Source organism: Juglans microcarpa x Juglans regia, chromosome 8S (assembly GCF_004785595.1).
Source record: "Juglans microcarpa x Juglans regia isolate MS1-56 chromosome 8S, Jm3101_v1.0, whole genome shotgun sequence".
NCBI classification, from domain to species: Eukaryota; Viridiplantae; Streptophyta; class Magnoliopsida; order Fagales; family Juglandaceae; genus Juglans; species Juglans microcarpa x Juglans regia.
This window is the reverse complement of record NC_054609.1, coordinates 9,154,493-9,226,581: the sequence shown is the minus strand read 5'-3', so window position 1 is coordinate 9,226,581 and position 72,089 is coordinate 9,154,493. Positions and strand designations below refer to the sequence as shown.

The 72,089-nt window shown below is 33.1% G+C and overlaps 5 protein-coding genes, 1 long non-coding RNA gene and 1 pseudogene across 13 annotated transcripts; 5 read left to right on the top strand and 2 right to left on the bottom strand.

The window, feature by feature from the left end:
• Nucleotides 1–5,456: 5,456 nt before the first annotated feature.
• Nucleotides 5,457–6,023, top strand: LOC121244206. Its single transcript, XM_041142229.1, has one exon. It carries the CDS (start codon nucleotides 5,457–5,459, stop codon nucleotides 6,021–6,023), a length of 567 nt encoding a protein of 188 aa, XP_040998163.1.
• A 5,567-nt stretch (nucleotides 6,024–11,590) lies between these two features.
• On the bottom strand, nucleotides 11,591–17,163 carry LOC121244641 (dihydrolipoyllysine-residue acetyltransferase component 4 of pyruvate dehydrogenase complex, chloroplastic-like). The gene is made up of 6 exons (XM_041142802.1): nucleotides 16,079–17,163; nucleotides 15,801–15,992; nucleotides 15,607–15,694; nucleotides 15,437–15,507; nucleotides 15,232–15,315; nucleotides 11,591–12,077 (listed from the first exon to the last, which is right to left on the bottom strand). Exons 1-6 carry the CDS (start codon nucleotides 16,991–16,993, stop codon nucleotides 11,973–11,975), a joined length of 1,455 nt encoding a protein of 484 aa, XP_040998736.1. The 5' UTR covers nucleotides 16,994–17,163; the 3' UTR covers nucleotides 11,591–11,972.
• On the bottom strand, nucleotides 13,436–14,308 carry LOC121244642. Its single transcript, XR_005936466.1, has 2 exons — nucleotides 13,836–14,308; nucleotides 13,436–13,751 (listed from the first exon to the last, which is right to left on the bottom strand). It is a non-coding gene; the product is annotated as an uncharacterized LOC121244642 (long non-coding RNA).
• A 13,968-nt stretch (nucleotides 17,164–31,131) lies between the features above and the next one.
• Nucleotides 31,132–32,992, top strand: LOC121243958. The gene is made up of 3 exons (XM_041142015.1): nucleotides 31,132–31,524; nucleotides 31,610–31,691; nucleotides 32,706–32,992. The coding sequence occupies exons 1-3, from the start codon at nucleotides 31,390–31,392 to the stop codon at nucleotides 32,870–32,872; spliced, it is 384 nt and encodes a 127-aa protein (XP_040997949.1). The 5' UTR covers nucleotides 31,132–31,389; the 3' UTR covers nucleotides 32,873–32,992.
• A 10,304-nt stretch (nucleotides 32,993–43,296) lies between these two features.
• On the top strand, nucleotides 43,297–54,167 carry LOC121244618 (protein-tyrosine-phosphatase PTP1). Of its 8 annotated transcripts, none has more exons than XR_005936460.1 (10): nucleotides 43,298–43,705; nucleotides 43,898–43,994; nucleotides 44,131–44,213; nucleotides 44,376–44,516; nucleotides 47,782–47,916; nucleotides 50,506–50,654; nucleotides 50,754–50,895; nucleotides 53,187–53,269; nucleotides 53,445–53,776; nucleotides 53,917–54,167. XR_005936460.1 is itself a non-coding variant. In XM_041142773.1 (10 exons), exons 1-9 carry the CDS (start codon nucleotides 43,529–43,531, stop codon nucleotides 53,446–53,448), a joined length of 1,011 nt encoding a protein of 336 aa, XP_040998707.1. In that variant the 5' UTR covers nucleotides 43,298–43,528; the 3' UTR covers nucleotides 53,449–53,491; nucleotides 53,585–53,887. The 8 variants fall into 8 exon arrangements, 6 of the variants coding, with proteins under 6 accessions (XP_040998707.1, XP_040998705.1, XP_040998709.1 ...); XM_041142773.1 differs by lacking the exon at nucleotides 53,917–54,167 and having other exon boundaries at nucleotides 53,445–53,491; nucleotides 53,585–53,887; XM_041142771.1 differs by lacking the exon at nucleotides 53,917–54,167 and having other exon boundaries at nucleotides 53,445–53,491; nucleotides 53,582–53,887.
• A 3,703-nt stretch (nucleotides 54,168–57,870) lies between these two features.
• LOC121244430 lies at nucleotides 57,871–60,975 on the top strand (annotated as a pseudogene).
• A 25-nt stretch (nucleotides 60,976–61,000) lies between these two features.
• LOC121244429 lies at nucleotides 61,001–64,036 on the top strand. Its single transcript, XM_041142494.1, has one exon. The coding sequence runs from the start codon at nucleotides 61,012–61,014 to the stop codon at nucleotides 63,931–63,933; it is 2,922 nt and encodes a 973-aa protein (XP_040998428.1). The 5' UTR covers nucleotides 61,001–61,011; the 3' UTR covers nucleotides 63,934–64,036.
• The last annotated feature ends 8,053 nt before the right edge of the window (nucleotides 64,037–72,089 follow it).

Genomic DNA, 72,089 nt, shown 5'->3' with positions numbered 1-72,089 from the left:
CTTACAAAATCTATATATATTTTGTGATTTTTATTATAAGAAGAGTGTTTACTTAAGAAAGATTTTGCAAAAATGTTGTGTTATATCCTATCATAAAACTTTCTATTTCTGTTTTTAAGAAATAAATCTAACTCAATTACAAAGTGTTATTTTCTTATATTTAAGAGTAATTATATGTATAAGTATTAATTGCATAAATTTTGCGCAAATCTTTTATAAAATTAGGATTCCATTAAGAAAAAGTAGAATTTTTACATAATTTTATGATTAATCCAATTTTTTATTAAGGACGTGAACGAGGTGCACTTTTGAAACTTATATATATCATTATTTGTACTTAATGAAAAAAATTATATATTTATTAACTTTTTATAATTATCTTTTCAACATTTATTCATATAATATTAAATGATAATATTACAAATAAAATATAATAAATAATTTTTAATAATTTAATATCTTATTATAAAATGATGAGGAGGCGATAACAAAAGAGACGGTGAGAATCGTTACTCATATTTATTAATCTTGAAATAACAAAAATGTGCACAAAACTCGTGTGAGGGAAAACGATGTTCTCCTAGATTAGGTTAAGATCTGAGGACGCGAAAACCGAATCAGAGCGGAAGGTGGTGCCTGCCTGCCCACGTTAGACTCTGAGGTTTCAACATGTTTTAGTTCGATTTGTCTTTTGGCATATTGCCTTGGTCGTTGTTGCCATCTGGGAACTGAGTCGGCTTCGCGCGCCATTCTTTTTGTTTTATGGAGCAGGTGGGTTCTTTAATAAAAAAGATGGCGAGAGAGAAATACGAGAAATTTTATATAATATAAAAATATGAAAAGTGTTACCTCTAAATAAGAGTTGAGAGATTTTATATTTTACATACTATTTAAAAATATATTTTTTTATTTTTTTATTTTATATCTAAAATATTTCTATAAGTAAAAAGATCTTGTTATATATTCATCATTATTTATCTTTACATTTTATATTTGACAGTCTTTTTATAGGACGTGGACTATTTTTTATATAATATAGAGTGTGAGATAATGAATAGTAACTGATGAGAATAATTATTTTAAATAAAATTATAAATTAACATGACTACATACTATATTAAATTTAATTTATAATAAAAATAATTTTATAATTTAATATATTAATTTATAAATTTATTTTTATAAAATTTATTTAAAATTAAAATATTTCTCTATAAATATTTTTCAAACGTTGGAGATTCCGTATCGAATCGTATCGCTAGGACTAGGAGCAGAAGTTTCCGACTAGGTGGAAAGAGTGTGTTTTGTTACAGTTGGGGACAACTACTACTACCAAGTGGGTGGTTGAGGACAGAACAGTGTATCTGTGTGTGAGCGCGTGGCAAAGTGATATGGTATCTTTCACGTTTGCCACTATACCACTTGCATAGTTACACGTGCTATTATTGTTATTAGAAAAAATTTAAACAACTTCTTACTATTCATACAATTTCTATATATCACATATTTTTTAATTTTTTTAATTTTTATTATTTTATCAAATATTTAATATATAAATAATAAATAAAAAAATTAAATTAGTTTAAAAAAAATAAACTCAAAAAAAATTTAAAAAAATTTAAAAATTTTAAAAAAATGTAATATGTAGAGGTTAGGGAGGTTGTGTAGCATTACTCTTGTTACTAATAGGTGGTTTGAACGGTGAGTTGGAACGAGAGAAATTGTGATAAAAATTAAAAATTAAATAAAATATTATTTTTAAAAAAATTAAAAGAATTGAATTGTTTATTATATTTTGTGTGAGAATTTAAGAAAGCTATAATGATGAAATGAAATGAAATATTTCTTGTATCCAAATGGAGCCTAAATTCCTTGTTAGATTGTACAACAAGCAAATAAGTAATTTTATTTTTTTAAAATATCTGTACAATTTTAAAACCTGAATTCTATTCATTATTTCCACACATCACACTTTTTTTTATTCTTTTCTTTTACCAAATGTGTGATGTATGCATGATAAGTAGAATAATTTAATTAGGTTAAGAAAAATAAAACAAAAACAAAAATTAATAAATAAAAAAAAAAGTGTTGTGTGTGGATAGCAAAACTCATTATCCATACACCACATATCAACATATAATTTTGTCATTCTATTTAAACACATATATTTATACATAAATATATTGTATTTAAATATAAGGATAAAAATAATAAATTACATACTGATGTGCGGTGTAGGGATGATAACTAGAGTTTTTCTTTTAAAATATATAAATTTGGTACATTCTCATTAAAGAAAAGTAAAAAAAACGAGACTTATGCGAAAAAATCTATTTTTTAATAATAAGCCTTATTATTTTTTAGAATGAGTATTTGAATCTTGTACACGCTTAATGCAAAACAAAAATTACTATAATAAAATAAATATTCAATTAATTTTTAGCTCTACTTAACCTCTTACACATAAATTAATACAAAAAATATTAAAAAATAATTCAAATGTTCTTATCCACTTTTTTTAATTCAAAAAAAAACTAAATAATTATAGAAAAAAATAACATGGACTCCACCAAATCTCACGAACAAAAATTTATATTATTCACATCTATATAGCAATTTTTGACTCAATAAATAACATGGGACCATGACACCAAATGAGTGGATTATGTACAAGAATGTTTAAAATGTGTGTACTATATTACTAGTGCATGTGAAACAGATTGTACTCACCATAACATATCTTCTTGGAGACCCGGTAGTGTCAAAATAGAAAACATCTTCTTCAAAATAAAGGAACTTGAGTTGAAAAAAAGATGAACATGTGAAGTAGGTTTAATAAATGAATAATTTTATTTGAAAATTTTTACACTACACATCATCTACGTGATATAATTCGATTTGATATTGCAGTCTACCTCACGTGTTTATTTTTCTTGTTTTAGACAAATCCCAATTGAAATTAAAGAGAATCTTAATCAATGCAACACGATTCATGCGCAATCAATTACTTGTAAAGTAATGATATAAATATAACTCATATAACTCTTTTATAACTCTTTTAGGATACGTTTAGATGTTGAGATTATCTCAGATAACTCATAACATAGTTACCGTTCAAACTGGACTTGGGGTCCCACATCAATACATAAAGGGGCATGTGTTACATCCAACGAGTTTAGTCGCATTCAAGGGTTTCAATGGGAGGAGTGGTTTTTGCGGAGGTATAACAATGGGATACCTCCGCAAAAAACACACCTTATATTTTTATATATACCTAAAGCATAAACTCTCCTAGATGATGCATTATTCAAAAATCTTAACATTTCTAATTTAGGCATCATAGACATCTTCTGTTGGAATATTTTGTATCTTCAACTGGGATGTGGTGGAGCTTGTGGTGGTGTTAGGGTGGTGTCGGGTTTGTAGAAAGTTGTCTCAACATTAACAATTATGTTTTATAAAAATGCTCGTAATTTAAAATAGAGTTGTAAAATGGTTGTATAAAAATATTATGTTTTATAATTTTCCATCCCGTAACTATTGTCAAACTAATTTGATCTTTTTCCTAGTGACAAAAAAAGATGTGAATTTCTTATAATTTTGAATATTATTCTTTTTAATCATAATTTTTATTATCCTTAATTTCGCCTGATAATATCGTATAATCAAGACACTTATACTTTGAAAATGTATACAAAATATAAAAAATTTATTATGAGTTTTACTATATATAAGTTAGTGTGATAACACAATTTATAGTGAGATCCATTTTAAATTAAAAAAAATTAAAATAGTAATTATATTTTGACATAATGACGTGAAAACTTTCACATCAACTGTATGTTGGATGTATTAAATAGATTTTCTCTTTTATTATATATATAATATCAGCATTAGCAGTGCTACTCTGCCGTCTGACTAGTATTGTTCGGTATTATTACTAGTTATAAAAAGTAACTTTTTTTTATTTTTTATTTTTTTATTCATATTTTTGAATGTATTTAAATATTTTTAAAAAATAAAAAAATACATCAATACATTTAAAATTATTTTCTCATCGTCTGGTTAAAAAAACAAATCACCGAGTGGCCAAACTGAGCGATTTGTTTTGGGCGGCATAATAGACTTTTTCATAAAAGCATTTATCCTGTTGACCGGCATTCATTAATGTTAAAGGACTACAAAGACTGCACCTATTTTTTTTTTTTTTCAATCTCTAAGGCCATATTAGTATTTTAAGCTAAGTTTAGATAAGTGAAATTCTTTATAAATAATAATAAATTGAGATGATAAAATAAGTTTTATAGGATCTACTTAAAATGTATTTAAATATTAAGATAAATTTATTTATATTTATAAGAAGTTAAAAAAAATTATGAGTCCCATGTGTAAAGGGATGTTGAGTTGAAAAAAGTTTTAGGTCCTACATGTAAAAAGGTTTTCAGTTAAAATGAGTTTAATGATTTGAAAGTTATATATTTAGATATTAGATTCAGCTTATGCTGCATTTAGATGTTGAGATAAGATAAGATGAGTTGAGCTCTTTATGAATAGTAGTAAATTTTGTGGGATCCATCTAATATGAGTTTAAATTTGCTTGGATGTTAAGATGAGTTTAGATGTATTTAGAAAAAGTTGAAAAAGATTATGAGTATGACGTATAAAAAAGTGTTAAATTGAAAAAAAAAGTTATGAGTTTCACTTGTAAAAAGTTTTTGAATTGAAATAAATTTAATAATTTAATAATTAAGTATTTAATTGTTAGATTCAACTTAAAATAAGATTAAACTGATTTGATTTTAGCTATCTCTATCAACCAAACGAGACCTTAAAAGTAGAATCAGTTCAAGTTCCCAAGGGGCATAAATTATTGAAAATATATTTAAATAAAAATGATGGAGAGATGTGGCAAAACAAAGTTTTGTAGCTTTGTTATTTAAATAAAAATGATTGAAAATATATTTAAATAACAAAGTTACAAAACACACCGTCAACCTTGCGAGGGATTTTCAATTTTTCCTACCAAAGAAACAAATCTCAAGTCAGCCGAGCCGAGCCGAGCCGAGCCAAAAGACAACGGGAAAAAAGGGGAAAGAGGCCGAGATTGACTAGGCAGGCCAGAGCATGTGGACCCCACGAAAGAACCGGATCTCAACGTAAGATTCAAATTAGTTTAATAGAAACCCTCTCCGACACGATACTGGGAAAATAAAGTTTAAAACACAAACAAAACAGGCAAGCCGTCCGTGATGACCTAAGTATTCTCCCCCTCACGCGCCTGCGTCACCATCATTATCCCACGTTTTCTCTCCTCTGTCTCTTCCTCTCTCTAACTTTGTCCCCCTTTATATACTCCTCCTCGCTTTACCGGACCTCCCCACCACTGCCTCTACATAGCTTCCGTGGATTTTGTTCATCGGAAACTTCTCTCTCTCTCTCTCTGTGTTTTTGTTTCTATGTCTGGCTTTGCGGAGGACCGGAATAACAAGAAGCGGGTCCGGGATGACTTGGAGGAGTCTTCAGAGCTGGACTCGCCGGAGGTGAAGCGTCTCAGGGAGAACCTTCTCGGTTTCTTCGACGACTCTGATCCCGATCCGACGTTTCAGGATCTTGCCTCAGTCATGAAGAGCTTCGAGGAGGAGATATCTCGGTCTCAGGTGCCGGTGGTTGACTTGACGTCTGATTCTGGCGAGTCTCAACCGGAACTAGGGTACCTTCTGGAGGCATCCGACGACGAGCTTGGCTTGCCACCCTCTGGTAGTTCCTCGGGCGAGGAGGGGGCGCTGGATCTGGAGTCCGACTTAGTCCGGGTCACGTCGGAGTCGCCTTGTATCGGCGGGCTGTGGGGTTTCGAGGATCAGATCCCAAGTTACGACTCGTTCGAGTTGGTTGCTGGAGAAAGGTATAACGATACGACCGAGTACGTGGCGTTCGATGGGCTATTCGAGTACTCCGATATGTATTTCGACTCGTCCGACTTTTCGGACCTCTCGTGGCGGCACGGAACTTTGCCGGCACAATAGCAAAAAAAAAAATTAAAAAAAAAAAAAACCCGAAACGTTTCGGTCTGACGGATCTTATACACGACGGAAAGTTGTAAATTTTGTTTTTATTTTATTAAAAGAAAAGGGAATATATGTAGGTTTAGGGTGATATGTAAGAACAAAAAGAGACGGACAAAGTCATTTTATATTTTGGATCTCAAGGCTTTCAATTAATCCCCAAGTGAAAAATGATTTGTAAACGAGTAGTGCAATAGATGAGTAGATTTTACTCATAATATTATATGTTTCACTTTAAAGTTTAATTTTATCAATATTGTTTTAATTTGAATTTTAAATTTTAACCATTTTAAATATAATTATGTACGTAAAATTATTAATATAAATAATAGTTTTTGGCTCAGTTTCTTTATAAAAATTTGAATCCTGCCATTAAAAAATAAAAAGCATTAAAAAAACTTGGGCTGTGTTGGGATGTTGAATTGAGTTGAGATGATAAAATATTATTAAAATATTATTTTTTAATATTATTATTATTTTAAAATTTAAAAAAATTAAATTATTTATTATATTTTGTGTTGAGGTTTGAAAAAATTATAATAATAAATTAAGATGAATTGAGATGAACTTGTTTTCCAAACGAAGTTTAGTCTTTTCATAACCATTTTTATTTAATATAATTGTTATAATTTTTTTAAATTTTTATATAAAATAAAATAAATAATTTAATTTTTTGAATAAAAAAATATTAAAAATATATAAAAAATAATATAAAAAAATAATTTAATATTTTCAAATACTAAAAAAAATAATATTAAGAAAAACATTATAATAATATTTTAGCATTATATTATTTTTATTCAATTTTTTTCTCTTTACTTATCCAAAATTTCATTAAAAAAATTAACTTAATAATTTTACTATTATTTACATCTCATCTCACTGTTTAAACTGGCCATACTCTCGTTGTTAGAAAAGAATAGCAAATAGAGGTTGAAAGTAGCAAACAGTGAGGTGATTGTTAATCTCTTTTTGAAAAATATTGTCTCTCACTCACGAAATTAAGTTTTACAAAAGAGAATCTGGTAATCTTGTTCTCAGGATACAACACTTTTTATATGGTGCAAATTGTGAATTTTGAATACTAATCTCAGAATGAATAGATATAATAGCAGCAGTTGTATTGTTTTATTTAAATTTAAATAAAAAGGTTTCTATCATAAAGGTATAAAATAACTCTCATTGACAGTTAATAATAATGGTCAAGAAATAAAAAAACATATCATTTCGTTTGAATTAAAATAATTCAATCACGTCTATGCATCTGTAATAGCATCAGTTGAATTTTTTTTTATTTAAATTTAAATAAAACGATTTCTATCATAATCGTGTGAAATAACTATCAATAATAACGGTTAATAAATGAAAAAACACATCATTTCATTTGAATTAAAATAATTATGTCACTTGCGATGATGCATAAGTGCTAAGTGCATCTATGCGTCGCGTGGGGGGATTAGTGATATGCACTAGGTGACCATTGTGTGTCTAGCTTTATATTTTAATTTATGTATTTAGAAACTCATTCAATTTTAAACCATTAATAGTTGTTTGTCTTTCCGATATGGGACAAAAATTAGTTGGTGTGAATATAAGTGCCGCTATTGTCTGTTTTATCATTAATTAATTAGTTTAAAGATTATTGTTAGGTTTCTTACCTATTTTCTTTCTTTACTTATTGGCACCTCCAAAAATTTACTTTAGGGCGAATTAGTATTGAATTAATCAAATTTTTATTTTATTTAATTTATAAATATTTTATTGTATTATATATAATATAATGGTATTATAAAAATGATTCAAGCTTGATACAAAAAATAATTGATATATTTATAAATTATTGATATAGGATATATGATGCACAGTTATATAATAACACATAATAAATAAGGGTTTCCATTTTTAACAAAATAGTTATATGCTCAAGGTAAATTAGAAAGAACGATGTTAATATAAATTTAAGAAAAAAAGTAAAGAAAAAATAGGCATATTAATGATAAAATTTGGGATTAGATAGATAGATATGGATTGAAGCATGGCTATGCTGGGCTGTAAAACCTACCGACATATATTTTTTTTCCAAGCAACGGAACCGATCATACAGCTTCCAAAAATTGGCAGTGTTTTGGTCAAACCAAGGTTGGTTTAGTCAGTTCACCGATCGGCCCCCGCCTTGGCGGGCGGGGGGCCCTTACGTCGAATTCAGGAAGTTGGGTATCCGCCCGCATCTTTGAATCCAGAGGGGGTGAGGGGCGGGTTCGGCCCAAGCCTGCCTATCTTTTTCCCTGTCTGTCTGCATATTATATATAATATATATTGTATATATTACAAAATATATATTTATATTCAAACAAAACCCCAAATTATTTTGGAGTTTCAAAACTTTTTTTTTTGTATATTTATATATTGTTTGTAAGTCTAATTTTTTTTTTTAATTTTATAATCTCACTTACCTACCACACACAAATTCCAGTCTCAAAGTCAACGTCTAATGATATCATCTTATTACAATTTGTTATTTTTTTGAAACATTGTTTTTTATTTAAATTATTTGATAATTTGTAATTTTTTAGATTAATTTGTAATAACTTAGAATTATTAGTTACAATTTAGAAGTTACTAACTGACTAGTTAGACCTTGGAATTTTATGTTTTATGCTCTAACAAGTTTTGTCTATTTTTTTGTAATATGTATAATAGGATTTTGCTACGGACAACCGGCTTGCGCAAACGGGATGCAACCGGTTGTACATGACAAAACTTATGTGGAATAAAAAAAAAACGGTTAAAAAGCTGCAAAAACGTAAAAAGGAAAAAGCAGATGGACATGAAGAAGACCAACGGACGCCCAAATGAAATTAGCAGAGAGGTCGTCTTCGTGGGTCTCAGCTTTGTGCTTGTTCGTGGTTAGGAGAAAAATCAGAGCTTTGGGTCGTCTTTTGATTCTACTTTTGAGATTCTACTCTGTTGCTAAGATTCTCACTCGGTTCATGAGATTCTACTGTCAGATTTGGTGCTTCAAGAAGGGTGGAGGTGGAGGTTCATGGATCTCGTCGGTGCTGAGGATTTTTCCCGTTTTATTTTTTTTTCTCTGCCATATACATACAAGAAAAGAAAAATAAAAATCAATTTGCTTCCAAAAGCTTAGCCTTCTTCACTGTCGTTGCTCATAGTTTTTTTCAAAGTGGAGTCTTTTGTGGAGTTCATTTTCCATTTTCCATTGGGAATTAGCTCAAATTTGAGCTCAAACTTTCATTGAATTGAACTTCAAGGAGATGTGAATACAGGGGTCGAATTGCGGTATTTTTTGTGTTCTTGGTGGAGGCAACGTGTGGAGGAGTCAGTGCATGGACAATCTGGAGAAAAGCCTCAAACGTCGTCGGTGGAGAAGACGATAGCAACTGGAGAGCAGCTGTCTTTGGCAAACGTGGGAGTGTTGCATTTGTCGATAGAGAAGACTTGGGAATTTCAGAAAGAGCAAAGACGAAGACTCGTGGGATGGAGGCCTCTGCCCTTTCGAACAAAACCGAAATAACATCGTTTTTTATTAATGCCACGTCGGATGCGATGTCGCGGGAGTTCTCCAAGCCGGTTGCATCCTTCATTTTTGGTATAATATTGTTTTTATTTAAGCAATTTGGAATGGCATCTGCTTGTCTCAACTATAAGAGTCAGGCTTCGTAGGGCCCTTCAAGGAGGATTTTTTTGGCCATTCAATTTTGATATATTTTTAATTCTAAAGCCCATTTGTAATAAGAGAAATTTCGGTTCATACAAAAATTTAACAAAATTGTTCTAATGTGATGCATTAAATTGTAATATAATTTTTATCGTAAAATAGTTCTAACTATTTTTATTGTAAACTATTTTTATTGCATTAAATTGATGGTCTCATATCATTCAACTACTCAAACATAGCCTAAAAATAGTGGCACTACAGCCATTGAGAATTCCTCCCGAGGAACTCTCCCAACAAGTGCATTTGTTTTTTTTTTTTTTTTCATGTATTTTTAAAGTCATTTTAAACATTTTAAAAAAAAAAAAAAATCTCACTACAATGACAAGATCATTAAAAAAACACTTCATTAATTACTAAGTAAAAAAAAAAAAGTGTCGTGACGCATCATCGAGACCTATTATCGGGATACTTAGTATTTCTCTTATAAAAAAATGAACTCCACTATAAAAAAGTGTGAAAAACTTATTTTTTTTTAGTGGGACTTACTTTTTATAAAAGACTCTGCATTTGAAGTTAATCCATAACAAAAAGCTCTTAATATTCTATGGACTCTTGAAATATCAAAAGGAGTCGACCTGCATTTTAACCAATTTTTAGCACAAACAAAGGTTGTAAACGTCTTCGGAACTAATAATTTGGTCTTGGATCGGACTATTTGGTCTTGGATAGGACTGACTTTTGATATAGATCTGTGATTTTGATTTTGGCTTCCTCTTTTGTTTGGGATTTTGGTTTTCAAATGGGATTTTAGTTAAAAGTCTGATTGTTTGACTGTGGGATGGGTGCGGCAGGTTTGCTCGGAGGTTAAGGCTTGAAAAAACGATTCGATTTAGGTCGATTCAACTGATTTAAATTGAATCAATAAGAAACCGAATCGATTTTAGTGAACATTTTAAATCGTTAAATGAACTATTTTAATTGACCGATTTGACCCGATTCTAACCGATTCAAAACTATACCTATTCTTAAATTGTCTAACAACTGTGTTTTTTCTTTTAATTTCTTGTACAAAAATATGATATAACTAAATATATATTAACTTCATTATTGTATTCAATAAAAATTCGCAAAAAACTGAAAGATTAAACATGTAGTTCTTTATTTTTTTTAGTTGAACAAAAAATTAAGGAGATAAATGAATATTTTATACTAAATTTATGGTTGTGCATAAAATACTACATTTAGCCTTTGTTTACAACTTAATGGTCTTCCTTTTTCGTATATAAGACAAAAAAATGGCGACAATGGAGGTTAAATACATAAATCACATATTTATTGAAATTATTTAGATTCATATCATATTTTTATTAAAACTAGTCAATAAATTTCTATTTTATACTCTTTTATACATGATATAACATGCTTTAATTGCAACAAATATGATTTTTAATACTTTTTATTAAGAGTTTTTCTATTCATAAGCCCCACACACTACACCACAATTTCTTTTATTTTTTTAAGTTTTTTTTTTAAAATTTTTTGTTTTTGTTTTATTCTTCTTAAAATAATTGAATTCTTTTACTCATCATTCATATGCTACACATTTGGTAAGAGAAAATAATTAACAAAATAACAAAAAAAATGTGGTGTGTGAGACTAATGAATAGAGTTTTTCTTTTATTAATATTGAAATATCCGATTCAAAATTGTTATGAATCGTCCGATTCAATTTGTTGAATCACCCCCATCCATATAGGGTGGATATCGGTCCTTGTCGGGACAACATTTGCTACTGAATCTTCCAACAAGCAACCAAACTTTTGACTAATAAAAGATGAACCAATTTAAGAAAAAAAGATCATTTAGTAGTGATACTTAAGGTTCTAATCATAAGGAGCTGTTAAGGGTTCCTGTTTTTCCAGACTGCAATACAAAGTGGCCAAATTCTTCTCACTTTGAAGAAGCATGATGGCAAATGACAATAAAATCATTCTCAATGTCTAGGCATGCATATCGACACCTGCTTAACGGCTAAAGATTGTATAAGATCACTCAACTTTCTAACAAAACAGGCCCTGAGACACATAAAAAATTGAAAGTTATTCCCCTGTCAAAATCTTCCCAACAATATCTGAAAAAGAGCTGGAACCCTTTAGAAACCCAAAATGAAAAACAACAGAAGCACGACATTGCTGGGGCAAGCTTTCAGATTTAGTAACCTGATACACCATCTACAATGTCAGGCTTTCTGGGTTCTCGACAATCTTTGTGAACGTCTGAAGAAAGGCAGCCAAGTCAGCACCGTAAATAATCCGGTGATCCGCTGTTACATTCACCTGTAAAAAGATTCACGCAGCAACCCAGTTAGAATCTTCATAGAATTTTTTGAAGTACTAGAAAAGTTTCACTGTATTGTCTTTTCAGCCGAGAAGTTGTTTTATGTTTCATTGGCAAAATTAAGTGCAGAAGGTGTATTTTGTATTCACAGATAGCAGAGGGGCCTAACTGAGACATTCCAATTGGTGATAAAAAAGAGGCATCTCCAAATACCGAAGTCAAAGGACATAATAAGCTGACAATTCAACTTCAATTTAATTCAGTAGTTTCAAAGAAGGGTATATTAGGATGTGATTCAGTTACAACATTTTGTTTCAGTCCTTTCAGACATATTCGAGCCCAAGTGATTGAACTACATAGTTGGAGACTTAAGTAGAAAAAGATTTTGATACTGGCAGAATATAGCTCCCTTCAGTAACAATAACATACCAAGTAATACAAAGTAGAATCATAGAAGCATATATTCATGAACAAGAGAGGCAGAGTTCACAGATATCTCTGAACATTATGCCTGACTTTGTTACTAAACCCAAAAAACGAGGGAAAAAAAGCAACTGCAAAGAGTGGTGGAGTAATTTTCCCTTCACGCCACAACGGGTATGACTCTGCACTCAATCTTGCCTTGTGCATAACATTTCAGAATCTTAAACTTCCATTTAATATCTATCATCAAATCTCCGTAATTCTAAAAGTGACTCTGCTGATGAGTTATTGTAACCTTTTATACTTCTAGAAGAAATCTAATTACTCCCATGATAGATTATTGTCCACGTTAAGAGTTCAAACATGTCCTAGTCCCACAACAAATAATTGGGACAAAACAGGTAAAAAAAAAAAAGGAAAAGAAAAGACTGGGAACAGAACAAAAGATAGAAAAGGATCTGCACCTCTTCACACTCATCTTTTTAAATGCCAAAGTTAGACACAAAAAAGTCTTGGCCCATGACCACAATACTCCACCTAATTATGAGATGCCGTTTGAACCAAAGCTCAGTGGCACCTTTCGATACTCCATTGAATGTTTTTTTCCAATTAGTATGATTTTATTCAAAAACATAAAGAGCATAGCTTAAATCACTGGAAATAAAACAAAAGATATGAAACCAAAAAGAAAAATGAAAAGCTAAGAAAATGAAATAATATAATTTTTGATGGTTTAGAATTATGTGGAAGTGAAGTGATTGCACTGAAAGAATGATCATATCCAAGGAAAGGGCATAATAGGGCTGTCGCACCATGAACCTACGTACCATGTTTCCATGCTATTTAAGTAAACAAGAAAAACCTTTCCATATTAATTGTGTTCTTTTTTCCTTGGTAGTTAGCTACCATCTTCTTCTTTTTTTTTTTTTTTTCCCTCTTGAAAAGCATTTGCATCATTACTCATATCAAGGTTCTGAAAGCACAGACTTTATGGTATATTTTCACTGCCAAGAGAAATGCACACCCAAAAAAAAAAAAGTCTTCAAGTAGTGTTATTTGAAGGCTTTTACACCACATACCATTCACATGACATAATTTGATTTGTGAGATTCAAATTTTAAAATTTATATTATAAATCAAATTATGCCAGGTGGATGTTATGGTGTAAAGACCTTCAAATAGAATTATTCAAAATCTTTATATAGAAGAGTTTTAAGCTATGTTTGGTTAGTGAGGTGATCTGAAATCACCTCAGACTACCTCACTACTATTCACTACTTTTTTACTACTATTCACTACTTTTTCACTACTATTCATAAATCATCTGAAATCACCTCAATATCTAAACGTAGCGTTAATGTCTACGAAGATCAAATCAAATTTTTTTAAGGCTATCGAGAATTAATGTTTGTAGTTTTCTGTGCAGTTCAACACCCTTTCAAAGTTGTTTCCTTTCCCTCTTAAGTCCTGATAGAAGATGACGGACTCTTGATCCAATGGGCAATTTTTTTCCCTCTTTACTCATCTCCATTTCCTGCTTTACTCTTAACCCTTCTAGTCTGAAGTTGATTTGGCATTAAGAAATTCTTTCTACTGGGGAAGCTCTATTTTGGTCAACAGCTAATATAGATCACCAAACTAATAACGTGCTCCATAAAGAATAAGTTAAGAAGTCATTTTCCCTTATATACGTGCAAGGGTCCAAAGTGAGATGGTTATCACCCATGAGTGTGCTGTTCTCTTTTAACAGACAGAAGGGTCTTTAAAGTCAGAAAATGTATGGAAGAGACCTTCTCCATACAAGCTGGTGAGGAGAGTACACCCTCCAAACCGTTGACATACCATAATTTGATTTGTAAGCAATGTTTAAGATTAAATTCTCTTGCAAATCAAATTCTACCATGTCAGGCTGTTAGCGTGTGGAGGGTGTGTCTTCCAGACCGGCTTGCAATTTTTTCTTTTTGTAATATAGGAAATTCAAAAGGACATATTTAGGTTAGAACTAAAATTTCTGAAAAAAAAAAACAATTGTCCAAAACAAACTGCCAAAGGCATAACTATGTTACACCAATTGCTCTCATAATTGAAAACTGGATGTTGTTCATAACCCGAACCATGGTACAACTTACCACTACAAGGCTTTCATAACCGGGACAGGTTTTTGTCACTAAATATCTTATCATAATGTAAATTTCAGAACTAGTCCCAAAGAAGCTCTTATCACAGGTTTCTGACATGCTTCAATTTTAGAATTAGGGTGGCAAACATTTGCTTCTTAAGTGGATGATTGTTCGTGTTGGGTAAGGATTTGGACCAAAACCCAGATGGCCCATCCTTTACCACCTGAGCCAAGGCCTAACAGCTACTTCTTAAACTGGACCTCGCAAAGAGCGGGTGCCAATGATGTAAATGTTTTTGCTTCAAGAGGCATTTTATCTTAATCAAGCTCCCCAATTTCATTGGATTCAAGACTGAAATTGTGAAGGATGCACAAGATCACTGGTGGAATTCTGAGCTACAGAACTCTAAATAAATTAGTAAAAGATCGTGTGCCATTGTTTATCTTCTTATATATGTCATTACTTATTGATAGTGCAACTGCAGAGGCTTAAGTGGCAGATTGATGCCTTTCTCAGAAATCTGACTTGGCGTCTCATATGGTCTTCCAATTAATAAGGAATGTGAAATGCATTATTTTGTAACTTGCAAAGAAATGGGAACTATACTTACCAGCATTTTACTTTTTACACTGAAAAACCCATCTGCATCAGCCACAACGGTCGGCTTCGATGCTCCAACAGCCATGATAGCCCCCTGAATATCATTCCCGATCTTCAGCAAATGGCAAAATAATTCGAATACGTAGAATAATATCATCAATTAATGGAGGCAAAAAAAAAAAAAAAAGCCTAGCTCTTATTTTTAATCACCCTACCTGGCCTGGAGGAAGAATAGCATCAAATCTGTCCACTCCAAACATGCCCAGATTGGATAAAGTGAAAGTCCCTGCGAATTGCATTTGAGTTTAGTGGTACTTACGCCGGAAAGTTTATCAACCACAACCTAACGTCAAGATTATGGAATAAAAAAACTGAAAACAAAAACCTGAATTATACTCATTAGGCTGAAGTTGCTTCCCCCGAGCCTTCTTCAGTAGCTCTTTCCATTTTTCCGATAACAGATACAAATCCAACTGCCCATGATACAAATGTAAGTAACGAAACACTAACCTAAACTCGGCAAAGCCCAACAACTAGATTTATTACATTTATTAAACACCGAATAGCCCAATCACTGACCTTATCTGCGTCTTGAAGAACAGGGGTTATCAACCCACCATCGATAGCCACAGCAACAGCAATGTTTATGCTACTATTGTGCGCAAAGCTCTTTCCATCTTTACAGGTCGCATTGACAACTGGGTGCTGAACCAGCGCCATCGCTGCAGCCTTGGCTAACAGCGCAGTCATGGTCACACCTTTTGGTTTCACCTGAAATTTGAATCCCATGTCCTCATTTCCAAGAGCCAATTACCCAATTCAATAAAAAGAATGATTGGGACCCAATGGCAACGTACCTTCACATACAGCGCATCGAGAGCATCGGTTGTCACTGGATAACCGACGCGGAAAGTGGGCACGGCGAGGCTGTCCACCATGTTCTTCGACACTGCCGCTTGCATTGTCGTGAAGGGCACGACCGTGGAGCCAGGAACCGGAGGTGGAGGAGCCACAGAGGGGGCGGGTTTTGGTGGCGTCGGCTGGGAGACGATGTTCGAACCGGCATTGGTTCCTATAGCCTTCGAAGGCGTGATTCCCGCCGCGGTCTCCACATCGGCTGGTGTGACTCGACCGAATGGCCCAGTCCCCACTACCGATTCGATATTGACCTTGTGCTGCTTAGCTAACTTCTTCGCAAACGGGGTTGCTACGATTTTCCTAGGGCCGTCAGAGGCTGGCTTAGCCGACGGAGGCGGAGGCTGAGAAATTGCAGGAGCTGGAGTGGAAGTAGGAGGTGGAGGAGTGGGAGTAACGGCTTTGGGAGTAGAAGGAGCGGATTTGGAGGCGGCTTTGGCTCTGGCCTCATCGATTTCTTCCTCGGTCTCGGCTAAGAGGCCGATGGGAGCGCCGACAGGGGCAGACTCACCCTCGGGTACGACGATGGCGGCGAGGATACCATCGTAGAAGGTCTCAACATCCATGTCGGCCTTGTCGGACTCGACAACGACGACGCTTTCGCCCTTGGAGAGGCGGTCGCCCTCAGACTTAATCCAGGAGACGATCTTGCCCTCGGTCATGGTGGAGCTGAGGGCCGGCATGAAGATCTCCCTGATCTTGGATCGGACGGAGAGAATCCTCCGCCGGGAATGATTCTTGGACGAGGGGGAGCGTAGAAAATGCGCGGGGAGGGAGGTGGAGGTGGAGGTGGAGGAAGAGAAGGAAATGGAGGTGTTGGAGAGAGGAGGCCTGGAGAGGAAAGGGGTGGAAGCCATTGCCAGAAGAGAAAGGAGAAGAAAGAAACAGAGAGTGTTTGTGTCTGTGAGAGTGTGTCCGGGAGAGTAATGTAAGGAAGGAGGCGGAGAAGACGAGGTTGAGGAGAGTTGGTTGGGAGAGTTGGAGCAACCTTGAACTGTGTTAACATCGCCCAATGCTAATGCATTTTCTCTTGTGGGGTGTTGGTCAAAGTTCGTTACAATGAATTTCTAAGCCAAAATAACTGTAAACTCCCTTCCACCTTTTAAAAAGATAAATATTTTTGGAAGAAATTTTATAAAAATAAATATATAAACTATAATAAATTTCTAAAATTTATTTATTTTTACAAATTTATTTTTATAATTGTAAAATTTATTTTTTAAAAAAATATTTTTTATTTATTCACAAACTGTCTATTCCAGACATTTTATCATGTTGGAATATTAATATGCGTATAATTATTTTGACAACCATATTTTTTTTTTATAATCAAACAATTGTTGTAAAATTAAAGAAAAGTAATAAGAGAATTGAAGGATTACAATATATGAAACTAATTTTTTATGAATTCAATATTATTTCTCTCAACATTCTTATTATCTGTCTATAATAAATCCTCCTCAATACTCCCTTTTTATAGACATGGGAGGATACATTACATTAAATAAATACATGAACTTAGAGAATAATAATACATGAATCAAGAGGATACATGAACATTGAAAATAGGAATACATGAATAGGTCAGAATTCTAATGATCATCCATCAAATACATGGAATATATTTTACTACATTCATATATATACAACACTCCTCCTTGGATGACCATACACAAAGAGCATGTCTCGTTAAAACCTTGTTAAGAAAAAACATGATGGAAAAAAACCAATGGCGAAGGAAAAATAGTAAAATATTCTTATATACATTGGAATGTTTTAGTATTATCTTGTTAAAATCTTGCAAAGGAAAACCCAATAGAAAAAACCTTAGCGAAGGAAAAAGAGTACAATCTATATTATCATATTCTCCCCCTCAAAAGTATGTAGAGTTTCATTGTTTACAATGAAAGATTTTAAGTTGATGCATTCCAATGCCATATGCCATCTTTTTAAATGTTGCAGTTGGTAATGTTTTAGTGAATAGATCTGTCAAATTTTCACATGATTGTATTTGCTTGACATCAATATCACCGTTCTTTTGGAGCTCTTGTGTAAAATAACTTTGGTGAAATATGCTTGGCTCTATCACCTTTAATATAGACTCTTTTGATTTTTGGATAATTCATACTTATCTTGAATGTGTTAAATTACTGATCTCAACCAAATACATTTTTTGCTTGCTTCATGCATTGCAATGGTTGGAAGAAGTAGCAACTCATGATTGCTTGATAGATCTCCATGAAATAGATGTACCTCCTCAAGTGAACAGGTATCCTATTTGTGATCTTCCTTTATGCGGATTGGAAATGTAATTCGAGTCTGCATAACCAACTAATTGAAGATTTGATAATTTTAGATTAAACAATCTAATGTTAACCATTCCACGAAAGTAGTGTAGAATATATTTAACCATATTACATTTGCCTTTGAGTTGGTGCAAAACTATATTTTGCTAGTAAGTTAACTGAGAATGCAATATTTGGTCATGTGCAAATTGTAAGATATATCAAAACACCATTTGTACTTAGATATGGTGCTTCAGGACCAAGAATTTCTTCATCATCTTCTCATGGGCGAAATTGATATTTTTTTACATCAAGTGATTGGACAACCATTGAAGCACTCAGACGATGAGATTTGTCCATGTAAAAGTGTTTCGTGACTTCTTTTGGATATGTTGACTGATGTTCAATAACTCCATTTGAAAAGTACTCAATTTGCAGACTAAGACAAATTTTGTTTTAACAATGTCTTTCATTTCAAACTCTTTTTAAAATAATTTGCGGCTTTTATTAGCTTTTCTAGAGTTCTAACCAGATTTAAATCATATACATATATCGCAATAATAACAAATATGAAATTTACTTTTTATGAAAACACATGGATAAATTGGATTATTCTCAAATCCTTCTTTTATTAAACATTCACTTAAACAATTATACCACATGCGTCTGGATTGTTGTAATCCATATAAAGATTTTTGTAACTTGATATAATAAATATTTCAGAATTTTGAATTACATGCTTCATGCATTTTATATCCTTCAAGGATTTTCACAGAAATATCATTATCTAGTGATCCATATAAATATGTTGTAACAACATCCATTAAATGCATATCCAAACTTTATGTGACAACCAAGCTAATAAAAAATCTTAATATAATTACATCCACTGCAGATGAATATGTTTCTTCATAATCAATACGGGTTTCTGAAAGAAATCTTATGCAACAAGTTGTGTTTTGTATCTCACAATTTTATTTTTCTCATTACATTTACATACAAATACCCACTTATATCTAACAAGCATCACACTCTTAGGTGTTTGCACTACAGGTCCAAATACTTCATGTTTTGCTAGCAACATCAATTATGCATGAATTGATTCTTTACTTTTTGGCCAATCATTTCTATGTCGACATTCATCGACGGTTTTATATTCATTTTCATTATAACTTCTACTGATATCAAGAACAAATTTAAATGAAAATATGTTGTCGACAACAATTTTATTTTTATCAAAGAATTCTCTCGTACTTATATAATATATTGATATCTCGTTATTTTAAGGTACATTTTCTCTTTAGGAGATAATTTTTCAGGAGATTCATTTTCAGGGGATTCCATTTCAAGGGATTATGTTCTAGGAGAATTTTGTACGGAAAGACAGAAAGTTTGGATGGATCTAGCTATTGTTGCCTGTTTTGTGGGTACGACCTCTTCAGGAGCACTGATTTCTTTTCTTTGTGCTTTTATCTTCTAGAGAGTGTTATATTTTGCGCCAATAGGTCTTCTACGCTTTAGGCTTATTTTAGACTAATTAACTGTTGCATTATTTGATTGTCCTACCGGGATATCGATTTTTGCTGGAGTATTAGCAATTGAAATGTGAGACATTTTCTTGTTGTCAGTAAAGACATTCGATAATTAATTTACAAAAGTTTACAAATGAATGATCTTTTGAATTTCTAGTTTATGTTAATTTGTACGTGGATCATGATGAGATAACGTCAAAGTGTTCCATGTTATTTGCTTTTATGCTTCTGACAACATTTTCCCCCTTAATGGTAGGAACACAATTTCATCGAAAACACAATATTCAAAACGAGTATTCAAATCTCCAGTTAAGGGCTCAAGGTATCTAATTATAGAGGGAAAAACAAAATCAATATAAATTTGAAGTCTACATTAAGAACTCATTTTAGTGCGTTGGGATGTGCAATTGAAACATAAACAGTACAACAAAAAATACGAGGGTGAAAAATGTTTGATGGTTGGTTAAATGCAAGTTGCAACGTAGAATATTTATTATAGGTAGTTGGTCTTATTCGAAATAATGATGCGGCATGCAGAATTACATGTCCCTAAGTAGATACAAATAGTTTTATTTTCAGAAGTAATGGTCTAGCAATTAATTACAGACGTTTAATAAATGATTTAGCTAAACCATTATGAGCATGTATATGAGCAACAAAATATTCAATATTAATCCTAACTGACATGCAATAATCATCAAAATTTTAAATTTAATTCTCCTACATTATCCAATCAAATAAACTGAATTGAATAATCAGAAAATTGAGCCCGTAATCTAATAATTTGTGCAAGAAATTTTGCTATGCAACATTTTGAGTAGAAAATAGGCAAACATATAACCATCTAGTTTATGCATATATTAAAACTATAAAATATCTAAATGACCCACATGATGGATGTATATGTCCACATATATCTCCATGAATTTTTTGTAAAAACGATGAAGTTCAATAATTACATTGGAAGAAGATATTCTGATAATTAGCTTTCCTTTGGAACATGTTACACATGAATAATTACTTGATAAAAGAATCTCCAAGTTTTTTAAAGGATGTTCATATAAATTCTTAATTATTCGACGCATCATGATTGATCCCGAATGATCAAGACTATCATGTCAAAGCATAAAGATTTTTAGATTAGAGCACTTTTGGAGCATTACAACATGTGATTCAATGATTTTCAATGTTATATAATATAACCTAAAAGAGAAAGATAACAATTTTTCAAATATGAGTTTCTGGTCCAAATTTATTATTTTAATTTAAAAATATTCATCACTGCCTTTATTCATGGTTTCAACATAATAACCATTATAAAAAATATCTTTAAAATTCAGTAAATTTTTTTTAGACTTTGACGAATACAACCATCATCAATACAAAATTTTGTTTCTTTTGGCAACAGGATGTTGGCTCTTCTAGAGCCTTCAATTAGGTTTGATGACCTAGATATTGTATTGACGTTGACTTTATATAATGTCAAATATTAGAAATATTTCTTATCCTTAAAGATTGTATGTATTGTACAACTGTTTACCGGACACATATATTTACAAGTCATTTTAGAATTCATCAATGCATCAATAAAATTTCTCTTTATAAACAAAAATATGTATACAACTTTATTAATGCAAAAGAAAGTATAACAAGATGTATTAAGAGATAGCGACTCAAACATAAAGTAATAAAGAAATAAAATTAATTGTCATAGTCATATGTATTACTAATTAAAATATTATTTTCTCTTCAAGAGATTTGGAAGATAGCAATGTAAACTTAACTCTTTAGGAGTTCAATGTTTGGACGTACGACAAGTACGTAACCAATGCCATTTCATACCAAACTAGTGATATTTAGCTTCATATTTCTTTATAGACTTATTTTGCAAGTATTTATTTTCATCTTGCTTTGTTATGGTGTGGTTCGACTTCTGGTGGTATGAATCACTTTTCTTTGAAAAATCTTGAGTATATGCTTCATGATCTAGATAATTTTTTTTTTTTTTTTAGCAAGTCTATGTCGGCAACCATGGATTCTTTTGATGAAAAGGGATTTCATTCGCTTCAGGGAATGAAATAGAACCGATTGGATGAGACTGGTGATTTTTTTATTAATAACTCATTTTTCTCAGCCACTAGAAAACAAGATATTAGTTCAAATACATAGTGAACATTTGCACTGGATATTGCTACTACAGGAACATATTCGAAACGTGAATTTGTTATATGTTTCATTTCAAACATATCATCATTGGTGGCTTTTGTTTCTCTACAGAATTTCAAATGTACAACTTTAGGTGTATTTAATCATAACGAGCTTTTGGGTGAATCACATTCTTCTAGTACACGTATTACTCCCTTAAACTACCCTATAGAATCAATGGATAATTTATTGTGAGATACTCAATTTTCAATAAAATTATTGATTTAGAGTGATCACTCAGGAATGCTTTATTGCTTCACTTAATTGTATTGAATAAGAAAGAAATATTTAAAATCGAACTAACATATAGAAGACAAAATTATTCGTCGCATTGATATGATAATATTATACTCTATATAATATCACATAGATCATATCAAAATTTTATAGAATGATTTTTATCGCAATAAACATATATCAATATTTATAGAATAAAAACTTACAGTGGTCCAGAAATGGTTCACAAATATCTTACCAAAGATCAAAAGAACACAACGGTTAGTTAGAGTCTCGTGCTGATAACGTGTTGTAAAACTAAAGAAAAGTAACAAGAGAACTGAATGATTGTAATATATGAAACTAGTTCTTCAAGAACTCAATATTATTTCTCTCAACATTCTTACTGTCTATCTACAACAAATCCTCCTCAAGACTCCCTTTTATAGACATGGGAAGATACATTACATTAAATATATACGTGAACTTAGGGAATGAAAATACATGAATGAAGAGGATACATCAACATTGAAAATAGGAAGACATGAATGTGTCAGAATTATAATGATCATCTATCAAATACATAGAATGTATTTTACTACATTTATATATTTACAACAATAACCATATTTTAAATTAAAGATATTTTATAAAACGATGTTAATTTTATAAATGATTTTACAAAAATATTCTTTATTTAAAATAAAATTGTGTAAAAAATTATAAAAAAAAAAGTTCTGCGTGTATATTTGTTCTCATTGCTGTCATGTTGGTCATCCATTTGTTGTATGGTAAGCATAACATTTTAAAGGCAGTCAAAGTTAAGGTGATATATACATTTTATACGTACATTGTTTGGATAGTAAGATAAGATAGTTTTAGATGAATTAAATAAAATATTATTAAAATATTATTTTTTAATATTATTATTATTTTAAAGCTTGAAAAAATTAAATTTTTTATTATATTTTGTATGGTAATTCAAGAAAGTTATAATAATAAGATGAGATGTGATCGTTTCTCTATCCAAACAAACCCTTAACACTTATCTAAACTAAAATTTTAAAGATCTATTCAAATGAAATATTGGAGCTTTCCAATCAATTTAATTAATGACCCGTTAATAAGTAAATAGGCCATTTACATGTGTATTAATAGTGATGACTGTAACCACTGATATTCAAACATTGTAATCAACCATATATTATAGAGATGGGCCTCGTTTGTTTTCAGGAAACATCTCATCTCATCTCATCTCATCTCACTTCATCATTACAACTTTTCTAAATCTCTACACAAAATAAAATAAACAATTCAACTTTTTCAAATCCCAAAACAAAAATAATATTAAAAAATATATTCTAACAATATTTTATTCAACTTTTTAACTTTAATCTCATCTCATCTCTGAAAACAAACGAGCCCTAAGACTCTCGTAAGTTTTTATCCAAACTTGAGAGTCTCGAATAAAAGAAAGATAGACACATCAAGTAGATTATATAATATTTATAGTTGCTATTATTTGAGGTTCTCAAATTCAAAAACTTTTTTTCACATTTACAGATATTCACCTATGATGGCAATTTAAGATTAAAAAATATTATTTAAAAGTTAGTGTACAAAATATACTTCTATTTTATTAACATTACAAGACTTGATTTGTTAAAAAAAGTTTAAAACTAAAATCTCAATCATTATACTTTTATAGATTTGGGACCCAAAAATAAGGGGCTTATGAGTAGTGTATATGAAGCCCACAAACCCACAAGTTGCTTCAGGCTACCGTTAGATACTGATGTTCAGTGGATTTAAACGAAATCCAGATCTGAAAAGTTCAGCCCAATAGTTTTGTAGTAGTGAAACCAAAGTCCAATTGGTTTAAAAATGCATCTATATTCATTTAAATATATATATATATATATATACACATTAGCATTAGGGTAACGTCCAAAGGACGTTTGTCTAATTTAGTTAATTAAGAATATTATCATATTTAAATTATGTTAAAATTTTAATTATTTATATAGTTTTACTTTTTTTTTAAAATTATTTAACAAAATTTTATCATTTATCTAATAATAAAAGATTAATACTTTATAAATTAAATTTGATAATTTATTTATGACATGATATTTATATGTTAATTATCTATTTTAAATTAATTTAAATCAGTATTTAAATTTTTATTATTGAATCAAATTTAGAGACCTATGATGAAGGGTTGGATTTAAATCTCAAAAACTTTAATTATTTATATATTAAATTTGATAATTTATTTATGATATGATATTTATATGTTAATTATCTATTTTAAATTAATTTAAATTAGTATTTAAATTTTTATTATTAAATCAAATTTAGAGATTTATGATGAAGGGTTGGATTTAAATATCAAAAATTTTAATATTTTATAAATTAAATTTGATAATTTATTTATGATATGATATTTATATATTAATTAATTATTTTAAATTAATTTAATCGGTATTTAAATTTTCGCCATTGGATCAAATTTAGAGATTATGATGAAGGGTTGGATTTAAATCCGAAAACCTTCATTTTTCCCTCACTCTCTCACTCTCTCTCTCTCTCTCTCTCTCTATCTCCATATCTCTCCTTCCGCTCAATCGCGTCCTCCCTCTCTCTCACGCGATCTCCTCCCTCAAGCAGCCGTGCGCCACCGTGCGGTGTCATCGACCACATCACCGGCTTCCCCTCACGCCGGCGACCAAACCCCACCGTCGAAGTCCCTTGGCAGCTCCTCTCTTCCGCGCGCATCTTCTCTCTCTCTCTCACCCGATCTCCTCCTTCAAGCAGCCCAACGCTGCGTTGTGCCATCTTGCGGTGTAATCGACCACCTCATCGGCTTCCCCTCACGCCGGTGAGCAAACCCCACCCTCGAAGCCCCTTGGCAGGTCCTCTCTCAGCCACACGCAACCAACCCGAAATGGGTTTCGACGCACGAGTTTCTCCCTGTAGCGTCGCTGTTGGCCACCCCTACGCCACCGCACCACGACCACCAGCCTCATCCTTCGCCGACGACCCCTCCTCTTCCTCCTTTCCTCCAGCCGAAGCCCTAGCTCCTGCCTTCTCTCTTCACGGATCTGTTAATTTGTGATTTGTGTGGTAATTTTGTGATTTGTGTGGAAATTTGTTTCGTAATTCTGTGATTTGTGTGGAAATTTATTTGGTAATTTTGTGATTTGTGTGATGATTTTGCAGAGAGGGACGTAAGGGGAAGTGGTGATTTTCTTGTGAGGTAGAGAGGGACGTGTGTGTGGTGATTTTGTGGTGAATTTGCAGAGAGGGACGTAAGGGGAAGTGGAGATTTTGCTGTAAGGTAGAGAGGGACGTGAAGGGAGGAAGAAAACGTAAAATAAGTTACTGTTCATCTCACTGTTCCTGGAACGATAGACACTTTTAAGTATAAGGAGATATATAATAAATTTGCTATTTACAAGTCGATGACCAAGCACATTATTTATTGAGATATTTTATAATGACTAGTGTTATTTAGAGGATTTTACACCTTACACCATTCGAATAGTATAATTTGATTTCTAATATTTAAATTTTAAAATTTATTTTCTAAATTAAATTATATCACGAGGACGATGTGTGATGTAAATACCTTCAAGTATAATTATTATTTTATAATTATTAAAATAATCAATATTTTTTATGTTAGCTGATATGAGCGGAATGTGTATGGATATATCAAATATATTTTTTTTACCCTTCAACTGTAGGACGTTTTACACAAGTTATCACGCTTCTTCTTATTATTAAAATTTTTATCTAAATGATTAGATTTACTGAAAATATCATTTAAAACTAAAAAAAGTAAAAAAAAAAAATCAATACTTTTTTATGCTAATTTATGGTTAAAGCTCCCACATGGTAATGCTTGTATGTGTGAATGAGCATACTAGCAAATATATAATTTCTTTTATTTTTTATTCTAACTAAAAGATAATTTATTAAGGTTAATAGTTTTTTTTTTTCTCGGCAAATAAGCATTTATAGATAAACTAACGGATACATGATACAAGTTCAATGGGGTAGGAATCCTCTACAATCTTCTTAAAACCAACACACATTACAATAATATCATGTGATAAATATAATATCACAATAATATCACTATAATATCATGTGATAAATATTATAATGATTTTATTTTTTATTTATATTTAATAGTGATAAATATTATAGTAATTTTATTGTTTATTTATATATAATAGTCATAAATATTATAGTAACTTTATTTTTTATTTCTATTTAATAGTGATAAATATTATAGTGATTTTATTTTTTATTTATATATAATAGTCATAAATATTATAGTGACTTTATTTTTTATTTCTATTTAATAGTGATAAATATTATAGTGATTTTATTTTTTATTTATATTTAATAGTGATAAATATTATAGTGATTTTTGGAGAGACTTTGGTACAAAGATGGTTCATTGTGTTTGGCATGTGAAATATTTTTATCAGTACGAGAATACTTGGAAAGTGTTGAGAAGACTTTGCTACCCAAACGTAGCCACTCGTAAGTTTTTATCCAAACTTAAGAGTCTTGAGTAAAAAAAAGATAGACACATCAAGTGGATTATACCATATTTTTGAAGTTCTCAAATTCAAAAACTTTTTTCCACATTTACAAATATCCACATATGCTGGCAATTTAAGATTAAAAAATATTATTTAAAAGTTAGTGTGCAAAACACATCTTTATTTTATTGACATGACAAGACTTAATTTGTTAAAAAAAATTTAAAATTTAAATCTCAATCATTATACTTTTATAGATTTTTTAGAGCCCAAAAATAAGGGGCTTATGAATAGTGTATATGAAGCCCACAAACCCACGTGTTGCTTCAGGCTACCGTCAGATACTGATGTTCAGTGGATTTAAACGAATTCCAGATCTGAAAAGTTCAGCCCAATAGTTTTGTAGTAGTGAAACCAAAGTCCAATTGGTTTAAAATTGCATCTATATTCATTTAAATATATATATAATAAGTTTTGCTATTTACAAGTCGATGACTAAACACATTATTTATTGAGGATATTTTATAATGACTAGTGTTTTTTGGAGGCATTTATACCATACACAATTCAAATAGTATAATTTGATTTCTAAAATTCAAATTTTAAATTTTTTTTAAATTAAATTATATCACGTGGATAATGTGTGATGTAAATACCTTCAAGTATAGTTATTATTTTATAATTATTAAAATAATCAATATTTTTTATGTTAGCTGATATGAGCGTAGTGTGTATGGATATATCAAATATTTTTTTTTTACCCTTCAACTATAGGACGTTTTACACAAGTTATCATGCTTCTTCTTATTATTAAAATTTTTATCTAAATGATTAGATTTACTGAAAATATCATTTAAAACTAAAAAAAAGTTAAAAAAAACCAATATTTTTTTTATGCTAATTTATGGGTAAAGCTTCCACATGATAATGCTTGTATGTGTGAATGAGCATACTAGCAAATATATATTTTCTTTTATTTTTTATTCTAACTAAAAGATAATTTATTAAGCTTAATAGTTTTTTTTTCCTCGGCAAGTAAGCATTTATAGATAAACTAACGGATATATGACACAAGTTCAATGGGGTGGGAGTCTCTTATAGTCTTTCTAAAGCCAACACACATTACAATACAAAAGTAAAAAAAAAAAAGAGGGTGATTGGAGCAAAAAACTTGACTCCCACCTAATTCCCACGAGGGGAGACTGCTTCGTGACGATTTTTAAATAGTCTGATGAATAGACTATTAAACTGCAGTTAAAAGCCACAAGATAAAGGGATGTGCTGCAATGTGTTGGTCTGGACTGACTGGAAGGAACTGTCACATTCACTTTCATTTAATCTTTGGTTAGGGAAAGCAGGAACATAGTGTAGCAACCAAAAATTAATATGAATTGCAGGCGAGGGGCACCACTGGCTATGGCGGTGCGTGCAATACACACGCCACACCTGGAGAGGGTTGAAAGGACGGAACAAGAAGATTTGACGCCGCTGATCCCGACGGTGCAGTACGTGGTGGAAGGAAGCTTCCGTAGTCGTCTGCGCGTGAAACTCGTGCACGACATAGATCGCGCGTGAAGTTTACATGCCGCTTGAATGTACAAATTTCTTATGCTGTCTTGAAGATCGGTGCCTAGGGAGGTTGATGGAGGGGCACATGTCGGACTTTACTCACCGGAAAGTAACATGTCAACTAGTTTTGATGCAACCAGTGAAAAGCTAACATAAAAATTAGGGAAAAAAAACCTAAATAGAGACTAAGGTTGGCGAGGGAGGGAGGTGGGTGAAGCCAAAGCTTCAACCCCCACCCCCTAGCGAACGGATCAATCTCCTGGAAGCGGCGATTGATTTATGAAAACGATAGAGGAAACCTTCGCTAGATATTCACTCAATTGAAAATGAAGTGAAAGTTAAGTTTAATAGTTAAAAACGTTGTGCATACCTATTTTTCCTCGTCTTAATGGTTGGACTTTTATTGAAAATATTTTTTCCCCGATTCCTAATGGCTTTAGAGGTGATACTTTTATTTCTTTACCTCATTTCCTTTTTATTCAGCTTAAAATAATTAAAAAAATACAATTTATAATTTTAAAATGTATAAATTCTGCATATTTCTTTTTAAAAGTAATAAATAAATTTAAATTTTATGTTAAAAAAATTATTTTTAATAATAAATTCATTTTTATTAAAAAAAAAAACGGAATGCAATATGAATCTGTATATATAACACTATTTATTATTAAAGTACAAGAAATAATGACCCGAAGGGATCAAGCTGTCCCAAATTAGACCGACATAGAACTTCCAGCAAAGAATTACATCCTATCACGCCAAGGACAGGCACGTTGATTGGTGAGCTAAATATCTATGAGATACGTGCACGCTTGACAAACCATTTTAGGCCTGATTTATATTCAAATTTAAAATTTTAAAATCTCATCTTTATAATTTTTTTAAATTTTTATATAAAATAAAATAAATAATTGAATTTTTTAAAAATTTAAAATAAAAATAATATTAAAAAATATATTTTAATAATATTTTATTTAATTTTTTAATTTTAATCTCAAATCTTATTTCATCTCATCTCTAAAAACAAACAAGACCTTAATTTCTCTTTCTTTTTTTTTTTGAATGAGAATTTTAATTTCTCTTTCAAATCTATTGAATGTAATATCATGTGACATATACAACAAATCTTTTTATCCCCTTAAAATTTTAGAATAATTGATAATTTTACATAATATCATGATAAAAATATTTAATTCGGATTCTAATTTTATACTTCATTTCATTAATTAAATATTTAATATATTTAACCCACTTATTAAAAAAAAATGGGTTCACATGTAAAAAAGAATGTTAAGAATATAAAATTTTTTGATCAACTTAAACTTTTACAATATAATTCTTTCATCCAAAGAAGTTTTGTTTTTTCTCTCTTCTTATTTTGTTTTTTTTTTTTCAAGGGCTTAAATTTAAGAGTAATGTTTACTGTACTAAGATTTCACTACAAACTTATATGTCATCAATCAAAATTCTAAATTAAAAAGTCAAGTCAATATTTATTATATTGATAACATGTTACCAATTACACAGTTTTAATTTGTAAGATTTCTATAGTAAATTTGCAATACGTTAATTTTATATCTTTTTAAATTTGGGGTCTTAGAGAAAAGAATAATATTAGATACAGTCTTAAGATATTCTGTTCAAAACTATTAAAAAAATATTTTTTTCTGTGAGTCTCAAGTTTACTCTTTTTTTTTAATAAAAGAATGCGTGAGATTTGCACACCCTAACACTGTAAATATCATTTCTTAAGTTTTAATGCCATAGCATATTGTGATCTATACCGCATATTCACACTCCATGACTATTGTCCTAGAGACAAGCATTGATCTGTACGGTGCATGCATACGGTTCGAAGCCGAGTAAATTAGCTCAACTTGTATGAATTGTTATTGCAAAATTCATTAGGTATCAATGGAGTACGAATTATAAAGTATTTCAATGGTATCACAACATGTTATATAATTAAAATTGCTTATTTAGGTATCAATTTTAATTTACACAACGTTATAATATGATAGAAGAATATTTAACAACAAAAAGATTTTATAAAAATATATTTATAAATTGAAGTGTCTTGATGTGGTACGTGATATTGTAAAGTAGATTTAACGGATCACGTGAAGTCACGTAAATTTATAAATTTATTTTTGTGAAATTTCTTTATAACTATAATATTTCTCTATATAATACAGATAAGAGTACAGAATAACCTCGTTCACTTTCACAAAATTTTTATCTCATTTAATCATTACAATTTTCTTAAATTATCATATAATAAAATAAATAATTCAACTTTTTAAATCTAAAAATAAAAATAATATTAAAAAAAATATTATAACAATATTTTATTCAACTTTTAACTTTTATATCGATTCATCTTATCTCATATGTGAAAACAAATGAGGTTATTTTTATCTCAATTCTCATATTATTTAATAATTACTTTTGTGACTTGATTGATTATTTAGAATCAAAATAATAAACAAAGAATTTGGTACTAAGGAATAATTGTTGGGAAGAAAATTACCTAACACAGCTCACTTGTGGGCCTATTTTTGGGAATGAAACATCTATTTCAACTACGCATAACACCTTTTTCATTTTTGTTTGTGTTCTTTCTGCTGTTTTTTGACTTTTTTTTTTTTTTTTTTTCACTTTGCTATGCTTGTGATCTTATCGTGTTCCATCTCCATCTTCCTTTGTTCTGCAACAACTGAAACCTAAAGAAGCATCTTCAAAAAGGGATGGGGTTGGTCTTTCAGTAGCAGCTGGAGTAGTTCCCAGATCTTTTTCAGCTTCTCTTTTGCTGTTTTAGGATTGAACATGTTACCTTATTTATATGAAAGATCCATCCTCTCTGAATGGCCGTTAGATTAACAAAGACATGATGGCTGCTGCTTTTGGTCGTCCTAAAAAGAAGCTTCCTCCAACTGCTATCAGAAGAAACTCAGAGAGCAGCAGCTTCCTACTACTTTCTGCAACCAGCCTTGCCTCTGTTGAATCTCTATCCATGCCTCTTGTCCGTACCTCTCTCTCTCTCTCTCTCTCATTTTCTGTGTGGTGTTTTCTGGTCTTATATATGTTTGGTAATTTGTTCAGAACAGGTCCAGGAAGTTGTTCTTTCAGCAGACATTCGATGTGCAGAATGTCAAAGGAGAGTTGCTGATATAATGTCCAGAATGAATGGTGAGTTTTCCATGTTTTTGTTTTTTTCTGGGAAATTTTGGTCTCAACACCCTTAATTCATGTACTTCCTAGTACTTAGGTTTAGGATTCGAATAATTATAGGAAAGAAAAATCAGTTCATGTACTATGAGTTCATTAAAAAGAGAATGGCAAAAGGTTATGACTAGACATGTTATCCTTATTATCTCTTGTAAAGGAAATAACAAAACAGTGATTTTGCCTAAAATGGGAGGTAAAGAGAACTGTTTATTTTTAGGAATCATTTATTATTATTAATAATAATATTATTATTATTTGAGTTGTCAATGGTATTGATGGCATTTGTTCTTCTCTTTCACTTGTCCTGATCTTCTTGGAACTTTGCTTTGAGGGAACTCCTCATAAAAAGATGCTTTCTATGCACTAAAAAAGAGTAGAAAAAGGGAGAAAAAAAAAAGAAGAATGGGAAATAGTATGTGATCTAATTAAGCTTTACAAATATTAGAGGAATTACTTAATATAAGGATTAAGATCCTCTACAATTTTCTTATCTAAACACATTTTATAATTCGTTGTTTTCTGTAAAATCCCATTGATCAGTTTATGATCAATATTTATAGGTGGTTTGTATTCGGAAGTCATTTCAAGTCATCTCAACTCATCTCACTACTATTTATTACTATTCATCAACTTTAACTCACAAATTTCACTACTATTCACAACTCATCTCACTACTATTCACAACTCATCTCAACTCATCTCAACTCATCTTCGAATCCAAATGACACCTTAGAGGAATTACTTACAGATCAACGATTAAGATCCCCAATCTACAATTTTCTGACATAAATACGTTCTATTATCCATAAGAGATAGACATAGATCGTAGATCCAACAAAATTAAATGGTACCATAAACAACGTGTGGACTCCAATATTAATTACAGTGGAATCTACATATTGTATATAAATGTGAGAATGATATTTTTTGTGAAAATAGAATAGGAATGATCTTAATGTACTCATCATTTGGCAGAGATACAGTCAGTGGTGGTGAATTTGTTGGAGAAAAAGGTGATACTAAGATGTAAGAATGCAAGTGCTGGCAAAGCATCCACACAAGAGCAAGCTGTTGCTACCATATACAGGAATCCTCTTAGCAAAGTTGCCATTATCAGGCGGATTTTCCGCTCTTCTCGATGATATATGCATGATTACTAATACTCTCTTAGGCCATGAATAAAAAAGTTTCTATTTTCATTGATGATGAATAAATCAAATATGTATGTAGTTGGTTTTTAGTTTGCTTGCCTTTAAAGCCAAGAGAGATGAGTAATTAGTTTAATTTTTGCAACATAATTAAAGAGCCTGCATGTTTAATTGGTTTATTTTTATTTTTATTTTTTTTAAAAAAAGATAGACTATTTCAACTTTCCATCTAATGATTATGTACCCAAAAAAATCAAAATAAAGTTTTAAAAAAAATACAATAAAGGCTCGTTTGGATGTTGACTTGAGTTGAGATGAGTTGAATTCTTTTTGAATAATAGTGAGTTGAGATGGCGGAATAAGTTTTGTGGGACCCACCTAAGATGAATTAGATGTATTTAGATGTTAAGATGAGTTTATATATATTTATGAGAAGTTGAAAATGTTGTGGGTCTACGTGTAAAAATATATTGAATTGAAAAAGGTTATGAGTCTCATGTGTAAATAGGTTTTGAGTTGAGATGAGTTTAGTGATTTAAGAGTTGAGTATTTGATGTTAGACTCAGCTTAAAATTAGACTGATAGTCTAAGTTCCAAACATGGCCTAAAAGTTACTATTAAAAAATTATATTCAAAAAAATTTTCAAGTTTGACATATATTTTTCAAAATCTTCTCTCTTTTCACATAACCCAATTAACAATATTTCTTAAAAAGTTCTCACATTTTCTAAAATTGGAAACCAAACATGACCAAACCTTCACGAAATAAAAAAGACTTCGTCCTAAAGAATATCTCAAGTATTCCGAATACTCCACTACTATTTATTATTTTATTATTACTTTTCACATACTTTTTACTACTATTCAATATTATATTATTACTTTTTTATTATTATTCACAACTCTTTTCAACACTTCTCAATACCCAAACGCAAGTTATTTCCATTTACCGGTTATTGGGTGGCTTGACGTTTTAAGTAAAACTTTTAAATAATGATACATTTTAAGTCGTTGAGTAGGTATGACTGGGAATGACAAAATTTAAAAAGAAAACAAAAATCATTTATCAATAAGAAAATATCATTATGTTGCATGAAGTAAGTAAATATGCGAAAACCTTATATAGCATACGAAGGAAGTATGTAATGCTTTTATTTGCACTATGATATAAAAAAGATGATCAGGCTTTTTGGTTCAAATTGAATCTATCATCCTTCACAATGTGAGCTATACTTGGTGAACAATCATTCATCCGGAATCTCTCTAAAACTTTATTAATATAGGTTTCCTGAGACAGACTCAAGATACCTCGAAATCTGTCTCTATGAATTTTAATGCCAATGGCATAAGATGTCTCACCTATATCTTTCATATCAAAATTTTTAGAGAGGAATTGTTTCACCTCATGCAGCAAACCCTTATCATTGATTGCTAGCAAAATGTCATCCACATATAAAACAAGAAAACAGATTTTACTCCCACTGACCTTCTGGTATATACATTGATCCATAATATTTTCTACAAAACTGAATGAAGAAATTACATTATGAAATTTCAAATACCACTGGCGGGATGCTTGTTTTAAACTGTATATGGATTTCTTGAACTTGCAAACCAATTGCTCACATCACTAGAGGGGAATCCTTTAAACTGTTTCATGTAAACCTCCTCCTCTAGATCTCCATTGAGAAATGATGTTTTCACATCTATTTGTTGCAATTCTAAGTCAAAATGGGCTACTAATGCCAAAATAACATGCAAAGAATCTTTCTTAGATACAGGAGAGAAAATCTCCGTGTAATCGATTCATTCTTTCTGAGTGAATTCCTTAGCAACTAGTCTTGCCTTGTATCTCTCAATGTTGCCCAATGAGTCTTTCTTTGTCTTAAAGACCCATTTACATCCAATGTCTTTTACACCATTAGGCAACTCAACAAGATCTCAGACTGCGTTACTCTTCATAGAATTCATCTCTTCCTTCATGGCATTGTATCATAATTCTGATTCTTTGCAACTCATGACTTGTGAAAAGAACTCGGAATCATTTTCAGCTCCAATGTTATAGTCAAATTTTTGCAGATACACAACATAATCATTAGGAATTGCTGATCTCCTTGTTCTAATAGATATTCTTAATGTTGTACCATCATCTTCCTGAGAAGTATGTGGTTCAACTTGTAGTTCAAGAGTTGTTGGGTTCAAGAGTTGCCAACAACTCTTGAACTACCTGATCTACTGGAATGTTGTCAACAGCTTGTGGAATTTCAATGATTGGTCGTTCAACACCAGTTTGTACTTGAGTGGTGCTGTAAACAATAACCAATTTATCACTTGAGGTGGAAGGTTGAGATTCTGAATGATTATTTTCAGAAACTACGTTCGTGGTTTGATCGCTCCCACTGATCAAGTCATTTTCAAGAAACTTTGCATTTCTTGATTCCACAATCCTAGTACTGTGAGATGGACAATAAAATCTGTAACCCTTATACCTTTCAGCATATCCAATGAAATACCCACTAATGGTCATTGGGTCTAGTTTTTTCTCTTGTTGATTATAAATCCTCACCTCAGACGGGCATCCCCAAACGCGCATATGTCGTAAACTCGGTTTCCAACCTTTCCATAATTCAAATGGCATTTTAAGAACATCCTTGGTTGGAACTCGGTTTAATATATACACTGTCGTCTTAAGTGTTTCAGCCCACAAGGATTTAGGAAGATTGGAGCTGCTAAGCATACTCAGCACCATGTCCAATAATGTTCGATTTCTTCTTTCTGCTACACCATTCTGGTCCGGTGAACCAGGCATGGTGTATTAGGCAACAATCACATGCTCTTGAAGAAACTTTGCAAATGGCCCAGGTGCTTGTCCATCCTCTTTATATCTACCATAATATTTTCCACCTCTATCTGATCTCACGATCTTAATTTGCTTACCGCACTGTTTCTCTACTTCAACCTTAAAGATCTTAAAGGCATCTAATGCTTCGTTTTTGTTATGAAGCATGCAGAGATACATATATCGTGAGTAATCATCTATAAAAGAGATGAAGTATTTTTGGCCATGTGAGTCCATGTCTGGACTACATATATCAGTAAGTATGATCTCTAATATGTCTGAACTCCTTTTGTCACCTTTCTTTGACTTGTTGGTCTGCTTTCCCTTTTTGCAGTCCACACAAGTCTCAAAATCAGTAAAATCCAGAGTATTAAGTACCCATTCATTTACTAATCTTTTAATTCTATCTATGGAGATATGACCTAATCTCCGGTGTCACAATTTAGAGGAATCCTCATTAATAACACACCTTTTAGTACCAGTGTGAACATGCATTGTATCATAAGTGACATTGTTTTGTAAATTAATGCAGTAAAGACCATCAGACAAAGTATCATTCCCAACACAATCAGATTTAAAAAATAAACTGAATGATGAATTTGAAAAATTAAAGAAATATTCAAAAGGTACAAGTCTTGAAACTGAAATCAAGTTTCTAGAAAAACTTGGAACATAAAAGGTCTTTTCCAATTTTAAAACAAAACTACTAGATAAAATTAAATAGCAAGTTTCTATAGCTTCCACATGCGGGCCCATTTAGTTTCTTGAAAAGATGCTTTGCTCACTTCCCACTGGCTTCTTTAGATTTTGCAAACCCTGCAAGGAATTTGAAATGTGGATTGTTGATCCAGAATCAATCCACCATGTATTAATATTGACATTAACCATATTAGATTCATAACAAACAAATGAGGTTGGATTACCTTTGTCTGTAAGCCATTTCTAAAATTTGGCGCATTACTTCTTCATATGTCCTTTCTTTTTATAGAAGAAATACCTGGAATCTTTCTTAATACCACTTTAGGGAGGTATTTTGCCTTTTTCCTTTCTGATTGGCTTGAGATTTGCCCTTTCCACACGTTGCCAGCATTACACTCTCACCCTGTTCCATCATCAGTCTCCCTTCCTCTTGAACACACATGGTCATGAGTTCATTAAGTGATCATTTATCCTTATGTGTGTTGTATGAGATTTTGAAGGGTCCATATTGATGCGGGAGGGTGTTCAGGATGTAGTGCACCTGGAAGGACTCCGACATTTCAACCTCGAGTTTCTTCAATTGAGCCACATTGTCCCTCATTTGTATGATGTGCTTACGCACACCTTTCACACTGGTGAGCCTCAGGGATGAGAACTTCATGATTATAGTGCTTGCTAGTGCCTTGTCGGAAGTGACAAATTGTTCATCAATGGCTTTTAGCAAGTCTCGGACCTTTTCATGCTGATTGACAGAACCACGAATACCAGCAGAAATTCTAGTACTAATGAACATCATGCTGAGGCGATTAGATCGCTCCCATCGCTCATAAAGCGCGATGTCCGCTGTAGTGCTGGTATCAGTGAGTGTTTGTGGTTCGTCTTTCCTAATAGCATAGTCAATGTTCATCCACCCTAAATGAAGAAGAACTATTTCCTTCCAGACCTTATAGTTATCTCCCTTAAGTTCAGGGATATCATAACGAATATCAGAAAAATTTACAAGTTGTGCGATTGCATAAAATTATAGATTACATGCTTACATTAAAACTGATGCCTAAGTAAAAAATATCTTATTTTACCAATGTAAATCATGCTTAAAAATTGAATCTAAAGACATAAAATTGCTTGTGGGCTAAATTTTTAATTCAAGTTGATTCAATTAATCTGTATGATAGAATTTTATCAAATTATTTACTTAATTCATAATTCTAAAGGGTATATTATGATTTGATATATATTCTATCTTAGATTAAACTTTTATGATAAAACTATCAAAGTATTTTCTAAATTCATAATTCCTGTGGGTAATTTATGAATAACTTGATATTTGACCCTAATTAATAATATAAATATAATAAAAATTCCTGTGGGATAAAATTTATTATATAGTATAATTAATTACAATTAATGTCTAATATTCTTTATGTGATCCTAATCAATCATAATAATTTTACTTAATTAAAGATGCTGTGGCTATTCTCTAATTAATTAAAATTATACGGATCACTAGATATGAAATTGCAATACCAGCTTAATATTATGAATTACATAATTTTAACTAATACTAATATGTTATTATTATGCACAAAATATTCATAATTAATATTATGCATAACTTTTAATTTCATGCCTTTAACTATATACTCATCCAAAAATTGCATGTATTAACATAGAGCAAAATTAATCAATTCATGCAAACTAAATATAAACATTATAAATAAATTTACACAACAATTATCCAAATTGCATATAATTAAATGAATTAAAAATTATAAGCACAAAGGGTGTGGGTCCAAAAAAACCCACTTTACAAACCATCTATAAAAGTGGAAAGATTTTATTTTATTTTTTTGAAAACTGATCCATATAAACGACATGTCATTTTTCCAGAACTGAAAAATGACATGACGTTTTCCTCATTGTTTAAAAAAAAAAAACAGGCCACGTAAACGACATGTCATTTTTATTAAACTTATAAATGACCTGTCTTTCTTCTCTACGGAATGATTGAGACCCAACTAAGCGACATGTCGTTTTACCAAAACTGAAAATGACTTGTCGTTTATTTTGCTATGCTGAATGAACACTGGCCAACTAAACAACATGTCGTTTTCTACAAAACTGAAAACGACATGTCGTTTATCTTTATACTTAATAAATGGATGCGAACTAAACGACGTGTCGTTTAACAACACTGAATGAAAGACTTCCTCCACTAAACGACATGTCGGTTTCAATAAGGCTGAAAACTACATGTCGTTTTGGTCGTCTTCAACCTCTAGACAGTTCTGCAAATCACGATTTTGGGACTATTTTTTACCTCAAAAAACACGTTTTTAATCATAGAAAGTCAGAAAAACTATTTCTACATGATTTCTAAACTTCGTTCGAATAAAAAACAGCTAGAAATCAAAACGCAAAAAATTTCAAAAATTTCGGCCAAAAACAGAGATGAACAGAGTAATTTTTTTAAACACCAAGACAGAGATAAATCCTGGCTCTGATACCAAATGAAAGCTTAAAACGATTCTCTAATGCGGAATAAACACTTTACAAACAAGAATTGACATGATCAATGACAAAAACATTACCTCTAGCCATTGATGCTCCTCACTGTTTTGCTGCGGTTTCTCAGGTGTTTGGCATTTCGAAACTCTACTCTACTCTATTTAGATGATGTAAGATTGAAAGTGATTGAGTGAGTGAGTCTGGGGACCAAACACAGTATTTATAGCCGAAGCATCCATCAAGCTTCGGTGCTACGTGTCCCACGTGCTCAGTTTTTTATAGGATTAGTTTTTACTTTTTATGAACGTGATGAACGTGATGAATAAGTCAGAATGGACCACTTCAAGGACTCCTAAACTTAAGGAAGCGAGAGACTCGTTCTCACGAACGGCCTCCGTGAGAAACAGTCAACATGATCACGAAGTATTAGGCATAACAAGCTGTTAGTTCATATATATATACAAAATACCTTCGATCCACCAACGTATATATATAGAATCAGGTTCCAAAATGAAGGAGAAGATCTTCAAACAGACATTAGTCCAAAAGTAGAAATGTGATCGGCAATTTCATATAAATATGACTAATTGATTATGGGCAATCGAGAAGGAAAGACTAAAGAGGAGTCTCTAAAATCTATTTTTATGTCGTTTAAATTGTTTATAACTGTCATTTGTAACCGTAGTACGTAGTTGAATAAAATAGTTATATATATATGTAATGAATAGTAGTGTGTTGTATTTATTTATGGGATAGATGTATGTCTTGTACATAGTGGCATGTGAGGTAATTTGTTGTCTGGTAAGTGGTTTCAATTAAAAGATTTAAAAAGACAATTAATGCTGAAGAGAAATGCAGCTTGCTGCTTACTTCTTTGTGTATATTTGATTGCTACAAGTCTAGTACATGAGTATTGGATTGCTACAGTAGTTACATAAACCTTATCTCTACATATATAAGTTTTAGATTGATCCTAATATAAGATAAGGAGTTATATATCTCTGTAACAATGAACTCTATACTTATCATCTGATATTTGGTCATCTTTATCTTTATCTTTTGTAACTGACGTTGGAGCATGAACTGCATCTTTGAACTTATTGTTTGTTGCAGTGTGATTTGTTGGGATTGTTGTTACTGCCTTAACATCCCCCTTCAAGTTGATAGGGAGTTCATGGATTGAAAGCTTGTCCTGAAGATAGAGGGAGCATGAGGAAGTAAGTCCTTTGGTGAAGATGTCGGCTAGTTGAACATAAGTAGACATATATCTAAGAATGATGTCTTTTTGAGCAACCTTCTCGCGAATAAAGTAGTAATCCACTTTAATATGTTTTGTTCTTACTTGGAAAACTGAATTTGCTGCAAGAGAGAGGGCTCCAAGGTTGTCACACCAAAGAATAGGAGGAGAGGTGAGTGGAACTTGGAGATCAGCGAGAAGCATGCGAATCCAACAGAGTTCTGAAATTGCAAAGGCCATGGCTCGGTACTTTGATTCTTTGCTAGAGCGAGAAACCACAAGTTGCTTTTTGGCACTCCATGACACTAGGGAGGGACCAAGAAACACGGCATAACCTATTGTAAAACGACGGTCAATCATATCACTTGGCCAATTGGAGTCACTAACGGCCTGAGGTTGCAAGGATCCCTTTGCAAAGTGGAGGCTGTGATGAAGAGTTCCCTTTAAATAGCACAACATACGCTTTGTTGCGGACTAGTGAAGAGAGGTGGCTACATGCATGAATTGGCAAAGTTGATTAACCACAAATGCTAGCTTAGGATGTGTGACTGTACAATACTGAAGAGCACCCACAACTTGTTTGTAGCTGGTGACATCTTGTAGGGGATCACTTATGGTTTGTGAAAGCTTGGTGCCTGTGGTTAAAAGAGTAGAGTAGGGTTTAGCACCAGCCATCTTGGCCCTGTGTAGCACATCTAAAATATATTTGGATCGCGATAAAAAAAGATCGGATTGATCTCTAGTGACTTGAATGCCTAGGAAGCAAGGGAGCGGTCCCAAATCTTTCATAGCAAAGTCTTTCTTTAAGCAAGAAATAAAATTCATAATCAGAGATAAACGTTTGCCTGCCACAATCAAGTCATCCACATAAACAAGTATAAAAATATGCACTCCAAGTCTGTGGTAAGTGAATAAAGAATAGTCTACGTGAGATTCACAGAAACCAAGTGGAAGTAAAGTCTGAGAGTCAAGGTGCCTGTTTCAGTTCATAAATAGACTTATGCAATTTACACAAGTTGGAAAAATGATTGCATTAATGACACCAAGTGGCTGTTCCTTAAAGACTTCTTCCTACAAAGTCCCATGTAAGAAGGCATTAGATACATCTAATTGCTGGAGGTGCCAGTTGTGGTGACTAACAAATGTCAAGATAATTATAATGGTGGAAGGTTTGATGACGAGGCTAAAAGTCTCTGAATAGTCCAACCCATCTAATTGCTGGAAGCCCTTGGCTACAAGCCGAGCCTTAAGTCTTTCAACTGACTCCGTAAATGAGATAGATGTGAACATGTAGATTTTATTATTTGTATTATAGTCTTAACATTCTCCTCAAATGTGGGCTAGGTTCTCCCTCAATAAATAGGTCCAATATGCAGAATATTTAATTAAATATGGTAGAGTGTAAAGTCAGGGTTCGAACTTAGAACCTCTACTCTGATACTATAAAAGATTTAACAAAATAATGCTGAAGAGAAATGCAATTGCTTACTTCTTTGTGTATATTTGATTGAATAGAGTAGATGAGTATTGAATTGTTACAGTGGTTACATATACAAGTTTTAGATTGATCCTAATATAAGATAATGAGTTATCTCTATAACAACTTGCCTCTATTCTTATCATCTGAACTTTGGTCATTTTTATTTTTTGTAATTGACGTTGGAGCATCATGATCTGCATCTTTGAACTTATCGTTTGCTACTGGGTGATTTGTTGGGATTGTTGTTACTACCTTAATATCTCTCTCACTTGAAGTGGTTTATAAGAAATGTTTGGTTTATAAAGAAATCTCATAAAATAAAACTCACAAACTGATGTAATTCATTGTAGTATATTAGATTATAAATTTTCTTTTTTACAATTTAACTACATCAATTAGTAATTAAATCTCTGTGACAAACCCACAACACGTGGGAAACTTAGACCTTGGTCCTTTGCAATAAAAGTAAAAAAGAAGATAAACCATAGAATCAATATTCTAGACATTCAAGGAATCAAGAGTCCAATGGAGTCATCGATCTACTAAGATATAATATAACTAATTAAATCAACTTCGTTTTATGTATCCTGAGGTGTCAGTTTATACCTCATTTTTCGTCCACACCCCTAGTAGCTAGGGGTGTATAATTTGGAAAATGATGGAGCCACCAAGAAACTCTTATCGATTATTTGTACCGAAATATGTTTTTTTAGCATTTGTATTTGTTTATTTTTTAGTATTTTGTTTGTTTAATTTTAATATTTTTTTATAAAAAAAAATACACAAAAATGTTTTAACACATTTCGGTACAAAGTGTCGATGAGTTTTCTGAGTTGCACCTTCCATATAAATTATAATTTTCATGGGCATCTAATCCCACTCAATTTGAAACTTAGATCTCTTAGATTTTTACTCGAATTCTATGATTTAGGACTTGTTTGGAAATACAAATCATCTCATTTCATCTCAAAATCTCTTATAATTTTATTATCAAACATCATTCAAATACAAATACTTTTCAATTTCAAATATTCAACTTTTTCATTTAATTATTATCTAATAATTACAACTTTATTAAATTTTCAAACAAAATAAAAAAAAACATACAACTTTTTCAAATTTCTAAAAAAAAATAATGTTAAAAAGTTACATTTTAACAATATTTTAACTTTATAATATTTTTATTTAACTTTTTTCAATCTAATTTCTCAAAATCTAATAAAACATTTTAACTCAAATCACTTCACCATTATTAAGAAATTTCTTATCTCATTTCATTTCCAAACATTCCCTTAAAGTATGAGAGAAATAAAATATATAATGTGGATCTCACAATATTTATAGTTGTATGGATAACATTAAGTGCTCAATAAATCTTGTAGAATCTAATTTCTATCGTCTCTATTTTTATGATTTTTAAATTTTTTTTTTATTAAATATGTGGTATATGGATGATGAATAGAGGGATTTAATTGTTTTAAGAAGAATAAAATTTTTTTAAAAAAATTATGGTATGTGGTGTGTAGACTTATGAATAACAATGCTCTAAATTCTATATTTCAATCTGATCAAATCACTCAATTTGATTCATTAATTGGTAGTGTTTTAATTTTTATTTTTTAAAAGCATTAATTTGTTGTACATTTTGGTTTCAAGATTATAATGCGCGTCCATGGGTCAACGATGCTGTTCGTATTAACCCTATCAATTAGGTAAAGGTTTCGTGAGAAAAAAAAAAAAAAAAAGGGAAAGAAAGGAAAGAAGACTTCCCGTTGTAATCCATCTGCGGCTCAGAAGCCATAACTTCCAAACCGATTCACGGGGCATTACGTTCAACTGGGTAACTGCATTTCTCGAATTGGCCTCCACCATCGGAGGAGACCGGCCATGACTACCTCTACTGCCTCCAAGGCTCTCTCCACCCCGTTCGATTTCTCGCCCGATTTGCCGCCGAGACTCGCTCTCACCCCCGATCAGTTCGGCCGCTGCTCCGAAGCTCTAGGGTTCTTCCGGGAGAGGCTTTCTATGCCACAGACTATCAACCAGGAATTCGCTCGCTTGCTGGTTAGAAAAACTGGATTTTGTTTCTTTCCGTTGTTCAATTTATGCTTGCTTTATTGATCACAATCGATTGAATGATGTACTCTTAAAAAGGTTGGGTTTTCAAAGCCCGTTCGTTTAAATTTGTATTAGGTTTTTTTTTTGTTTATATATTTCTTTTTCGATTATAGCACTAAGTTTTACAGTCGATTTCAGGCCAGTAGGATAACCCCATCTGAGATGAGGAGAAACTGTACTGTGGCTCTTAACGGCGTCAATTTGAACAAGAACCGCTATACGGATGTCTTACCATGTATGTTATATTTGTCTCTTTTCACTCCTGAATGCTTAAGCAAGTTGAATTATTTTGCTCTTAAATGTGACTGTATACCTATGAAGCTTGAAGAAAAGCTTTTGTTACCAGATTGCTGTAATGTTGTTGATTTCAGTTGACAAGAGTAGGGTTGTTCTTAACTCATGTAAGGATTACAGACCGGCAGCAAATGGCTACATAAATGCGAGCCTTGTCATGGTATGAGCATATATAATCTGTATTTAGTTGATAAGAATATCATCCAGTTTACTCGGTTACTCCTATTGATTTATATATAATACTTTTATTTATAAAAAAAAAAAAAAAAATCGAAGGAATGGTCTCCTTGATTGACCCTTCATTGATGACTCTCAAATGTAGGCTTCTTCCTTCGAAAATGTTTCTCAATTTATTGCCACTCAAGGCCCACTACCGCATACCTATGAGGATTTTTGGGAGATGGTGATCCAGTACCGTTGCCCTGTGGTTGTGATGTTGACAAGGTTGGTGGACAATTACAAGGTATTTCAATGCATAGAGTTTAAGAAAACTTTTTAAATCCCAGTTGCTTGTAATTGGTCAAATCTTTATTATCCAACAAAATCTGGTCATGATAAATATAATGATCTAGGGACGCATTAGTTATATTATACACAGAAGAATAATACAAATTGTAGCTCCATAGAATCACTTATAAAAAGTCGAGTTCATCTTTATTGCATTGTGAGGCAACTAGTGCTCTTTGAAATTCTATTCACAATTTAGATTTGGCATGCCTTGTATTGCGGTGGATCTTTTGGTGTGTTTGAAAGGAAGCTTTAGGGGTTGTTTGGAAGATGGGATGGCTTCATCTCATCCCATCTCATCTTAGATCCTTCCCAAACATATCTATCAAAAAAACAAAAAAAAAAAAAAAAAAAAAAAAAAAAAAAAATCCTTCCCAAACATTACACACTTTTCAATTTCAAATTTTTAACTTTTTGATCTAATTAGTACCTAATCATTACAACTTTCCCAAAATTCCAAACAAAACAATTAAAACAATTCAACTTTTTCAAATCCCAAAACAAAAATAATATTAAAAAATTATGTTCTAACAATATTTTAACTTTATAATATTTTTATTCAACTTTTTCTCTCATTTCATAAAACCCCATAAAACATCATAACTCAAATCATTTCACTACTATTCACAAACATATCTATCAAAAAAAAAAAAAAAAAAAAAAAAAAAAAAAAAAAAAAAAAAAATCCTTCCCAAACATTACACACTTTTCAATTTCAAATTTTTAACTTTTTGATCTAATTAGTACCTAATCATTACAACTTTCCCAAAATTCCAAACAAAACAATTAAAACAATTCAACTTTTTCAAATCCCAAAACAAAAATAATATTAAAAAATTATGTTCTAACAATATTTTAACTTTATAATATTTTTATTCAACTTTTTCTCTCATTTCATAAAACCCCATAAAACATCATAACTCAAATCATTTCACTACTATTCACAAACCATTTTACTATTATTCACAAATTTCTCGTCTCATCTCATTCCCCAAACATCTCCTTAGTTGTCCATGGAGTGCAACATCATGGAAGAAAATCTTGTGTTGTTTGTTGTGGGATATATGGAGAGAGAGACAACTGGAGCTTTGAGGATTGTAAAAAGACGGCGGTGGACGAAAGCGCAAGCGCATGCCTCATTGAAGTAAAGCTCATATTTTTAAAATTAATATGTAATAAAAAAAACTTACAAAATACAAAAAAAAGGTTTAAAAAGGAAGATGGTAATATACATAGCCTATTAACTTAGGAGTGGTTTGGATTCAGAGATGAGTTGAGATGGTTTGTGAATAGTAGAATAAAAGTTGAATTATTTATTATATTTTGTGTGGGAATTTGTGAAAGTTGTAATGATAAGATGAGATGAGTTGATGTGGTTTTTGAATGCAAACGAGGCCTTAATTTATTTATTAGGGTAATGCAACATGAAAATCAAGTAATCAACTAATTACATAGATTTAGAAAATTTTTGTCCAACACCCTTGTGCTGTGGGTACTTAGGTTTAAGATCCTTTAATTTTTTTTTCAGAATTAATCACGTGGTATGACTTGAGTTAATTAGAAAGATCTTTATTAATTTTTTCGTATTAATGCTAATAAAAAAAATTTGGCAGCTTCACAGATTGCCACATGTCACCTTTAAAATTTAAAATAATTAATAATTTTAATAATAATAAATAAGTTTTTTATAATAAAAAACAAATTTTTATTTAAATATAACAAACTTAGAAAACCAAAAAACAAAAATACTAAAGAATTGTAGGTATTAACTTCTATGCTAACATAAGCAATTTTAGAGAGCAAATTTAGACTAGTATATCAAGTTCAAAGCATATACATCATATACAACATTATGTGGAGCTATAGCATGTGATTGATCCTTAATATCATCTAAATACTGAAAAAATATTTGTTTTCAATATTTTCTGGGTCTTCAAATGATATTTTATAATTTTTTTTTAAAAAGTTATAGAAGCGTGCTTTTTTGCTCTTTAATCTCACACAAAAAGCTCCAAAAGGCGTGTTTTTATTTTTTTTTAAAATTGATTTACTGGAGTTAGTTAATGGATCTCATATAACTTGAGAGGGAGAAGTTCTTGATCTTTAAAATGATTTCAACGAACTCCAGTTACAACCTTGATTATTTTTTTTTTGGAGTATAAACGGATGTGGCTAGCACTTTTCTTGGGTCATTACAATTGTTATCTGAGACAATTTCAACCAAAATTGTGGGGCTTAAGTCAGGCCGTAACGAAATGGGTTGATGAGGAGATAATAAGATTTGAGTAAGGGAGATTATAATACCCCAAATCTATTAGAGGGTGGTGAATGAGTTTTTGGTAGATGAGATCCTACATTGCCCAGTAAGAAGAAGTTCTTGACTTTTATTGTAATTACCCTAGAAAATTTCAAGGCACATATGAGTTTATACTTTATACTACAAAATGATTAATCAATGTTATAATTGGAACTTGGTGGAATCATTTTAAGTCGCAGAGTGTCCCCCGTTCAAGCAATGGCAGATACCATTCATGTTGCCACTTTCTCATACTAAATTTGAGGTATTACATTTATAATGGATTTGAAGGGCTTCAATAACCTAAATTAGTCATTTTAGAGTGTAAATGCAGATGCGGCTAGTAATTTTCTCTGGTTGTTACTTATAAAAAAAAAAAATTTCTCTGGTTGTTATAAATGGTATTGAAACCACATTTGCGTTTACACTCCAAAAGTAGTCAATTTTAACTTTGGAGCTCTATTCGCCGGCGATCTAGGATGTGGTTAGCCCATCCCTAGATATTGACCAATGGTAGCAAAGTTGACCTAGCAATGCAATGTGGTGTTGTGGCATTCTACTGTTATTTGGGTCCTGGCAAGAATGTTAGGGACTTTGTAGAAATATATGATATTCCAGATTATATTAAATCCCACATTGAGTGGGTGAATTGTGAAAGAGTTATATAGGTGCCAAGTTCCACGTTTGAATGTTTATTAGAATGGACTGAGTTTTATAAGTGATTATAGGATGTTCCAAATGTACTTTTGACTAGTTATTTTGGAGTACAGCGCATCCCTGAGCCGTGAAAATTAGGTCTTTTGAATAATAGTGTTATTTTGACTAGTCATTTGACTCTTCTTTAACTGTAGCTTAATTTCACTTATACATTTCTTATAACACTATTATTAATTAGATGCCTTCTGGATGTGAACTTTATGTGCAGATGGTAAAATGTGGAGATTATTTCCAGGCGGAAGATGGTCCCAGGGAATTTGGTAATATAACTATAGCTACTAAATGGATAAGAAATACAGAAACTTCGTTAGTGTTACGCCTATTGGAGGTAAACTATAATGAGGTAAGATGAGTTTGTTGAAAATAATTCTGGCATAATGTAAATGGTGCTTCTTGGGTTGTTTATGGATGCCATATGTGGGAGAAGCATGCATTCTCATCTTTGGCAAATAATCTCTGTCTACATCCCTATCTTTGCTGATCTCTTTTTGTGTCCTACTCATGAGTAACATGGGTTATCTTCAATTACTCGAGACATAAGACATCCTGATATACTTATAAAAAAAGAAAAGAAAAGAAAAAGGACATCCTGATATCAGGTGTTTCTTCAATTTGGAGGTTAAGAATAATTGAAATGAGCCAAAAGGGATTTAGATCTAGATCTTTTTAGTAGTGAGCACTAATTTAATTACTGGGAGTAGAAAGATTGGTGGATTATTGCTGTTTGTGATGTATAAGTGAACCCTCTCTTGGCTTTACAGAAGACTTTGTAGAAGAGTAGTGGCTTGAAGTCTTGAACTCTCTCCTGATTGGGCAGCCCACTTTTTAGTAATTTTTCAAAGACACCCTAGACTACTACCGGACAAGTTCCCATCGATGCTTGTGTGTGATGATAAGAATTGTGGACAAGGTGAAACAGTAGTGGAGTTCCTATAATTTTCATGGTTCTCCAGTCATGTTATGGCTAGCAAATTGAAAGCCCTGAAACTAGATTTGAAGAAATGGTACCAAGAGGTGTTTGGTCATGTTAGGAAGAGGAAGCAAAAATTTATGGAGGAACTTGGTGAGATGGATACTATTGCAGAAGAAGGAGCGTTATCTGAGTGTAAGCAATTGATAAGGGTTGAAATGTTGGTAAGCTGGAAAGGATTCTTCTCTTGGAGGAAACATGTTGGAGACAAAAATCATGCCCTGTTTGGCTGAAGGAAGGAGACAAGAATACAAAGTTCTTCCTCCAGATCACCATGTGATTGAGACTCTAGTTATTGGTGGTGCAATGTCTTCGACAACGTAAGAATTAGGGCCTATATTACAGTTTTCCACCCATCTTTATCATAAAAAGTTCTCCTAGAGACCCAAGTTAGATGGTCTTAGCTTTGATTCTATTGATGAAGAGGATGGTGCGGCTGGACTCTGGAGACTGGAGAGAGCCTTCCAAGAGGTTGAAGAACTTGAGGTAGTGAAGTCTATGAATGGTGATAAGGCCTCTAGCCTTGATGGTTTCTCATTAGCCTTTTTTTCAGACTTGTTGGGAGATTATCATAGAAGGCCGGTCGAATGTATTCTTTCAGTTCCATGTTTGAGGCAAGTTTGAGAAGAGTCTCAATGCTACTTTTTCTTTGCTCTTATTCCCAAGATTGTTAGTTAGGGCAGTGGAGATCAAGGACTTTTGTCCTATTAGTTTGGTTCGTTGCATTTATAAATTTATTGCCAAGGTTCTAGCTAATAGGCTGAAATAAGTGGTGTTGAAAATTATCTCTAGCTCACAGAATGCTTTCATCAAGTCGTGACAACTTTTAGACTTGATTCTTATAGCAAAGGAATACTTTGATAGCAGAGTTAGGTTAGGAATCCTAGGGGTGATTTGCCCACTGGATTTGGAGAAAGATGAAACGCCGCTTAGCTGGGTGGAAGTGGCTATATAAGGTGGGTGGGTTGCTTTGATAAAGAGTACTCTCTCTATCAAAGTGGCTATATAAGGAGGGCGGGCTGCTTGGATAAAGAATACTCTCTCCAATCTTCCAACCTACTTCTTGATTCATTATCCCTGTCGATGCAGCGCCAATGTCTTGAGAAACTTCAAAGTGACATGTTCTAGGGAGGAATTGGCAATAAGCTCAAGTTCCTCCTAGTCAAGTGGTCTAAGATTTGCATTTCAATTTTTCCTGGTTGCTTGGGTCTTAGGAATTTTCTCTTGTTGAATAAAGCTTTATTAGGAAAATGGTTTTGGCTGTATGCCATTAAGAGGGAGGCTCTGTGGCAAATTGGCAGTGGAAGCCAAACATGGTGGCATTTGAGGAGGATGGTGCTGAATGAGGTCAGTGGGCCTTTTGAGGTTGGGGTGTCGAAGAACATCAATAAAGGGTTGGGGATGGGGGGGACTTCTCTCGCTTTATTAGATTTAAGGTGGTTGATGGGTCTAAAGTCAGATTTTGGTACGAGGTGTGGTGCAGGGACCAGCCCTTGAAGAAAATATACATGGAATTGGATCCTATCCAAGAGATGGAACATTTTCAAAGTGCTCCCCCTTTAGTTGGCTCCTCATTTCCTTGAAAGTTTCTATATACCGCCTAGATGGGCTACAATTGGATTGATACTGGAAATCTGAAGCCCTTATTTATTTATTCTTCTTCATGAATCATGGGAGGCCTTCAAGTCTCCCTCCTCCCTTTCACCCCTATCCTTCCTTTTAGCATCATTATATAAAGCTTCCTTCCGTATGAAGTGTCTTGTGTTTTCGATGTACTTTTAGGTCCTTGTACTCATCCCATAGATGTGGTGTCCATCCTCTAAGGTGTTAGCTATACTATTTTGCTCACATGCAAACTTTGTTCAAGTATTTGGTGTTCTTATTGTCTTTTAGAATTGATGTTCCTTTGATTCGGGAATGTGTTGAAATCTGCGCTTCTCTTGTTTGTTGTTTATTTTGCAGTCAGAGGAGGCACCCATATCTGTTCTTCATGTTCAGTACCCAGAGTGGCCTGATCATGGAGTTCCAAAGGACACATTTGCTGTGCGTGAAATTTTAAAAAGAATATATAATGTGCCACCTAATCTTGGTCCCATAGTGGTCCACTGCAGGTTCAGCTCTTGTTTACATTATCTAAATTTGCCATGATGATATTGCATGAATCATAATACACTTTCGTCTGAATCTCTCTCTCTCTCTCTCTCTCTCAGTGCAGGTATTGGGAGAACTGGAACATATTGCACCATTCATAACACGATCCAAAGAATCCTTGCTGGAGACATGTCTGCTTTAGACCTTGTTAATACCATAACTATGTTTAGGTCTCAGAGAATTGGAATGGTCCAAACACAGGTATAATTGCTAATTGCTAATTTCTAATGATTGTTATTGATTTTTTTATAAGTAAAAGTAAAACTTTATTGATAGAAAAAGGCATAGCCTGAATACACAGGAAGTATACACAAAATACACCTAGCAACCACTAAGCACTAGTGATGGATACAGGTAAATTATGAAAACTATCCCATTACAAACAATGATAGAAGCCCAAGAAAAGTGTTGAAAAAGAATCTCTTCAACTCGTCCAAGGAACGCTTCCGGTCTTCGAGACACCTACCATTTCTCTCCATCCACAGACACCACATAATACAATGAAAAATCATGCCACATGCCAGGCATAACACAAAAAACCCGGCATAACACATGCCACACTAGTCCAGTTGAAGATATCATCCCACAAAAACCTGTCTACCTCACAATGTAACAGTAGATGATCTTCAACCTACCAATTTTTCTTACACAAGTAACACCAACCTATAATGATAAGATCCCATTTCCTCAGATTGTCAATGGTGAGAATTTTTCCAAGGGAAGTGTCCAACCAAAGAAAGCAATCTTGAGAGGTACCTTGCATCTCCAAATACTCTTCTAGGGAGAGTGGTTACTATGATGACAGGAAAGAGCTGTATAAGAGGATCACAACAAGAATCTTCTACTTCATTTGGAGCCCAAATCCTTATGTCCTCCACCACATTACAAGTATTCATAGCATACAATGAATCGAAAAAATAAGCAAAGCTTCCAAGTTCCAAATCCTGAGTCGCTCTCATGAAACAAACATTCCACTGGGTAGAGCCATTGGAGCAATCCAACAAATCAGCCACCATAAGCCTCTTTATCACCTGCAATCTGAAAGAGAGCGGGGAAAACACACTTAAGGGCCCTCTCCCCATACCAAACCTCATGCCAGAAATAAACACTAGAAAACCTACTAACCTCAAATCGGAAAAATTTAGAAAACCTCCCCACCCTTTACAAATAGATTTCTGCTACCCCACTCTGTATGGCGCCCAAACTTTGTTAGAACACCATTCCCCTTAGCACTCTCATACTTAGAATCAATAACAACTCTCCACAAATCCCCCCCACGCCAATGTCCTCCAGGTCATTGGCAAGTTGCAGTCTGACTGCCCTTAGTCACCAGTTGCAAATGAGGTTGGTACTTTTTTCCAGAGTCTACGTTTAGTTGAAGATGGGGGGTCTTTCCTAGGTTTTGAGTACTTTGAAAGAAGCGGACGAGTTTCTTTCAGAAGATGAAAATGGTGTAATAGAAGGTAGTGCTTCCCCACTTGTTTCAGAGGGGGGGGGGGGGGGGGCGAGGGGGGGGGTGGGGATGAGCATAGCCCTATCTATTCTATGCCTCCTAAGGGAGCAATAGGGTCTAACAAAGTGGCACAGAAAGGGTCTTCGGGGGGTGGCACACCTACAAGCAATGTTCTCGTTGATGAAACGACGACACCTTCGACGGAGGTAAAGGAACCTCCAATGGGGACAACAATAATGGACAACAACAATATAGCTGTTGAGGAGATTCGGGATTTGAATGCAGGAGATGATGGGGAGGAAATTATGGGTTTGCCATTGGTGCCTTGTGAGGAGGAATGTTTAGGGTTGGGAGTGCAGTTGGGAGCCGTGTCTGGGGAAAATGTTGTTCCCCTTGTATCGCTTCCTCCGATAAACGATATAGCAGGTTCATCATCGGATTGGGTTTTGCATAAGGTTAATGAGATTCAGCAGTGTGGGGTTTCATATGAAGGATGTGACGACTAATTTACAGCACTACTCACTGTGCTTGAGGTGGGCCACTCGCTTGAAACCAAATCAAGATTTAAAAAAGGCAAGGAGTTAAAGAGTCTTTTTTGGGCAATCAACTACGATGCTAATGGAGGTAGTTCAAGTCGAAGGAAGACTAAAGGGAGGGCATTATGAAGCCGTCCTTGGGTGGAGTAGTAGTTTTAAGGGAAACAAGGGGTTGGGGTCGTGGAGATGCGTTCTGTTCCCATTCAGGCTTGGTGTATTTTGAATAGATTTCTAATTTTCATGGGCTTATTGGTCATTAGGGGCTCTCTAGTATGGACTATGTGTTTATTTTATACGCCCAGTGTACATGGTTTCTCCTATCGATATTAATATATATAATATTTTTACTTATTAAAAAAAAAAATTCTGTCACAAGAATGTACAATAGATAAATCTGATTCTCATTGCACCCCTCCCCCTTTTCTTTCTCTTTTTTCTTAAAAACCAATGCTGAATCTTCTCTACTTCTAATACACAGTCTCTGTTAACTTTCTGTTGGCTAGGATCAATATCTTTTCTGCTATAAGGCAATCATTGACGAATTGGAAGACCTAATCTCAGAGTTCAATACTCGGAGCTCAAAATGGTAGGTATATAATTTGAACTTGTGTCTTTGCATAGATTTTTGCACTGCGTAAAATTTCTTTTAGTAAAATGAAAATTCTTTTTCGTTTATTTTGTTTTAGTGTAGACCTTTTACTGTATCATGCTTTGTAGGATAATTTATTAATCCAGATGTCTTTTACTTTATGCTTTGGCAGCTAGGTCGATAATCGTTTCTCATCCATACTACCAATGGTCAATAAGGTTGAGAGAAGTCCAGCTGCCTGCATATTTCTTCAAAGTTGAATAAACAAGGGATTCACTATGCTTCTTCCTGGAAGTTTTTGTTATTCAGCAGCTGGATCTGGTTCCTTATGCTGAACAACTAATATCTCCTCAAATCCAGCTGAAGTTCGGAATGATTCATATGGCCTCTATTTCAAGTTCTCATGATTCCTCGCAGTTAATTAGAAAAATGAACAGACTTACAGCCATTGCAGGCTTCGGGGCATTAATGACAGTTTGAAGTTTCTGTTTTCTGTTAAGGCCGGTAAGTCGATTGTGAATGCTGAGTTACAGTCATAAATACTAAAAATGATTTGCAAAGTTCTCTTTGTTGACGATGATCATTGTTAATTGAACTATATAGTTTCTGTCTTGAGTTCAATTCTTTGACTTTCTTGTTACCAGGAGCTTTGTGCATATAGATTACTAGCTCAGGTGATATTCTCAACCTACCTGATAGAAAAGATGGAGAGTAATTCTTATATCTAATATTTCTGCATTATTTCAATATATTAGATATTGTTTTCTTTGGTTCACATTTCAAGGAGGTTCGTGCTTAACACGAAATTATTTACTTTTGTGCATTACTATTTACTTGTGAGAAATTATATTTGCAATCGAGCTAGATACATGAGTAATGAGAGATTATTTAGGCAGAATCTTTTGAGATCTTAAGGGATTTTTTTTTTTTTTTTTAATTTGCTCTATTTTATTCTTTCAATTTTACCTTTGAGAAGTTCTTAATTTCTCTGTCTATGAGATCACTCTACTATTATTTAATATTTTATCATTACTTTTTACTTACTTTTTACTACTATTCAATATTTTATCATTAATTTTTTTACCACTTTTTCATTATTATTTTACATATCATCTAAAATTACCTCACTACCCAAACGTAGCCTTAGTATCTAACTTGTGAATTCACAAAGCGTTAATCAAACTTCACTTTTCAGATGAGTTATTTTATTTTCAAGTCGTTGTTAGAACATGCCATTAACATCACTTAAATGGATAGATTTGTTTTGTAAAATTCAAATTTTTAATTTTTAATTTTTAATTTTTTCAAATCAAATTATATCATTTAAACACTTAATTTGTTGTGTTATCCATACCAGCTTATAAATTGAATTTTTCTTTTCAGATTTGCCTCGGTTCTAGCTAGCAAATGTATTTGCTTACATACAATTTCAAACTAATTTATTCTTGTTATTCCTGGAACCTGTAAAGTTCTCGCAGCTCATTGTTGTTGCAAATTTTTATTTTTTGTATTTTTTTGAAATGTTTTTCCTTAATTCATGTACATTTTTTTTCGATTCATTTGGTTTATAAGTCTTAGTTCTTTTTATCTTATATATACTTCAACTATTGACTTAGGCTACGTTTGGATTCAGAAAGCGTTTCATCTCATTTTATCATTATAATTTTTTCAAATTTTCATACAAAATATAATAAACAATTCAACTTTTTTAAATCTTAAAACAATAATAATATTAAAAAATAATATTCTAACAATATTTTTTTTCAACTTTTATCTTTCATAAAAAATCATTTCATTTCTGAATCCAAATAAGCCTTAATCATATTGTTTCCTAAAATCTCAGCATCGAGTCAGCTTATTTTGCAAGACCTAGAATAAGACTGATTATGACCCACAAAAGAGAGAGAGGTGGTTGGCAATAACAAATATAGTTCAATGGTGTAATCAAGTCAACCTCACACTGTCAATGGAGTTAGAGCTGAGCGGTGTTTATGAATAGTAGTGAGTTGAGATGGTTGAGTGAGTTTTGTGGGATTTACTTAAAATGAGTTTAAAGTGTATTTGAATGTTAAGATGAATTTATATATTTATGGGAAGTTGTAAAATAATTGAAGCCAATGAAACCAATATGATGCTCTAGCAAGAGTTTTTGAAGCCAAGTTGGATAAATTATTGCATGATCTAACCCATCAAAACCCATTTTGGAAGGAAAATTGAAGGTACACATTCAATATTTAATTTACAAATATTTATTTGTAATAGAGATAGTAGATACATCACTCCTTAAATTTTTTTAATATATATATATATATATATATTTATATATATTAATTGAAGTTGCATTTACAATTGATCAGTTTAAAAAATGATCAGTGCCACCATATATGCTCAAATTCTTCTTTTCCTATCATAAAAAAGAAGATAAATGTCCAATTGTGAAATACATTCATAATATAAATTAGTAATTAGATCCCAAATTTACACTTATTTTTATATATTGGCATCGGGTGTCCGACAACACAGTCCCGACTTATGAAGCTGTGAAACAATATATGAACAGTTTCCAAAAAGCTTTGATGAAGCAACAACCATTGATGATGATGACTTTCGCAATTATCTAAGAAGAAAGTATTGGATAATTGATATGCTATACTTTACGATGTAGATAATATATATATATATATATATATATATATATATATATATATATATATATGTGGTCAAATACCAAGCACATATAAATAATATAGAATGGTGCAATCAGTCCAAATAAACCAAGTATTTATTAAAGTTCATTTTTGGCAAGGACCAACCAACAGACATCCTCACTGAGCCACTTGTTGCCTCTAAGTTTTCCTTTCTTCGACACAAGCTCACTGTCCTTGCAACCCCGTTGAGCTTGAGGGGCGTAATGATGATGGCATCAATATCACCAAAGATCAAGCCATGCAAGATATCCTCCTCCACAAATCATGACAGAGCATCCGAGGATGAAGACATATCTACACAACATGATATTCAGCCGAATATCAAGCCTCCATGATCCATGGAGTTGACCCACTAATGGCTCATCCTTTCCTATTTTATTTATGCAATTATGTTGATCATTTTGTATATAATACTGCGACTGTAAATGTAAATTGCGTGAGCTATAATTTCAAGTTATTCAATATTTATTTAGTGTTTAACAATAGCGAATTTTTTTCTTGAAATAGTAGATTTGTTGATTTCATATAATAAAAATGTTGCTGAAATGATAGCTAAAGCTAAAAAAAAATGGCTTACACACATGCACCAGCAAAAGATATAAGAATATTTTTTTCAATTAAAATGAAGAAGGCAATTCGTGAAGAAATTGGTTATGCATCATTTTGTTTATATAATTGTTGATGAAGCTTGTGATAAGTCAATGAGGGAGCAAATGACTATAGTTTTAAGATCTGTACATCAACAAAGATGGCTTTGTGCGAGAATGGTTTTTTGGCCTTGTGCATGTACTACTTGATATTGCAGCTTTAACCCTAAAAATGAGATACATGATGTATTATATATATCTTGTCTTAATCGAGGCTTTCAAAACATTCAACGACAGGGATACGATGGTGTAAGCTGTAACATGCGAGGTGGGTGGAATGGGTTGCATGCAAGCTTTGATATTAAGACTGTGTTTAGATGTTGAGCTGAATTGATCTGAATTGAGTTCTTTATGAATAATAGTGAGTTGAGATGGTAGAGTGAGTTTTGTAGAGTCTACCAAAGATGAGTTTAAATGTATTTAGATATTAAGATAAGTTAAGATGTATTTATGGAAAGTTGAAAATGATTGTAAGTCTCACATATAAAGAAGTATTGAATTGAAAAAGATTATGGGTCCAGCTTGTAAAGAGGTTTTGAGTTGAGGATGAGTTTAATAATTTAAGAGTTGGGTTTTTGGATGTTAGATTTAGCTTCAAATTAGACTGAACTGAGTTAAACTCATATGAGTTTAACAATCAAATGGGGCTTAAAAGATTGTTAGAATAATTAATCACTGTTATTTCACTACTTTATTTTTTTAATTTTTTGTCTGGGAAAACTTATTGATCTTTTTTGTCTGGTATAATTTAGTCCTAGCTAATTTGATTCAATTTTTTCAAAGTTATATATATGATTTTTATTGTGTGGGGATTGATTGAGCGAATTGGTCGTCCGAGGTATTAATTTGGGTATTTTTTCGAAAAAAAAAAAAAACCCGACCTTAGGTCTTGAATCTCTTGGTGATCCACCAATGAATTTCTATTCCTTGGAAAGTGGAAATTAAAGGCGTGACGACGAAAGGAATCAAAGACTTCTGTAGACGTTTGTACTGAGAGGTCGAATTGCGTTCCAAAGTTCGTTCAAAAGCAGTACTTTTCGTACAATCCCAATACCTTTATGATGGGATCACTGATCAGCTACCCTCAAATGTCTACGCAAAAATAGTTTTTTTTATGCTTTCTCTTTTCTTTTTTTCTCTCTCTTTTTTTTTTTTCTCAGCTGTACCATCGACGTTTATCTTGTTTGGGAAGTAAACCGCCTTCGTTAAGGTTCCTGCTCGGCATATAAATAGACGTGCTTGACACTATTCTCCGACTACTTTCAGCACTACTCTCTGGCTATAATCTAAGATCTGGTCGTAATTGTGTCAATATTGTGCGTGTGTTTTGGGAAGGAATGGAAAAGATGGCGAGAGAACACATAAAAGAGATACGTAGAAAAAGGTTTTCAATCGGAGGAGAACTGAACCCATTGATGAAGGATCTTCATCAAGCCGTCAAAAACCTGTCTGCTGAACTTTACGCCAAGGATGTCCACTTTCTCATGGAACTCATTCAGGTTCCTCACTATTCATTCTGATCTCTCATATGCATCCAAGCCGTTCGCTTTAATTGTGTGTGTGTTTGATCTTCGTACGTGCATGCATGTATCGGTTCTTGATGATGTATATATATCATGTATTGCTGTCCACTATATGCATGCATGCAGCATCGTCCATATACTCTAGTTTTAATTTTTTTAAAAGCTGGTGTGATCATGAAACGGATGATCAGCATGAGAATTTTTTTATTTTTTTAAAAAAAAATTGTGTGTCAGAATGCGGAAGATAACGAGTACATGGAGGGGGTGGATCCATCGCTTGAGTTCCTGATAACCTCGGAGGACATTACGGGCACGGGAGCTCCATCAACATTACTTATTTTCAACAACGAGAAAGGTTTCTCTTCTAAAAACATAGACTCCATTTGCAGTGTTGGTCGGTCCACCAAGAAAGGCAAATGGAAACGCGGTTATATGGGAGAGAAAGGTACGTATTATTGCATGCATGCAGTACTACTAGATCTCACGTACTTTTATACATATATCTAAAATAAAAAAATGCATGCTAGCATCTAGTAGTGTTACTCATGTATGTACATATATGATGATCATGTATGTTTTTGGAAAGATTAGGGGAGGTTTGGATATTGGGTTGATATGAGAGTTGAAAGTGGAATAAAATATTATTAGAATATAGTTTTTTAATATTATTTTTATTTTAGAATTTGAAAAAGTTGAGTTGTTTATTATATTTTGTTTGAAAATTTGAAAAAATTGTAATAATTAAATGAGATGAGATTAGTTGAGATCATCTCATTATCCAAACAAGATCTAATTCAAAACAAGCATGCAAAAAGATCATCGATGATCACGGAGTTACAATCTTTAGAATAGAAGGAAATTAGAAACAAATCATGTAATGGAAATTATTGCATGCATAAATTTTAAGCAACTAATTAGTTTGGTCCTAACTAAGTTCTGAATTTCACACACACACACACATATATAATATTTTAAAACAACTATTTAATAAATAAAAATATTATAGCTGACAAGTTGTCTCAATCTTTTTTTTTTAATAATGCATGCATTTGTTAGATTTATCGATATCCTCTAATCCTTTTGATGCACAAAAGCAACAACTTTTACATATTATTTTTTTAACTGATCATGATAAATGCTTACATGAAAGTTAATATGTTTGGGAAGTAATTAGTAACATCTCCTTAAAAGCTGTCATATGAAAGATGATTACAATAGTTGTTTGAAAGCTTATTCCTTTGAAAAGTGTTGTTCAAAGTGTAACTTCTAGAAATTATAAGCTTATTCTTTTACAGTTCTCTCTCTCTCTCTCTCACTTAATCTCTGCAATCATATATAAACCTCGATTACTATGAATTAATTATGATCAACTATATTCTTCATAGACTGTAATGCTCATGATTTCTTTTTTGGCTGATATGTGAGAATGGGAAGGATATGTATTAAAAAATTTTAAAAAATTTTAAAAAAATATTAAAAAATTGAAAAATTTGAAAAAAGATGGTGTGCGGAGGTTGGAGAGGTTGTGTAGCATTGCTTTTTTAGTAAATAAAAATATTATAGTTGATAAATTATCTCAATCTTGGCCTGCCTTTGAAAAGTGTCAAGTGTAACTTCTAGAAATTACAAGCTTAGTCCTTAAAGCCCCGTTTGGATTGAGAACTCGTCTCTCTCTCTTTTCATCCCCTCTCTCTCTCTCTCTCTCTCTCTCTCAATGCTCAAGAAATTACTTGATGATCTGTGCCATCATATATAAGATATAAACCTCGATTACTATGAATTAATTATGAGCTATATTCTTTTCTTTTCTTTTTCTTTTTGGCTGATCTGTGAGAATGGGAAGGATATGTATGTTCTTTTATCCCTAATTAAATTACCATATGGTTAAAAATGTAGGAATTGGGTTCAAAAGTGTATTTCTCATTACTGCTCAGCCTTACATATTTAGCAATGGGTATCGGATACGATTCAACGAAGAGCCTTGCCCACATTGCCACCTTGGGTACATAGTTCCAGAATGGGTGGAGGAGAACCGAAGACTTTCTTATATACAACAACTATATGGTTCCAAAAAATCTCTCCCTACAACAACAATTGTCTTACCTTTGAAGCCTGATATGGTCAAGCCTGTGAAGCAGCAACTCTCAAGCATTCATCCTGAAGTTCTTTTATTCCTATCAAAGCTGAAGCGGCTCTCAGTCAGGAAACATGATAAGAATCCTAAGCTCAATACCGTTAGTGCAATTGCTATTACAAGCGAGACTAACTTTGTGATGTGGAAGAACATTGATGCTGAGTCCGCCACACTCCATCTCTCCGCTAAGAGAAAGAATAATGAATCTGATATTGCAGAATGTAGCTACTATATGTGGAAGTAAAAGTTCCCTGTAAGACATGAAAACAGAGTGGAAAGAAAAATGGAAGTAGAAGAGTTAGTGATCACGTTGGCTTTTCCCTTTGGAGAGCGTCTCAACATAGGGGCTAGTTCACCTGGGATCTATGCATTTCTTCCCACAGAGATGGTTACTAACTTTCCCTTTATAATTCAGGCAGATTTTCTTCTTGCATCATCAAGGGAAACAATTCTCTTGGATAGTAAGTGGAACCAAGGGATTCTTGACTGTGTTTCCTCCGCTTTTACTGATGCTTTTGTCTCCCTAGTTCGAACTTCTGATCAGAATGTTCCACCATCAAGTTTGGCTCCCATGTTCAGGTTCATTCCTATCAACAACTCTTCTTATCAAGAGTTGAACAAAGTGAGGAATTCAATCAAGGAAAAGCTTGTTAAAGAAAATATTGTTCCGAGTGAGTCATACACGCAGTAGAAGTTCTTTCATAAACCACGCGAAGTCGGTAGGCTTATGCCTGATTTTTGGAACATTTTGGAAAAGGCAGGTAAGCAAGGGGTGAGCTTGTTTAATCTCTCATCCCATGGAAAGTATATACTGAGTTCTTCATTTGATAAAGGGGAGTATGATCACATATTGAGTTTCTTAGGAGTACAACCAGTCAAGAATGAATGGTCTGCCAAGTGCCTCCAGAGTTCTAACCTTGTTGCAGGAGTTGACGAGGATGTGTATTTGGAGATTTTACTATTTGTTGCCAAGAATTGGAAGTCAAAATTTGACAGCACCAAGATGAAAAACATACCACTCATAAAATATTTGGGTGTTGATGAGGAAGTATCTCTGTGCAGCATAGATGAATGCAGAAACTCTTATAAGGTGGTGTCTGTATCCAGGTATTCTCGTCATTCTTCATGGCTAATTAATTGGAACTGGGAATTCCATTGTGTTGCCAGTCTTTTTTTTATGCCACAAAGCACACAAGAAGCTATCCGACTCTTTCCTAAGACGATGACTTTACAAAAATGGCTTCGAGAACATGTCAAGGTTAGTGCTGTGGATGTATATGACTATGCAATTCACCTTAATGATTGTATCAACAATGACTGTAAGATCGCCATTGCCTTTGTTCACTTCTTATATCACTCTTTCTCAAAGAGTCATCTGTCAAAAGCTCAAATAGGTGATTTATGTGGTATTATGCCCCTCGTAAATAAATACGGGAAACTAATCAGGAAGAGGAAAAGGGTTTTGGTCCCTGCCAACCGAAGCAAATGGGCGGGATTGAATGGTTCAAATCCGTGGAGTGGTCAAAGCTATGTTGAGTTAGGAGGAGAATACTTGCGCCCGGGTTCTTTTGCAGGTGAATCTTGTTCTGGAGAACAGCTCTTGGAGTTCCTTAAAACTCAAGTTGCTGCTTCTGATATTCCTCATATAGATCCTCCCAATGTTGCAATTCCTGCTGTTTCTGCACCTCTCACCAAACAAAATGCGTTCTTGCTTTTGGATTGGATTCAAAACTTGAAATGTAGGAGAACTCAAATTCCAAATAAATTCTTGACGAGCATAAAGGAAGGTAGCTGGCTGAAGATTACTACCAATGGCTGCTCGGGTTACAGTCCACCATGTCGGTCATTCATGCTTACTTCTTCACTAGGAAACTTTTTGGAGAACGAATCTGTTCTTGCTGATATTCCATTGATTGATGAAAGTTTCTATGGTAATCAAATAAATAAATATAAGGAGGAGCTAAAGACAATTGGCGTCATGCTTGAGTATGGAGAAGCATGTGAATTTATTGGGAAGCATCTCATGTCTCTTCCTGATTCCTCCACTTTAACTAAAAGTCAGGTGTTCTCTATTTTGAATTTCATCAGGTTTTTTAGGGCCAATTATCTTGCACAGGAAAAGTTCATTAGTACATTCAAAGAAAGAAGATGGTTGAGGACATCCAGAGGTGACATGTCTCCAGTTGGATCTGTTTTGATTGAGCATAAATGGAAAGGTGCATCGCAAATCAGTAACCTCCCCTTCATCGATACAGGTTACTTTGGGGATGAAATATTTTCTTTTAAAGAGGAACTCAGGTCCCTTGGTGTGTTAATTGGCTTCAGTGGAAGTCACAAGCTTGTTATAGACAACTTAAAATCACCTTCATCCTTCTCTTCTCTGACAGCAGAGGCTGTTATATTCATACTGAAATGTATGCATCATTCAGGAGATCAATGCAACAAACTCATCGCGACATTGAGTGGTGTGAAATGCTTCAAGAAAAATATTGGTTACAAGTCTCCGGGAGAATGTTTCTTGTTTGACTCTCAATGGGCTTGCCTTCTACACGTTTTCAACGGTTTCCCACTCATTGATCATGATTTCTATGGAGGCAGTATCTTCTCGTACGGAAACGAGTTGCAGCAACTAGGCGTAAATGTGTATTTTGAGGAGGCAGTCGAAGTATTTGCCCAGAGTTTCAAGCAGCAAGCAACTTCCATGACAAAAGAAAATGTTTTGTCCTTTTTGTCATGTTACAAAGTACTAAAGTTTCCTCCAAATCTTATGAAATACGTCCGTGAAGTGAAGTGGCTGCGAACTAGGCTTGGTGATCTCAGATCTCCAAGCAATTGCATTCTGTATGGTCCAAAATGGCAATCAATTGCCCCAATTACTCTGCTCCCTTTCATAGACGATGGTGACAATTATTATGGCAAGGATATTCACGAATACAAGAAAGAGCTGAAAAGTATAGGGGTTGTCATTGAATTCGAAGATGGTGCAAAGTTTATTGCTGATGGTCTTTTTTTCCCCCAGGACCCTTCCATCATAACCCCTGCAAATGTGGTTTCCCTGCTAGAATGCATCCGCATTTTATTGCATGATCATGCAGGGAGTTACAAATTTCCAGACACTTTCTACAGAAGAATCTCTCAGAAATGGTTGAAGACGAATGATGGTTATAGGCCTCCAGATCAGTGCTGCTTGTTCGATTCTACGTGGAGCTCTCATTTGAAGCATACAGATGGACCTTTTCTTGATGAAGGTTTTTATGGTTCTAACATTAGATCATACAAAAAAGAGCTTAATGCTATTCATGTTACCGTGGATGTAAAGAAAGGATGCCCCTTGATTGCCAGGCACCTTGATTTCCATCATGAATATCTCACTATAGTTCGAATTTATAAATACTTGAGTGAATTTAATTGGAAGCCGGACACTGAAGCAGCCAAAAGGATTTGGATCCCAGATGGAGCTAAGAATGGAAAATGGGTTAGCCCCGGAGTGTGTGTTTTGCATGACAAGGATGATCTCTTTAGTTTCTGCCTGCAAGTTTTGGAAAATACTATGATCAGAAGCTACTCTTTTTTTTCTCTAGGGCTTTCAATGTTAAAGACAATCCCTCTGTTCTTGATTACTGCCTGCTTTGGATGGTTTGGTTTTTGAATAAAATGAGGAAGTAGTAGGGTTTGTAATGAAGTCCAAGAGCATGCAGATTTTCATGGAGGAGGAGGAGTTCCTTGCATCTAGCTAGGTGCATGTGTCTGTGAGTGCATGTTTGGCTAAATTGGAAATTTGAAAATTATAGAGGTGAATGTGTGGATACCATTAATTTGAAGGAACAACATATAATATTGCTAAAAGGAGAGAGAGGAAGAGAGATATATCCTAAAAGGAGGGAGAGAAAAGAGTTGAGAGAGGGATTTATCTAAATTGGTTTTGGAATGAATAGGCAGTGTGCTAAGGTTGAAGGTGCATGACGACAATAATTGGAAGTTGAAGGACAATGACTTGACTGAGTTGCGAGAACTAGGGATAGAATTTAGTTTTTAAGAGATCGAAGAAAAATTAGAGAGTGGCGTTCAAGAGGGATGTTTGGGAACACAATTATTTTCATATGTTCTCAGACTACTTTACTACTATTCACAAACTATTCAGTACTATTTTATTACTATTGTAACATTCTGATCCCGGAGGTCCAAGAGTTTGCACCTATTACCTTAAATCATCTCCCATAACACATTTATATATATTTTAAAGATTCCATAAAATATAAATTTATTATTTCAACACAAATATATATGTTCCTCCTCAGTGACACCAAAGAAATACTTGAACATAACAACTTAAAATATCCACAAAGACTCATAAACATCAATGTCTCAAAATACCCAAAATAACATAAAATAATAAATTTACTAAATAGGACTCTCCAACAATTTCTTGTACCCTTTGACACATATTCTTCTACGATCTTGCTAATATTTCCTACTCTTGATTTCTAACTGAAAGATCACAATTATATAAAAAATAATGAGGAGATAAGTGGTGAGTTATTATCAATTCAGTAAGTAGAGAACAAAATATTTTTAGATTCAGAATACAAAATCATAACATGTTATAAAAAATATTAGAATAAAAGTTCATAAATATTCTTATTCAAAAGTATCTTTTGGCATGGCATAACTGAATGTCATCATCATTATCATATCAGAGCATTATATTATAGCGTAGAGGTCATATTTATCCCCTGTGGTAGAGTTTTGCATCTGCGGATAGCCAAACAGAACATAAATCACTCTGTTAACAAAATGGTGTGCACTTATACAGAGACCACTACTATCACCTGTGGCAGGGCCGTATACCACTATTATCACCTGTGGCAGGGCCGTATACCACTATTATTACTTGTGGCAAGGCTGTATACTACTATTATTACCCATGGAAAAGCTGTATCAATTATTATTAGCCATGACAGAGTCGTATACCACTATTATTACCCATGGAAGGGGGCGTATACTACTATTATTACTCGTGGAAAGGCTGTATACCACTACTATTACCCGTGATAGGGACGTATACTCCTATTATTACCCATAATAGGACTGTATACCACTATTATTACCCGCAGTGGGCCTTAACGAAACAAATAAAAAATAGATCGTAAGAACAAGAAAAAAATCAGATACAGAATCAGCAAGTCATGCCAAAGATTTTCAGATGCCACATCATATCAAAGCAGAGTATTGAACAAATTCATATCATCTTAACAATATAAAATATAGATCTAAAGCATCGTCACTTAATCAATGCAAAAAATCAGATATCATATTCGCTCTTTTTGAACATTTTAGAAATAGAATGCTAAAAATAAGCTCATATCTACACCAGTCATGTTAAAAAAAAATTTTCTTCTTATACAAAGCTTCATGAGTAATTCAGAACACATATGTAACGCCTTGATCCTGGATGGGGTCGGATAAATACTACATTTCACTTAAAATCATATATTACAGTATATATATAAACTCCAATCTCTCAACTACACATAGGTCTCACTATTTTAACTCGACTACTTCAAATAATAACTAGTAGCACCACAAATTCTTAATATAAACGTCAACCTCCCAACATATCACATAATTATTCTTGATCCTCATCTGAAATATTTGAAGCATCGTTATGGAGATAAATGGTTAGTTATCAACAACTCAGTAAGCAGATAACATATACTAATATGTAAACATGAGAATTTACAAAGTTTAGAATGCTTTATTTTTTGTGCAAGAAACAGAGGCTTCTGAGATTTGTGGCTTGGCGTTGAAACAAAGTGATGTGGCTGTTTATGGGTGGTTTTTGTCGTGGTTGCTGCGTCTAGGATGGTGCAAAACATGGTTGTTTGGGTACGTGTGTGGGTGGAGGCATTGGGTTGGGTTTGGGACGGTGTGGAGTAACTAAGCTACAGTGGTGCAATTGGGTGGTTGGTGGTGTTTGTGAGTAGGGGAAGGAAGTGATGATTGTGGCCTTGTCGTGGCTGAGCGAACTCTTCTGTGGTGGTCTTGCTAGCCATTCGGGTGTGGGGAAGAAATTAAGAGTGGGAGGAGGCGTGAAGGAGCGAGCGATGTGGAGGAGCTTCACAAAAGGCTCACAGCTGCAGAAACCCCTAGGAAAAATGAGATTGCTGTGACCATGAGGGAGAGCCACTCGGTACATTGCCGTGCTTGTTTTATGGATGTGGGGACTTTAGGAGGAACGTGCATGCTGAGGGTTGTGGTGGCCACATTGTGCTTGATGGAAATTTATGTAGAAGGTGTAGTGTGATTTGAGGAAACAGACGTCATCTCTAGGGCATGGAGAAATTTGTTATGCATGAAAGAGATAAATGTACAGGTCTATATATATATATATATAGCTGGAAACCCTAGATTGTGGTGAGGAAGATCATCTTATGGGATATAGCCCATAATTTATAGGAAGATAACTCTAGAGTTGTAATATAGTGAGTTTGAACTGAAGTTTTTCATGGGCTTGGAGTTCATAAATAGATGGTGCCATAGTACTCATTGGTTTGGATCCATAAATAAAAAAAAAAAAAAGGGTTTTAACTTAATTATCAAGTCCAATAAAAAAAAAAATCCATAATCAACCGCAAGAACTATTGGGTCTATAGCCTATTCAAAATGATTCTATAAATCTCAAATGGGCTTTCCATAATATTAACCTAAATTTTTTTGTAGAAAGCCAGCTCAGCCTGAGCTTGGTGCTTGGCCCAGGTGTTACATCCTCCACCCCTTAAGAAAATTTTGTCTTCAAAATTTGCTAATACCACAAGCAAGGCTTTAAAACTTATTTGCCCGAGCCATTCCATGCCTATCCCAATCGTCAGTCATATTGTCGAATCTAATATTTCAAAATTCTAACCCTCTAATATGTAAGCCGGGTGTCTCCCATATTTCCTCCAGACATACACGTCCATGCACATTGTATGCACGGGGTGCTCGACGATGAAGACTCGCTATGTAGCAGTGACCAAACATGGCAGCTTTCTCCATCGGCTAAGATGTGGAGACTTGCAATTTCTGTGTGTCATGATGGGGGAGCAGGTGCTCTGTTTTGAGGAGCAAAAATAGAACTTGTTGTGTGGGGTTGGATGCGTGGAGGTTGTTGGTCCGGAGTAAGAGGATGTGTGATGGGGGCTTGGCTTCGAGGTGCTAGTGCACAATTAGTGTTGTGAAGGCCTACGTGTTTGAAGGCCTCAAGTTTGCCGACACTGGGCACCTCGATGCCTTCACAACCAAGGTCGTTGGATGCTGGCATCACTGTTCACGCTGATGTCACCTAGGTCATCAACAAGTTGTAGTCTGACTGCCCTCAATCACCAGTTGCAAATGAGGTTGGTACTTTTTTCCAGAGTCTACTTTCAGTTGATGATGGGGGTCTTTCCAAGGTTTTGAGCACTTTGAAAGAAGCGGACGAGTTTCTTTTAGAAGATGAAAATGGTGTAATGGAAGGTAGTGCTTTCCCACTTGTTTCTAGTCGGGGGGATGAGCATAGCCCTATCTATTCTATACCTCTTGAGGGAGCAGTAGGGTCTAACGAATTGGCATAAAAAGGGTCTTCGAGGGGTGGCACACCTACAAGCAATGTTCTCGTTGATAGAACAACGACACCTACGACGAAGGTAAAGAAACCTCCAATGGTGACGGAAACAATGGACAACAACAACATAGCTGTTGAGGAGATTTGGGATTTGAATGCAGGAGATGATGGGGAGGAAACTATAGGTTTGTCATTGGTGCCTTGTGAGGAGGAATGTTTAGGGTCGGAAGTGTAGTTGGGAGCTGTGTCTGGGAAAAATGTTGTTCCCCTTGTATCTCTTCATATGATAAACAATATAGCAAGTTCACCATCATATTGGGTTTTGCATAAGGTTAACGAGTTCAAAAGTGTGGGGATTTCATATAAAGGACGTGACGACCAATTTATAGCACTACTCACTGTGATTGAGGTAGGCCACTCGCTTGAAATCAATTCAAGATTTTAAAAAAGTAGGGAGTTAAAGGGTCTTCTTGGGCAATTAATTACGATGCTAAGGGAGGTAGTTCAAGTCGAGGGAAGACTAAAGGGAGGGTATTATGAAGCCGTCCTCGTAGAGGGAGTTTTGGGTGGAGTAGTAGTCTTAAAGGAAACAAGGGGTTGGGGTTGTGGAGATGTGTTCTGTTTCCATTCGGGCTTGGTGTATTTTGGATAGATTTCTAATTTTCACAGGCTTATTGGTCATTAGGGGCTCTCTAGTATGGGTTATGTGTTTATTGTATACGCCCAGTGTACTTGGTTACTTATATCGATATTAATATATATAATATTTTTACTTATAAAAAAAATTTTGCCACAAGAATAATGTACAATAGATAAATCTGATTCTCATTGCACCCCTCCCCCTTTTCTTTCTCTTTTTTTCTTAAAAACCAAGGTTGAATCTTTTCTACTTCTAATACACAGTCATTCTTAACTTTCTGTTGGCTAGGATAAATATCATTTATGCTATAAGGCAATCATTGACGAATTAGAAGACCTTATCTCAGAGTTCAATACTCGAAGCTCAAAATGGTAGGTACACAATTTGAACTTTTGTGTCTTTGCATAGATTTTTGCACTGCATAAAATTTCTTTGAGTAAAATGAAAATTCTTTTTCGTTTATTTTGTTTTAGTATATACCTTTTACTGTATCATGCTTTGTAGGATAATTTATTAATCCAGATGTCTTTTACTTTATGCTTTGGCAGCTAGATCAATAATATTTCTGAATTATTTCAATATATTAGATATTATTTTCTTTGGTTCACATTTCAAGGAGTTTCGTGCTTAACACGAAATATATTTACTTTTGTGCATCACTATTTACTTGTGAGAAATTCCAATTGAGCTAAATACATGAGTAATCAGAGATTATTTAGGCGGAATCTTTTGAGATCTTAAGTTTTTTTTTTCAATTTGCCCTATTTTATTCTTTCAATTTTACCTTTGGGAAGTTCTTAATTTCTATGTCTATGAGATCACTCAATTACTATTCAATATTTTATCATTACTTTTTATCTACTTTTTACTACTATTTAATATTTTATTATTAATTTTTTTGCCACTTTTTTACTACTATTTTACAGATTATCTAATATCACCTCACTACCCAAACGTAGCTTTAATATCCAACTTGTGAATTCACAAAGCGTTCATCAAACTTCACTTTTCAGATGAGTTATTTTATTTTTAAGTCGGTATTAGAACATGCCATTAACATCACTTAAATGGTAAGATTTGATCTATAAGATTCAAATTTTTAATTTTTTCAAATCAAATTATATTATGTAAGTACTTTATTTGGTGTGTTATCCATACCAACATATAAATAGAATTAAAAGTGTTAGTTCTTTTTTTCTTATATATACTTCAACCATTGACTTAATCATATTGTTTCCTAAAATCTTAGCATCGAATCAGCTTATTTTGCAAGATCTAGAATAAGAAAGATTATGACCTCCAAAAGAAAAGAGAAGGGTGGTTGGCATAACAAATATAGTTCAATGGTGTAATCAAGTCAACCTCACCCTGACAATGTTCTAAGAAGTAAATATAAGGTTGCGTTTGGATATTGAGTTGAGTTGGAGTTGAGCTGAGTTGAGTGTTTATGAATAGTAGTGAGTTGAGATGATTGAGTGAGTTTTGTAAGACTCACTTAAAATTAGTTTAAAGTGTGTTGGATGTTAAGATGAGTTTAGATATATTTATGGGAAGTTGTAAAATAATTGGGTCCCAGTTCATCTGAAACCCTTGTCCCACTTCTGGTGCCAAACCTGCAAGCAAAAGAAAAAAAAATCAAGGGCAAATAATGGCAGCTGCACTTGCAGCCAAAGTAGGTTTACGTGGGTTTGTCAGGTGGGGTCTATATCAATTAGGGGTGAGAATCGGGCGGTCCAGACTAGGAAAACCGATCGGACCGGCGTTTCGGTCCGAATCTCGTAGCCGACTAAATTCGGTCCGATCCACGGTCCAGGGGTTTTTCGGACCAGACTGGACTAAAATAAAATAAAAAATATATAATTTATATATATATTAATTATATAATTTTCATTTAACCAATTAACCTAATTCTATCACTAACTCACCATTAAGTAATTATTAACTAATACTAATATTTATAATTTTATACTAATAGTAATATTTATAATTTTATAGATACTAATATTTATATTAATACAAGTATTATATTAATAGTCTAGACTCTACTTCTACACTCTAATATGGTTATTAAAAAAAAAAAATACTAATAGTCTAATATGGACTAAGACTATAGTTAATAGTTATACTTGTACTAATATAGTTATAACTTATACTAAATCACTATAACTAATATTAGTATATTACTAATATATAGCTATACTATATTACTAATAGTCTAATACTAATACTATTGGTCTATTATATAGTTATAACTTATATTAATCATGATTCATAATAACTAATCACTATAAGTCTATATGCAATAGTAACAGTAACACTATAATAGTATAATATATAGTAGTAATATATAACTCACCATTAAGTAATTATTAACTAATACTAATATTTATAATTTTATAGTAATACTAATATTTATACTAATACAAGTATTATATTAATAGCCTAGAATCTACTTCTAGACTCTACGATGGTATAAAAAAAAAAAAAAGGATTAGATGTACCGACGAGATGGAACTCCACCTATCTTATGTTGGAGAGGGCTTCAAAATTTAAAAGGGTTTTTGATTGGTTGGAGTAAGAAGATCAGTGCTTCCTTAGTAGTATTAAAGATGACGATGATAACGATGTCGATGATGAAAATGTAAACCATGTGGTGAATACGAGAAAGTCAAAGAAGTTAGGGCCTCCTAATGCATCCGATTGGGCGAAGGTACAGTTGTTTGTGAGGTTCCTTGCATTATTTCATGATGCAACTTTAAAATTCTCGAGGGGTGAATATGTAACTTGTAATGTTTTTTTTCTCAGAGTTGGTTATTATTAAAGATGTCATTAATATGGAGTATGAAGAACAAAATCCCGTGATGGGATTAATGGCTACAAATATGAAGAGAAAGTTTGACAAGTATTGGGAGAACTTGGAAAATCAGAATATGTTGCTCTATGTTGGTGTTCTTCTTGCTCCTCGCTACAAGATGTGATATCTTGATTTTGGGTTGGGAAAAATGTATACACATGATCATGCAAAAAAAATTGATTTTAGTTGGAAGGTAAAAAATGCATTTATCTGCATATATGAGGCATACAGGGAAAATGAAGAAGGGCATTCTCCTCAACGCACAAGTTCCCAACAGGAAGACGTAGCTCCTTCAGCCGATAAGGTGGCTAGTAGAAAGACAAATTTGATGGTCGAATTTAGGCAACAGTTGCAGTCAGAAGTTAGTTTGGAAAGTAAGTTAGAGGTTGATAGATATCTAGCTAAAAGATGTGAGAATGAAGATGATAGTTTTGACCTTCTAATTTGGTGGAAGGCGAATTCAGTTAGATATCATGTACTTTCAATGGTTGCATGCAATGTACTTGCAATACCGATATCTACTGTGGCCTCTGAATCTACATTTAGCACTGAGGATCCTGTACTTGACCCTTTCCGAAGTAGTTTAAATCCAATGAGTGTTGAGGGTCTCATATGTGCACGAAACTGGCTTCGTTTTTCTTCTACTCCAATAAGCCTTAGGACTTTAATGGATGAAGTGGAGGAATTTGAAAAGCAGCTGGATATAGGTATGTAATAAAATTACCTTTG

Coding starts and splice junctions, on each gene's coding strand:
- LOC121243958 (XM_041142015.1), top strand. CDS start 31,390: ATGATGGCTGCTGCTTTTGGTCGTCCTAAAAAGAAGCTTCCTCCAACT. Junction 31,525..31,609: donor AATCTCTATCCATGCCTCTT/GTCCGTACCTCT, acceptor TGTTCAGAACAG/GTCCAGGAAGTTGTTCTTTC. Junction 31,692..32,705: donor TATAATGTCCAGAATGAATG/GTGAGTTTTCCA, acceptor ATCATTTGGCAG/AGATACAGTCAGTGGTGGTG.
- LOC121244618 (XM_041142773.1), top strand. CDS start 43,529: ATGACTACCTCTACTGCCTCCAAGGCTCTCTCCACCCCGTTCGATTTC. Junction 47,917..50,505: donor TGGAGGTAAACTATAATGAG/GTAAGATGAGTT, acceptor TTTATTTTGCAG/TCAGAGGAGGCACCCATATC. Junction 50,655..50,753: donor CCCATAGTGGTCCACTGCAG/GTTCAGCTCTTG, acceptor TCTCTCTCTCAG/TGCAGGTATTGGGAGAACTG.
- LOC121244206 (XM_041142229.1), top strand. CDS start 5,457: ATGTCTGGCTTTGCGGAGGACCGGAATAACAAGAAGCGGGTCCGGGAT.
- LOC121244429 (XM_041142494.1), top strand. CDS start 61,012: ATGCCTGATTTTTGGAACATTTTGGAAAAGGCAGGTAAGCAAGGGGTG.
- LOC121244641 (XM_041142802.1), bottom strand. CDS start 16,993: ATGGCTTCCACCCCTTTCCTCTCCAGGCCTCCTCTCTCCAACACCTCC. Junction 15,993..16,078: donor TCGATGCGCTGTATGTGAAG/GTACGTTGCCAT, acceptor TTCAAATTTCAG/GTGAAACCAAAAGGTGTGAC. Junction 15,695..15,800: donor TTCTTCAAGACGCAGATAAG/GTCAGTGATTGG, acceptor TATCATGGGCAG/TTGGATTTGTATCTGTTATC.